Source organism: Gadus morhua, chromosome 14 (assembly GCF_902167405.1).
Source record: "Gadus morhua chromosome 14, gadMor3.0, whole genome shotgun sequence".
Lineage (NCBI taxonomy): Eukaryota > Metazoa > Chordata > Actinopteri > Gadiformes > Gadidae > Gadus > Gadus morhua.
This window is the reverse complement of record NC_044061.1, coordinates 16,645,579-16,717,186: the sequence shown is the minus strand read 5'-3', so window position 1 is coordinate 16,717,186 and position 71,608 is coordinate 16,645,579. Positions and strand designations below refer to the sequence as shown.

Below are 71,608 nucleotides of genomic sequence, written 5' to 3'. Positions count from 1 at the left end.
TCAAGTGTGTTTGAGGTAACATTTTCTGACAGTCAAACAAGCATCTGTTGTGTGGATAGTCCACTCAGAAGGTCCTGTGTATGAATCTAACAGGCGTTTCTTAGTATAACCTCAGGTTGGATAATTCATTAACTATACTAATGACCCTGACGTGACTTGGCTGGACTTCACTGACTTGTTAATAACTAGGTTTACAAGATCATAGCAGATTGGGGTTAGACATTTCAATTGTTTGGGCTCAAACCCATTCGACTTTTTGACTGTGGATCACACACCTTGGTTTAAATTACATTACATAATAGTGTTCAACCTACCAAAATTCTCCCACGTGAAACCCCTTTTCCGTGACCCCATTGGCTCCCTGTAGCAGCTCGCATCAGATTCAAGACGAGGGTATTGGCCTACAAGACGGTCAATGGAACTGCCCCTGCCTACCTCCAAGCATTGGTCAGACTGCACACCCCAACTCGAGCGGAGCTGAGTAGTAGTTTAGCCGAGTAGTTGAGTCGAGGCTCAACTACCTCAGCTGGACGCCTGGGACCACCATCGCTAAGAGCAAGCAAAGGTCGATCATCAAATGCTGATGTCAGGACCGCAGACTCGCACACCAGCTTCCCCAAAAGATTCAAGCCTCAATTGTTCAGAGTCTCCTCCCTTACCCCTTACGTGGCAAATGCACACACTTATTTGATGTTGTATGTCCTTGCAATTAAAAATAGAACTTAGCAATAGAACTTAACCTAGCATTCGAATCCAAACCGGTATTACACTATTTCGTTCTCATGCTCATGAAAAGTAATCTATTGAATCTTGTCCCAGAGCATGATTGTCTTTCGTGATACACAGAACAACATGTCATTTACTCATGAACTGAGTCTGCCATCTGATATTACATATGAGTAATACCTAATATGTGTCCTTGTAGCCTGCAGATGCTGTCATCCTTAATGGAGAAAACTATTCCTTACCAATGCCTTAACAGACTGCAGATTGTGTATGCAGTGCACTCCTTCACTAGATTACATTGAACTCCTGTTGGTTTTGGTGTGCCGCTGACGTCAACCACAAAGATTTGAGCCATTTCCTCCTACCTGTCTGGAGAGGCAGCGATCACTTTGGGGGAGGAAAGGAACACGTGGGGCAAAGACAATGTTACAGATAGATGCATACTGTCATATAATACAGAGGGACTTTTGGACACTAACATACAGGCGTGCCAAATTGATATGTCATTATGTTAAATGTTATGTTAGTATGTGGCTCCTAAGATGGCGCATTTTGATTGGTTCTCTATCTCGGGATATTGGGCAATATCCCATGATTGAGATCATCATGGGATGGTCGTCTTGTCACACTAATAAAAACAAATAAACCGCTAATAAAGGCAAGGCAAGGAAACTTTATTTATAAAGCACTTTTCATACACAAGGCAGACTCAAAGTGCTTCACCTATAAACATTGTCACACAATAAAATAAAATAATAGATAAGGGAAAAGAAAACATATGCAAAGAAATAGTAAAAAAGAAAGTGCAATGTATTTAAGATCAGATGAACAGTCTCTCTGGTACCAACGTCGGGACTCCAACCCGACCTAAAGGAATATGGTACCCACGTCGGGACTCCAACCCGACATAAAGTAACTTGGTCCTTTCTCTGGGACTCCAACCTGGATTCTAGTACTCTATTCTAGGACTCTAACCCAGATTCTAGGACTCTAACCCAGACATATATCGGGAATCTAACCACGAACCAAAGGCTTTATCTGGGACTCCAACCCAGACAGACGTCGGGACTCCAACCCAGACAGAACTCAGGCCTTTCTCTGGGACTCCAACCCGACCTAAAGGAACTTGGTCCTTTCTCTGGGACTCCAACCCGACCTAAAGGAACCCAGATTCTAGGACTCTTACCCAGAAAGAACTTGGGTCTCAAACCCTTATCCTTTCTCTCTGGTATCAGATCATGTATATTTCTGGTAAGTATTTAAGATTTAGCAGAAAGCTAAAGCAAACATAAAACTCTTCAGTCTTGTTTTAAAGGTGGTCAGAGTTGAGGCAAGACATAAATCCTCAGGGTGTTTATTCCTGCTATTTGTTGCATAGTAACTAAATGCTGATTTCCCATGTTTCGTGTTTACTCTGGGGATAATTAACAGATTGATCTCAGAAGATCTTAGTTGTCTAGAAGGCTTATGTAGTGGAAGCATATCACTTAAATATTTTGGGCCTAAACCATGAAGGGATTTATAGGTTAGCAACATGATTTTAAAATCAATTCTCTGACCTACAGGAAGCCAATGTAATGATTTAAGAATGGGTGTAATATGTTCAAATTTTTTGGTCTTTGTTAGAAATCTAGCTGCAGCATTCTGAACAAGCTGAAGCTTCCTTAGAGTTTGTTTTGAAATGCCTGTAAGGAGACCATTGCAGTAATCAAGCTTACTAGTGATAAAGGCATGTACAAGTTTTTGTAAGTCTTCGGTGGACATGAGCCCTCTAAGTCTTGCTACATTTTTAAGGTGACAATATGCAGATTTTGTAACTGATTTGATGAGACTGTCGAAATGTAAATCTGAATCCATGATAACCCCTAGATTTCTGGCTTTGATTGAGGTTTTCAGGGACAGACAATGAAGGTGTTGGGTTACTTTAAGCCTTTCCGTTTTAGCACCAAATACTATTATCTCTGTTTCTGTTACCTCATTTAGTTGAAGGAAATTTCGGCACATTCATTCTTTCACCTGCTCAATGCACTGGCACAGCAGATCTATGGGCCAATAGTCATTCGGTGATAGCGATACATAGATCATCGCTATCATCATCAGCATAGCAATGATGGTCAATATTGTTATTTTGCATGATTTGCCCTCGTGGGAGCATGTAGATGTTGAATAAAGAGGGTCCTAAGATCGAATCTTGTGGGACTCCACATGTCACGTTGGTTGATTCTGATACAAAGTCCCCAATGAAAACAAAGTAGTTCCTATTTTGTAGGCAGGACCTGAACCAATTTAAGACTGTGCCTGAAAGCCCCAACCAGTTCTCTAACCTGTCCAAAGTATTGTATGGTCTACACTGTCGAATGCATCACTGAGGTCTAGAAGCATTAGTATTGAGGTTTTGCCAGAGTCTGTGTTAAGACAATGTCGTTTACAACTTTAATAAGGGTGGTCTCAGTGCTTTGCAGTGGTCGAAATTCTGATTGGAAGGTGTCATAGCAACCAGTTGATGCCAGGAAATGATTAAGTTGCTTGAGGACAACTTTCTCAATGATTTTACTTATGAAGGGTAGATTTGATATTGGTCTGTAGTTGTTAATAATAGAGGCATCTATGCTCCGCTTTTTTAAAAGGGGTTTGATAACTGCAGTTTAAGGCTTTTGGGAAATTGCCTGACTGGAGAGAGTTGTTAACTATCTGCAATATATCTATTGCTAGGCAGTCGAAAACATTCTTAAAGAGGTTGGTAGGTAAAGTATCAAGGCAACAGGTGGATGGCTTTAGTTGTGTCACAGTTTCCACAAGAATTTTAGAGTCTAGAACATTAAAGCATGCCATCCTTGCCACGTTACTTTTGCCTGAACAGGGTGATAGTCCAACGTTTTTGTTTGAAGTGGAGATATTGATGGCAAGTCTGATGCCTTCAATTTTATCAATATAAAAAGCTGCAAACTCATTGCACTTCTGCGTGGAATGGAGATCAGGTGGAATTTGTGTTGGGGGTTTGGTCAGTCTGTCAACAGTTGCAAATAGGGTTTTTGCATTATTAGTATTGGTTTTAATGATATTGGAGAAAAAAAAATCTCTAGCACTTTAAGTCTAAATTGTAGGCACGGGGGCTCTCTTTATAGATATCATGGTGAATATGAAGGTTTTTTTTACGCCAGATGCGTTCAACCTTCCTGTGTCATGGGGGCGTTTAGCAGAACCCAAGTGCACGGACAGACGACTAGTGCAGGATAAGTACAAGGCTTTATTTAGGGACAGGATCGACAGACAGAGGGTAGTCGGCAGGCAGAGGGCAGATGGACGGACCAGGAATAGGGAACGGGTAAGCAGTCAAACCGACAGGGACTCAACGGCAGGCGGGATAGTCAGACAGGCAGAGGTCGGCAACGGGGGGCAGGCTGGTGGATCAGGAGCCTGGGACAGAAGAGCCGACAGGCCAGCAGGGGCTGGGCAGCAGGCAGGATAGTCAGACAGGCAGGAATCGGCAACTGGAAGGATCGGAGAAGTATCAGGAAGAAAGCTCTGAGAAACTCTGGAGACAATCTGGCAGGGAAGGATTGGAAGGAGAGGACTAATATAGGGAGCACACAGGTAGAGATGGTTTGGAAAATTAGGGAAGGACAGAGTGGCAGACAGGTGAATGTGAAAACCAGGGACGTATCATGACATTCCTGCATTATTTTTTCTGTGCTGTTACAGAAGCAGCTTTTCTGCAGGGTTTCTTTTGCTTTCAAGAAATCGTTTAACCTTATAAGGTGCAATGATATCTATGACTTCAAATTTTTCAAATTAAAGTTTCAGTCATCTGCAGAACATGGGTTGAGAGGTGGTAGCAAGGAGATGGCCTTTTTATAAAAGAACATTAGAATCTTCATTGATATACCGTTTTTTGACAGTATTTGATTTTGTCTGTATGTCGGGAATAAAAGATATGTTAAAGAAAACACAAAAGTGGTCAGACAAGGAAGGATTAGTCACAGAGAGATCAGAAACATTGACGCCCTTTGTGATAACCAGATCTAGAGTCTGCCCCTTACAACGAGTAGCCTCTTTCACATGTTGAGGCAGCTCAAATGTGTCCAAAATGGTAAAAAGTTTTTTTGCACACCCATTGAAATCAACAGTATGAAAATTGAAGTCAACAGTTATAACTAGACAGTCAAAGTCTTTGGAGATGCTAGAAAATAATTCTGTGAAGTCTTCGACAAACTTTGCGGAGTACGTGGGTGGCCTGTAAATAATTAATAGGAGAACTATGGAAGAGCATTTCAAAAACAGCACAAAGGTATTTGAATGATGGAAAATCACCAGATAACATCTGTTTCCCCTGAAATACATTTTTAAATATAGCAGCAACCCCTCCACCTCTTTTTCCAGATCTACATCTTGGGAGGAGCTGTCTCTATCAGAACGGTTGCACTGTTATTTTGTTTCAGCCATGTTTCAGTTAAAAACATAAAATCCAGTTGAGAAGTGGTAATAAAATCACTAACTATAAATGATTTGTTATTAAGAGACCTAACATTAACTAGACCCATCCTGATGGTATTGTTGATAGGCTTTAAGGTTGTTTTTGGTTTAATAAAAACAAATAAATCCCGGCAAAACGTGTTATCTTGTATATACTACACGTGGAGTGTTCACGTGTAGTATATACTAATATACTTATTCTATACTAATATGTATATATATATACAAATTATTCACCTCAGGCTCCGTGAATAGTGGGGAATAGCCCCCTCGACCTTCAATCTTGGGGCTTGTTCCCCACTATTTACTTTGCCTTCGGCGACTAATTCTTAATTATATGTTCATAAATAAATTAAATCAAAATTAAATTAATTCAAAAATAGTTCGACAGCTGTGTTCGAAATCGTTCCCTATTCCCTATATAGTGTACATGATTTAGTGCACTATATAGGGAATAGGGAACGAGAATTCGGACACTACGCTGAACATTTCTAAACGTCATTTGCGTCAGTAAATGCGCCGGGTATTTGTGTGACGCAGACAGATGCGCCCACATCATGCAAACATATCAGGCACTCACGAGGAAAGCTGGAGGTTGTATTGAATGTTACATTTCCTTGTTCAAGTATTTTTTTTTATCAATTTTGAATGTTAAATATTCTATGTTAAATCCCAAATAAATTGTTGACATTTCTAAACGAAAGCCGGAGACTCCATCATTAAATGTATTAGTTTTCGCCTATCGTTTTCGCGGTTATTCAGCTTCTTCTTCTCCTCCGGAAAAACACGACCGCATTGCATTGTGGTATACGGGAGTAACGTGTAGGGAACATCGTATGTACCCTATTTTAAGTCCACTATATAGTGCCCTATATATTGGACCACTGAGAATTCGAACACCCTACAAAATGGCGTGCACCCTATTTAGTGCACTACATCCATGATAGGGAACGATTTCGAACACAGCTAATTGTGTGCATGTGTGTGTATGTGCTATTACAAAGGTTAAAGGTTTTACTGCAATTTGAATACCATTTTGAATTTGTGTTTAATTGTCATTTTTTTGACACTGTATTAATGCTCACAAAAACTAATACAAAAACCTAAATTTGGGAAAAAAATATAACAGATTTCCTAGGGATCAAGTTTTATTCTTTTTTTCTCACATGGAGTTAAAATTAACTCAATCTAAGTGTGAATTGAAGATCATCGAATGCACTCTGGGCAAGGGTTAAAATTACTCTTTTCCTGGAGTTGATCATTTAAGCCCTTTTCAGGAGTTAAAACACTAATCCCATGCGGGGTAAAATTCAACTCTCACGTTGAGTTAATTTAAATGTGAACTCCTTAATGGGAGTTTATATTCAACTCCTTAATGGGAGTTTATATTTCTATAACACAAAAAATGTTTTCGGTGAAAATGAATGCAAAAAACATTGATGATGATTATCCATTTTTATTAATGTGTTTCAACAATCATGCAGCATTGAGGGTTAAGTTCAAAGTAACGGCAAACATCCAAAACTACTATGAGAGCAGCTTAACAGGCGGCACATTATGAATGCAAGGTTCCACTTAAAGGCACCCAGTGCAACTTTATGTAAACATTCAATGAAAAATAAACAATCAATTTCTAGTCTTTTTTACACGTAGTAAGTTTCAATAACTCCATACCATTACATATCGACATTCAAGGAGCAAAGATGAGACGTCGTTGTGTGGTGAGAACTGATTGAAAATCGTAAACAACAACAATCGCCGGTGGGGAGAAGCCATTTTTCCATTGACTGGAAGCCTGCTTTATTTATTGTAGGTTACAAAAAATAAAGAAAATGGCGGCATTGTTGTTATCGATTTTCTATCAGTTCTCACCACACAACGACATCTCATCTTTGCTGCTTGAATGTCGGTATGTAATGGTATGGAGTTATTGAAACTTACTACGTGTAAAAAAGACTAGAAATTGAATGTTTATTTTTAAGCCTCGAAAGTTGCACTGGGTGCCTTTAAGGTGGAGGCAGCGGGTCTGGAGAACGCTTGTCGTCAATCAGTGAACATTTCCTCACCATCCGCTACCTGTCTGTAGCCTCCTGTGTGTGCTAAACACACACACACACACACATACAGACAGGTAGTTGCTGGTGAGGAGATATTCACTGATTTACAACAAGCATTCTCCAGAATCGCTGAAATAATTAATATAAATAATAATAAAATAAAAAGATTATTATAAAATAATAATAAAAATAATAAAAATTTATTTTATATAGTGCCTTTCAGGATACTCAAGATCGCTTCACAAGAGTGGGAGGTGAGGGTGTATGTGTAGGCAAGTGAGTGAGGGTGCAAAATGTGCAAGACGCTGGGTGGGGTCGTGAGTTAGAAAAAGAGAAAAGGTGTGCTTTGGTGTACTTTTTGAAAGTCTCCACGGAAGGGGCACAGCGGATGATGGGGGGGGAGCTGGTCCTATCCTCAAAGGTCTTGAGTCTCGTGCGGGGAATTGCCAGCTGGTCCTTGTCAGAGGACCTGAGGGACCGCAGGGGGCTGTAGGGGTGGAGGAGGTCAGAGAGGTAACGGGGGGCCAGAGCATTAAGGGACTTGTATGTGAGGAGTAGAATTTTGAATTCAATGCGGAACTTGACTAGTAGCCAGTGGAGCTGCATCAGGGGGGGGGGACGATGTGCTGCCAGGGCTTAATGCCAGCTGAGTTCTGCACATATTGCAGTCTGTCCAGGGTTTTAGAGGGGAGACCGGTGAGTATGGCGTTGCAGTAGTCCAGGCGGGTAGAGATGAAGCAGTGGATCAGGGTTTCGGTAACTGAGTCTTGAGGGTGCACTCACACTAGGCCATCTGGCCGTGGCTGTGGCCGTTTTAGCACCTAACCGTGCTCAAATCTGCCAGTGTGAGGGTGCACTCACACTAGGCCATCTGGCCGTGGCCGTGGCCGTTTTAGCACCTAACCGTGCTCAAATCTGCCAGTGTGAGTGTGGCCAGTCTGGCCAGGCCGGGCCAATTTGGCCACTTGGGAGAGGTGTGCTGCTACGGCAAGGGCCGCTACGGTACAGATGCTAATGAGCCGACACGCGCACACGCACGGCTACGCAACCTGAGCTGGATGACGTATAGTCAATGCGACGACCACGGACATAATAAAGGCGACGAGCCTTCTTTCCCATTAAACTGTAAACATCGTGTCAAGCGGTTCAACTGTTGGTGTGTTCTCTGTGTTGTTATCCATTGTTGTTAAAACTCTGACTGGCGGCAGACTTTATTATGGTCCATGCAGCGGACGCTTGGTGATGACGTGTTACGACGTGATGACGTATGTACAAGAGCCTTCCGTGGCCAGGCCACAGCTGCGGCCTGCACTCACACTAGGCCAGATGGCCTAGTGTGAGTGCAGGCCAGAGAACAACGGGGCCATTTGAGCACGGTTAGGTGTGAAAACGGCCAGATGGCCTAGTGTGAGTGCACCCTGAGAGTGAGGGTCGGAGTCGTGCGATGTTCTTCAGGTGGTAGAATGCAGATCTTGTGACGTTCTTAATGTGGGACTGGAACCAAAGACTAAGATTTTATTTGTGGATTTTACATCTGCTTTTAACACCATGCAACCTAACATTCCTGCAGACATTTTAGTTAGTGAATTCAATCTTAATACAGGTATTATTTATTGGATCTTGAACTTTCTTAATAGTAGAGTCCAGTGGGTCAGAGTGGGCTCATTTCTGTCTGATGCAATGACAACATCCACAGGCTCTCCACAAGGATGTGTTTTATGTCCTTTACTATTTATTTTAGCACTTTACAAAACAGGCACTTTATTAAATATGCAGACAACACAGCCCTAGTGAGTCTGCTACGGGATGAGGAGGTAGATCATGGGCCAGTTTTAGACTCCTTTCTAGAATGGTGCAATAAGTCAAACCTAATTTTAAACACTAATAAGATCAAAGAAATGTCCATAGATTTTAGAAAGTCACACCAATCCACCGACACTTATATCAATGGGGAGACTATTCAGGTTGTCACAAACTACAAATACGGTGGCATTGTACTGGACAACAAGCCTAAATAGGACTCATTGTCTGATCTTTTGCACACTAAGACACAGCAAAGAATGTACTTTTTAAAGAAACTGCTTGTTTTTAATGTCAATAACAAAATGCTCAATGTTTTATACTGCATTCATTTATTTAGTGTTTTAACCTTTCACAGCAAGTTACTTGGGATCACACTACCGAGCAATGAACACATTTACAAAGACAGACTGGTGAAAAAGACCAATAACATTATTTGTGACTATACACACCCCCTGGCATTCCATTTTAAACTACTGCTGTCTCGTCGTCGTTTCTGCCTACCGCTTATGACCAAGAACAGATCCAAATTTTTCTTTTTAAATTTGCAAACGATTACAAAGCAAAAGTGTCGTTGATTGCAGAGTGGTGTTCCAATAAAGGAGACATATTATGGTGTTTTCCCAACAAGTAAACATAATATTTGAGTTCGAGAAAACATGTTTTTGAAGCTGTTTGCTGTAAATAGCTTTTAGGAAAAAATATCCTGCCTACCGCTATTCCCCCGTGTTTCATTCCCTTCAGAATGCACTGTTTATGGTGTCTGTGCCTTTAATGCAAATGAGTTGCTGCCCATTGACCAATGAGCTGTCAGACTGAACCACAGCATGGAGGAGAAGGTTGCCGTTTGCGGGCTCCTGGAGCACTATATTTCTATATAATATAATAATATTATTATGGGTATTTACATAATATTATATCTAATATTACGACCAAAAGCTATGTGCGCTTCGGATGATTTTATGAATTATAAAGACTGCGTCTGACGCCTCTGGTACTTCCACAACAAGTAAAGACTCGTTGTAGGGGATATCTCGGCCATTGTTGAGAAGAATTGGGGGAAAGTAACTTTGGCCTTGACTCTCTGAAGTCCATGAACCGCGTCATGGAGGAGAAAGCGATTGTACTCCGGGAGCTGAGCTGCCAGACTGCCGCCGAGCTCCCCGCACCGGAGCTGCCGGTTTCCGGCCGCCGCCAAAGTTCATATTCTAGAACACTCCGGGAGCTCAGGCGGGAGTCCTGGAGCTCTATATCTAAATAATATAAGATAATATATGGATTCACGCCATACTCACCGGTCTCCCCTCTAAAACCCTGGACAGACTGCAATATGTGCAGAACTCAGCTGGCATTAAGCCCTGGCAGCACATCGTCCCCCCCCCCTGATGCAGCTCCACTGGCTACTAGTCAAGTTCCGCATTGAATTCAAAATTCTACTCCTCACATACAAGTCCCTTAATGCTCTGGCCCCCCGTTACCTCTCTGACCTCCTCCACCCCTGCAGCCCCCTGCGGTCCCTCAGGTCCTCTGACAAGGACCAGCTGGCAATTCACCCGCACTACCCGTTTGGGCTTACCAGGTCTGTCCAGTACTTTCCCCATTCCCTGATCCAACTCACCACAAGACGATGGTCGGTTGACAGTTCCACCCATCTCTTCACCCGATTGTCCAAAACATGCAGCCTCAGATTGTTTGACACGATCACGAAATCGATCATCGATCTTCGGCCTAGGGTACTCTGGTACCAGGTCTACTTATGAGTATCCTTATGTTCGAACATGGTGATTGTTATAGACAATCCATGACTAGCACAGAAGTCCAATAACAAACAACCGTTGAAGACTGTGCGTAGAGGGAAGCCCCACCAGACAGATCTAATTGGTAGCGCTCCCCCTCCCTCACAAGCTCCGGTCCTTTCCCCACAGTGAGGTGACGTTCCACGTCCCCAGAGCCAGCTTCTGCCAGCTCGGGTTCACCCGACCCAGGGGGTCTGCCTGTAAGTCGTGGGCACACAGGACAAAGAAAGGGAGGGGGGGACATTATCTTAACATATGCACCTGAAGAGCAGGAAATTGAAAGGGCTCATGAAGAGAGAAAATATAAACAGCAGGTGAAAAAGCTAATTAACATCAAAGAAAAAGGAAAGCTCAAGAAATACAAATACAGATGTAGTATCAGTTGTAATACACACATAAAACAGTCAGACACCATAACAACCTTCAAGTCACAACTCAAAACTCACCTGTTCAAACTCGCACACAACGTCTAACTGATCACTGTCTTGATTGTTTGTTTGTTTTGTCTTGTTTTTGTTTTATTTATTTATTCTTCCACAATGTCTTGTTTTTAAACGATTTATGGTAACTTTATGCCTTGGGTGCCTTGAAAGGCGCCTCTAAATTAAATGTATTATTATTAAATGTATTAATACGGGGTTGGAATGTTCTGTATGTAACCTAGGCAACGATTAGCGGAAGCGATTAAAGGAGCAGAGTTCATACCATACAGTCACGTCTCTACGAGTCTGTTTACTCCGCTTAGACCTGGTTCAATTCCCTTCACTTGATTTAAGCCATTTAACATTTCTTCATGTATTAAACTATGTGGCTTCAGTTACCCCTTTAAAGTTAGAGAGAGAGAGACAGAGACAGAGACAGAGAGATCAATGGACGTCATGTTTGTTCTACCTGCATCTTTTGTTAACAAGGGCAGGAACCAGTTTAAGGTCATGAGTAGACTGTGATCAAGTAGAGATCAGAACCACACCTGTTTTGTCCACACTGGAGGGTGGTGTGATGAATCTGTATTATCATGCAAAAACACGAAGCCCAAAGTAAGTTAAGCCCTGCTGCTATAAGTATGGCAATATATCTCAAGTGATCACAAATCATGAACTATGCAGACATTCAGGTTTTGTTAGTCGCTACTTTTGGGAATCGGATTGAATGACAAAGCTAAGCACATTTTTTACCTTTATGCTCCGATCCTACTGAACTTATTTCCTATTTAATAGCATTTTGTTCTGGATGAACATTCCCGATGAAATAGAGCTCTCCTGTTATATAACATCAAGCCAGTTTCATCGCACTCCATGGGGTTTAGGATTTTGAAATAATCTTCCTGTGGTAGGCCTACCCCTAGAACGTCCCTTGTCATACGAGATGTGCACTACAAACCTGGCAGTGCACTCTTTGGCTGTGAGTTAGAGCAAGTGTTATTGATGGGCTGATGACGTCCAGATTGAGGTGCCTCAGTCCAAGTCTATAATGAACTGTAGTGGGTCTCACGGCCATGTCTAGAGACACTCCCGACCGGTAGCTTAAGCACATTTACATGGACACATTCTGAAACGGAACATTCTGAGAGTCTGTCACAACCCATTTACAGAGGCCTGTGTCTATGAATTGACCGTTGTTTCCACATGCAGTATGTGTGCAGACACTATGCAACGAGCTGATGTTTTTAAAACATACAGATTTAAGATTAGAATAGTTGCAAGTCGATGGGATGTAGGCCTATTCGGATGCCACTTTTGGCACTCAATGAATGCCTTGTGTGGTTTGAGTATTATTTACCGAGTGCGCAAAACTCAAATGTACAACAGTAGTATCCTCGGTAATCATGTCCCCAAAAGATTTGGTACCTAAAATCCCAAAGGGGGCGCTATAATTCGTGGTCAAAGTTAAACGATCAGCATGTCCGCCCTGATCCATAAAACATTCTGAAACTTGGTGTACATGCATTACGCATGCAGAACGGTTTTCCCTCTTAAACCAATTAATTCCGTCAGGTTTTTTTTTTCTGTACAGCAACATTTGAAAAAACTTCATGACCTTTGCAACACTTGATCTCTGGAATTGTTTTTTTGATAAATCCTAGATATTCAATTTACTGAACATTATTCCATCAACCACAAGTCGGCTTCAGAAGGTAACTTACTACACCGGTAAACATTTGAATGAGGTTGGTGGCCTTGGATCTCAAGGGTGTAATCTAGTCTTGCCTTCGAGGACATTTAAATGGATCCTTGAATAGGCTAAATGGCATTGAGCGGGCCTCTTGCTAGACTTTCAAAACCAGAAACCCGAGCTGCACCATGACACTGGGTAAAGGGTAGATATGGTTAACTAAATAAGTCAAATAACAATAAATCATATCACTTTGCCTGTATTTTTATTGAGATTCAGCAGAACTGGGGGAACCGATGATTTAAAAAATAATCTGAAGTCAGCATTATAAGGCATGAAAAAAAGATAATCTAGTTCACAATACGTCAAAAAATTGAATTATATATATATATAAAATAACATACAATTGAAATAAGATGAATGATCACAATTAGTTTTGTACTTTCTGAATATCCATGCACTCGGTTTTAATGCATTTAAATTTGTTTAGTTAAGACTTGTTGGAGCTACTCTACAGGCCACTGTCCGCTCTCCTTCCTTCTAGGCCCACTCTTCTCCAAAAATGATTGAAATACATAATGCACCAAATAAATTGAATAAAAACAAATACAATGATGAATATTTGGGGGAGAACTGATGGAAGATGGAAGGCTTCAATTTCTTCTGGAAGCCAAAGAAAATAAATGAGAAATACCTACCAAAAATAATGTAATCACAACAACTGGAAGGTTGACTACCCAACTGTCCAATAAAACCACATGGAGCAGAAAAATGAATGAAACAAGCCTAAAAATAAATATTGCATGTTGTCTTCTCAAAATAAATAAGTGTCTACCTCACTGTGCTAAACTCTCTCTCACACACACACACACACACACACACACACACACACACACACACACACACACACACACACACACACACACCTCTGTGCTGACGGGATGCGAGTGGAAAGCACGACTACTACTAAGCGTGTGTCTCGCGGCCCTCACCTTGAGGTAGAGAACACAATTACACGTCTACAAGAGTGTTGCTGCTGGCATCATGTGTCAAAATAACAATTTACAGTATGTAAAAGGGCTGTTTAGAAAATTCTCTTTGGGAAAAGTATAAGTTATATGCACTGAAACAAAAAGATCACCATGTCTTTCATACCAGAAAAATTAAATTAAAATAAAGCCGTTTGGGTTCGGAAGAACTTCCACGGCAATTATATCAATGCAATGTCTCCCATCCTGGCCTTGAGCATTAGACCACCTCAACTCTCCTATTCCTCCTCCTCTTAGCCAGTCTACAGTACTTGGTTGTGTGTGAATACCAAGTTTATTGATGGGCATTAACGGACAGAAACCCACGAAGGTTGGTTGTAAAAGGCTCAGAGTGGTCAATTATTAAGTTTATATAAAATAAAATAAATGCAATACATTAAAACATAATGAATTGATTCAAGTAAAATAATACATTACTATGATAAAAAAAAACCAATATAACTGCCTAGACTTTGCACTGTGTGGAGATTCTTAAATGTGCCTCCTGTTTGCATTAATCTTCCTCAATTTAGATGCTTGAAGATGCTGCTGTAGGTCTTGTGGGCAATTTGCGGCGAGCATTTGACGGCAGCTGGTGCCAGCGTTGCCTGGATGGACTTCAGCGGCAGGTCGTCTGAGCAGTTGAAGCCGGGCAGATCCAGAGAATCCAGCTGCAGGTTAAAATCCAGCTTGTCGTTGCTACCCAGGAAGCACGCCTCACGCTCTTTGTCTTCCGACGGCTCCTCAGGGGGTGGGGGGCCCTCGGGAGTCTGCCCTGCCCCGCCGTCCTCCCTTCGGCTGAACAGGCGGTCCAGGTAGCTTGTGTACGGGGTCGGCTTCTGCTCCTCCTCTCCGACGTCCCAGCACACTTCATTGATCGGCCGGCCGCCATCGTCTGCCGGCTCTCCACCTCCGAAGCACCCCCAGGGGTTGAGGGGCCGGGCCGTCTCCCCAGGCCCCCCACCACCACCCAGCTGTGCCAGGTTGACAAGGCACTTCTCCTCCTTCTCCTGGCTGATGGACTTGGGCACAGAAGCCGAGCGTGATGCCTCCAGCTGGGAGACGGAGGAGTTGAGCTCGTTGAGGAGGCCCACTTCCTGGAAGGGCTCCGGCTGCAGACTGAGCTTGATGGTGCCAGCAATAAAGGAGTCAAAGTCAAAGCCCGGGTTCTGTGGAGTGGGGTTGACCTGCGTCTGGTGCTTCTCCTGCTCGCTGTCCTTCTCAAAGGGGCCCTGGTCCTGCAGCCCCTCCTTATGGGCAATCTGGGCCTTGACAAGGCCATTTACCTCACACTTACTCTTGGCCTTGCGCTCTTCCTTTTCCTTGCTCTGCTGCTCCTTCCAGTTGGACAGGTCAATGATAAGCTTGGGCTCGTAGTAGTGGTTGACCTCGCTGTCGCGCCAGATAAGGCTGTCAAGGTAGGAGGGGGACGCAGCTTTGTAGTTGCAATTGCGGCCGCACTCCTGGTCACAGTACTTGTTTTCGTGGTAGTGGTGGTAGTGGTGATAGTGGTGGGGGTGGTCGTCATCCTCGTCATCCTCGTGCCACTGGCTCTCCACCGGGAATAGAGACGAGTGGTCATAAGACGGCTCATCGAAGAACTTTTCCCACTCGCCGTCAGTATACTTGCGGGGGTCAACCTGCGTCAGACAGAACCGTTTAGGATCCAAATACAGATACACACACACACACTCACCGTAACAGGGTAAAGTTAGGGGTTCCTTTGTTGTGTACTTTGTGTGTTCCTACACACCTGGACCTCTTCCTCATCTGTGACGTCAGAGAGGGCCCGCGGGTCCAACTGCACCTCGTCTGGGTCGTGGGTGCTATGCAGATGCCAGTCAACCTCGGACATCTGGCTGTCATGGTACCTGAGGTCAGAAACAACCAATTTAATGGATTTCAAATTGTCCATTATCAATGTATAATTATTTTTCTAAGATGTAGGCGACGCAGGTGTGTGTGTGTTCGTACCTGTCCCAGGGGTGGCTGTGGCTCTGGTCCATGAGCAGGATGTCGTCCACCTCGTCCTCAATGTGGAATGGATGCAGGGCGATGGGCTCGTCCAGGGGGAAGGAGTAGCCCGACATGTAGGGGTGGGCCATGGCCTCCTCCGCCGTCAGGCGGTCGATGGGGTTGAAGGTCAAGATCTTCTCCAAGAAATCGAGCGCTGCAAGGTGAACAGAACAGGGGTGAATTAAAGATGAAGGCACGGTGCTGTGATCTCAATCTTTTATCGTGGCCAAATAAGTGTGTTTGGTGATTTGTGAGTGGCGCGTGATTAGATAAGATAATTTGCCATCAAGTCAAGTCCTGTTCGATTAAGCAGCAAATTTGCGAACTGCATTTTTGGAAGTCGGTTTTTCCTCTAAGGTTTTCGTATTATTTATATTAACAGCATGGGGAAATCCGTTTTGTTGTAGCACTATCTGACCAGGTGACATCATTTTGTTAGCTATCCAGACAAAACTATCCACAGTACCTTAAAGGGAGTGGTCCTTCATGTGCACCATTTTAGGCCTCTATGGTTCTCTGAAGTAGACTAGGGATTGGTTGAATAATGGCAGCTCTTTTACATAATCTTATTTTCATCCTGGACTCCACTCTCTCCTTACGGTCCCACATCAAGAGCAACACCAAATCCGCCTTCTATCACCTCGGAAACATCTCACGACTCCGGCCTTCACTCACACATTCAGTAACTGAGACACTCGCCTTTATCCCCTCCCGTCTGGACTTCTAGAATGGGGTCCTGTCTGGACTGCCCACCAAGGCCCTTGGCAGACTCTGATACGTCCAGAACTCACAAAGCTCTGGCAACATATCACTCCCATCCTCCAACAGCTCCACTGGTTACCAGTCACGCATCACCTTCAATTCTCCTGCTCACCTACAAATCTCTACATGGACTCTCAACCCAATCCCTCACAGATCTCCTCCACCCCTACACTCGCTCACGCTCCCTGTGGTCTTCTGAGAAGGACCTGCTGGCCATCCCCTGCACCAGATTACAGACTTTTTGGGACAGGGCATTCTCTGCCAATGCTCTCAGACAGATTCAAAACAATCAAATCTGACTTTATACATATTCCTGTTGTCAAATATCGTTACTGAATATATGAACGTTTCAATAATCATCTCTGAAGTATCGATACACCAATAGCAGCTGCGCTTTCTTGCTTTACCTTCTTTTCCGACCGAGTAAACAGATTTTATTACTAATAGTATTACTAATAAATATTATCATAATAGATGCAGATCCAATATGCTGTTTCAAACTCAGTTTCACATTTTATTGTGATTCTCATATATCCCAAAGGTTTCCACGCGTGTGTGTGAATGCGTTTGACGAACACGGAACAGAACGACAGTTTCACGGGAGTGCGCCCGCTTGTCATTGTGCCGCTTTACAGGACGCTGCACCTCCTCTCTACCCGCTCGCCTCTCAACTCTCTGCCCACTCGCCTCTCCAGGCGTGACAAACACCTCCCGTGTGAAAAACCCTTTATGGCACCTGAAGCAGAGTCCTGCACTGGTTCGGGTACCCGCACAATTTGGATGAATTGTGTTGGACAAGGGTGCGGGTCGGGTCGGACGCCTGAACAGTGCGGGTCGGTCGCAGATAGTGTAATTCTCCGGCTTTACATCTAATGTGTCTAATTTTCCTTTGGTTGTGGGTTGGTCATCTATATCAATTTATAGCGGGTCTGGTCGGGTGCAGGATGTAATTTGCGCTAATGTCGGAACACGGATCGGATGCGGTTTTAAGTATTGGGGGTGCGGGTTTGCAAAATAAGACCCGTACAGGACTCTCACCGGCATTGGCACACAGCTGAAGATCGGAAGTACGAGTCAATAGTTTGAGTCAGACGTATAAGATCTAGGACCCTTCCCCTCCACACATTAGCCACTAACAGTGGCCATTCCCCATCCTTCTCACACTCATTGAGGCCTGCTGCAGATTCCGGATTTACTGACACGCCCCTTCCACGTTTAACGTGTCAAAATAAAAAAGGGCAAATTTAGTGGTCGCAAAATGCAACCATTTGGTCAAAGTCTGGAGCCCTGTAACTCGCAGTACGGCCTCTCGCACTTATTCATCACTAGTCTCAATTCATAACTGTGCACACGCACAATAGCAATCTTCTTCACGATATACATTATACGAAAGCTGAGCATCGACTGATTCCAAGAGTCCGAACCATACCACTCTGATTCACTCTGAAGAACAAACTTCCCCTTATCTTTTTATAACCAGGAATTATGTTTTACCTTTGTTGTTTTTGTCTTCGAAGTTGTGCCGCATTTTGGAACTAAACCTGCCGTTTACAATCAATGGCAAATAGCGGGTTTCTGAGGAAATAGGTTAATTGCCTTCAAATCAGAACACATGTCCTTCATCACCATCTGGTGGCCAAATGGTGCAATTGCGATTGTTTGGCTGGGTGTCATTCAATTATATTTGCCCTGGCCTTTCAATAGAGGGGCAATTTTCTAAATTGTAAAATGGGTTCTCAAGATATCTACCGGTATGCGTTTCATAGTACTTTAGGGCTACCAAATGTTAATGCATAAGGTTGTATTCACCCTAAATCAGTTGGAAAATAAATCTTCCACTTATGCTGTGTTTTAGCTTTATTCACTCTAACCAGATTGAATATTTCAGTTGCACAACCATCTTTCTTTTGGTACCAATAATAGCCCTTGCAGTTGTGGAGTTACTTAGGGTAAATTATTTTCAGAAAATAGGCCTAGAAAAGATGTTCACAATTCTAGAATTCTATGCCCTTAATAGGGCTGTACGGCATGGGAAAAAAAGGATATATCACGGTGTAGTTAATGTTAATTTGATCTTCTAATTCCTATATAAATGCTTCTGAAGGGGCATAATACTCGTTAGGCAGCTATTACTTTTGTATTTTTAGGACATATGTCACATAGTATAGAAGTATTTTAACAACATTTATTGATCAAAACTGCAATAGAAAAAAATCAGTCCCTGGGAAAAGTGACGTTGCACCGAATTGAAAAAATAACGGTTTTGTTACCAAATTTTCGGTAATAACAAGTTACTTTACTTTTTAACCGAAGAAGTAGTTACCGTTACGGTTACGCTAAGGTGACCAGATGTCCCGTTTTGGCGGGAGATTCCCAATTTTGAGTTGCATGTCCCGAGTCCCGACGATAAAACGTCCTGGTTCCCACCAACCACTATGAAATGTCCCCTGTTGTCAGCGATTACATGGGCAACATGGTCTTATAATGGCCCAATCATTAAAGGTCCCATGGCATGCTACTTTATGGATGCTTTAATATAGATATTAGTGGGCCCCTAAAACAGTATTTGAAGACGTACCCGAGAGTTACAACCACTACGAGCCAGTCGCATATTGAGCTTTCCCCAAACTCGCTGTTTCGGTGTCTGTAGCTTTAATGCAAATGAGGAGAGGCGGGTCAAGGAGGAGGGTGGGGGTGTGGCCCTGAGCAGCTTGCGGCCACGGTACCATGCGCTCTGTTTACAGTGGATGTATCGCAATGGCGAGGCACACACAGCCTTTAGCCGTGTTCTGTAAATATTCTAGAACACTCCGGGTGCTCCGGCGGGAGTTCTAAAGCTCTTTGTCTAAATAATATCATATTGTACATAGATATCTATATCATATAATATATATTATCACAGCTAAAAGCTGTGCGCCTCGAGACGATATTATGAATCACAAACGACTGCGTCAGGTTCTCTGACATCTCTGGTTCTTCCACGTCCACATCAATCTGAAGTAGACTGCGGTGGTGCTTCGCGGCGGTGGTGCTTCGTGGCGGTGGTGCTTTGCGGTTGTGGTGCCTCGCGGCCGTGCGCAGCAGGGCTACGGAGGGAGAAAACCCCGGGCGACAATCCCTTTCTCCTCCATGTCGTGGTTCATGTACTTCAGGGAGTCAAAGCCAAAGTTCCTATCCCCCAATTCCTTCTCAACCATGGCTGATAACCCAAACTACAGTCTCGTTGTGGAAATACCAGAGACGTCAAAGAACCGACGTGTTATTCGCCATAACACCAACAGCTGAACGGTTATCCAAATAACAAAGAAGTGTACAACACTAGCGTTACAGTGCACACACACTCTCTCTCTCTCTCTCTCTCTCTCTCTCTCTCTCTCTCTCTCTCTCTCTCTCTCTCTCTCTCTCTCTCTCTCTCTCTCTCTCTCTCTCTCTCTCTCTCGGCGGGCTAGGCAGAGGAGGTCACACATTCCAAATCAGCGCGCCTGAGCGTCCATCTTTTCAAAGGCGAGCAGGATACCTACTACCTAGTGCTTGTTTTAGACCGAATGCACCGGGGTCCTCTGCCGGGAGACCTGGAGCTCTATATCTAAATGATATAATATAATATATAGTATCTATAATATATAATATCACTGCCAAAAGCTGTGTGCGCCTCTGGATGATATCATGAATAAACAACTGTGTCGGGTTCTCCTACGTCTCTGGTCCTTCGACATCAATCTGAAGTCGCGGACTTCAGAGAATCAAAGACAACGTCTTTTCCCCACAATCCTTCTCCGCCATGGCCGAGAATCAATACACTGGTCTTATTTTGCAAACCCGTACCCGCCATTACGTTCCCCACCCGACCCGCTATAAATTGATAGCGACGGCGGACCCACATCCGAAGGAAAGTTAGACACATTAGGTAGAACGCTGAGGAATTATACTCTCTCTTGTTCGGCGTGGTGCTTTAGATTGCTGCGCAAAAAAAGCACATCATGCACTCTGGACGGTTTTAGTCGACTCCTCCGCTCCTGAATAACCAACACAGTATGTCCGACACAGTACAAAATTTTTCACCTGTTTCATCCAAATTGTGTTGGTCACCCGTCGGGTACGAACCCATGCAGGTCTCTGGCCGAGATAACCCCCACTACGAGTCTTTACTAGTTGTGGAAGTATCAGATGTCTGAGAACCCGACGCAGTATTTCATTCCTAATATCATACGGAGGCGCACACAGCTTTCGGCCGTGATATTATATAGATACCTATATATTATATATTATATTATTTAGATATAGAGCTCCGTGAGTCCGCCAACAGCAACAATCGCTTCTCCTCCATGCTATAGGTCACTCTGGACTGCAGGGAGTGAACGCTGATTGGCTGTTATGTTACGTCCCTCAGGGGGTGAACGCTGATTGGCAAGGTGGGAGTTGTCGTCTTCAATTCACAAGCGCCCAAAAGTCACTGTCTGCCTTTTTCTCTGTCAAGAAGGCATCAAATTAGAAATCTATGTTACTATTCAACTATATAGGACCCACTTTCATAAGATTCATGTCTACAACGGTGAAATTCTCTTTTAAAGATGTTGCTTGTTAAATGGGTCAATTTTGATGACACCTGTCCGCAATTCCACAGCAATAGGCCGTCCCCAAATGAAAATTATGATAGTCCCACACGAAACTCATTCAATGTATTTTCATATTTTCTCTTAAAGGTATAAATGGCCCTGCCAGAAAAATACATGATATCTCCCAATGAGGCGGTTATGAGCAGTAGTCCTACGGGCTAAACTTTCTGCCTCTATGACCTCACATGCACGAGCACTACGGTCACACGCAAAGTGTCCCGTTTTAGTTTCAGGAAATATGTTCACCCTATGTTACGTGTTACTTACTTTGCAACGCATTACACAGAACACTGTCTAAAGGTCACATATTAACGTCAAAATCCCTACCGTAACGCAAATTCACACCGGTGTACGCTCTAAACCGTTTATACCGTACACCCCTACACTTACTATTGTGCCATGTATTCTCTTTGGTATCAAAATTCAATATTTTTCAAGGTATTGTATCGAAGTCAGAAAATCCAGGATCTTGCCAACACCAACACATATATACAGACGTGTGCGTGCGAGCATACCCTGGGGGCTGACATTAGGCAGCAGCTTTACAAGGGGGGTGTGTGGCTGGGACATGTCGCGGCGGATGAACACTGGGATGACACCGTGTAGCTCCTGGCGATCCTCCTCCCGTAGCACAGGGATTGATTCCAGGATCATCTGCATCTGCTCCAGCTCATGGGCCCCTGGTGATGGAGGACAGAGACGGTGAGAAAGGGAACCACTCTCTTCATATGATGTGGAGCAAGGCTTTTGAAAGCCCATGTTGACCTTAAATAATATACATTAAGAGGGTCGTACCAAATACACTGATTATATTTATTTATACATGGACACAGTTTAAAATGTCATAAATATATTAATTTAAGAAGATACATTTCTTCTCATCCCAAATACAAGTTATTTCTAGGCATACTGTTCTATCAATAAAAGCTGCACAGGTCCAAAAGTAGGGAGGTCCCTTCAAGAAAAGAAACAAACTACTTCAAATGGCTAAATTTCTTTTTTGGATAGTGGAGCACTGCATCTAGTCAAAAGCAAACCCAAGCTTGTCCATGCTGCAAGTGAAGCCTCTCCAATGGGGGTGAGAGGATTAAGAGAATGAGAGCCGAGCAAAGCACACTGACCCGCAAACAGCGTTTTCCCCGTGAGCATCTCGGCGAAGATGCAGCCAGCTGCCCACATGTCGATGGCTTTTGTGTAGTTGTTGGGGGACAGCAGCAACCGGGGAGATCTGTACCATTTGGTGACCAGGCCCTCAGACAGATGACCCTGAATGGGGGGGAAACACTGTAAATTCAGGCCTCAAATAATAACCTGGTTCTCCGCATGGTATTTCTAGTGGGTTCCAGCTGAAATGGTACTGGGTTCGTTCCCCATGTCCACAGTAAGGCGCCCTTGAGCACTATGCCAAACGCCTCTACCTGCTCCTTAGTGAAATGCGTCTCAATTCACAGTAAGCCGCATTCGATTTTCTAAACTTTGGCTGATTTTAAACAAATAGTAAAGTATATGATTGGCAAAAACAAACCCAAAAATTAACCTTTAAGAACACAGGTTGAATATGAAAGCAAACAAATAGTGGATAGATTCATAAGGAAGCAAAACTGCTCAGATTAAACACTACATGCATGTGATAGACTTCCGCTGCAATGGGGTCCGGACACAGAACTGAAGGAGCCATGTACAGCCTCCGTCAGTAGAACACACACACACACACACACACACACACACACACACACACACACACACACACACACACACACACACACACACACACACACACACACACACACACACACACACACACACACACACACACACACACACACACACGATGCCGCCCAAATCAAGTGGCTGGAAGAATGATCCCGGCCCCAATAAAATAGTTATAATTCCGACAAAAACACACCAAGATGGCCAAGTGAGGTCTCCTGGGTTGTTGGTGCACAGAACATTTTATTAGAGGTCTCTGTCCTTGATAACCAGGGACCTATGAGCTGGAGCAGATGCAGATGATCCTGAAATTCATCCCGTGCTACGGCACGAGTATCGCCAGGAGCTCCCCTGGGTTTATCCACCGCGACATGTCCCAGCCGGACAACCCTTCTGAAGCTGCATACCCCGGGTATAACTTTGTTAACTATGCACCGAAAAATCCCTAAAGTCGTACGGATAGCATTTTGGCAGTATTAGCTTTGCTCAGATGGTGAAGAAGGCAGTCTTCATTATATAATTTGGTTTCTAATGTTTATTCACTTGGTATACCAAGACTTAAAACAAAGTGATCGCAAAGAGAGGATGACTTAAATAAAGTATATTATTTAAGTCTATTATCTATTAAATACAAATAAAAAATGTCTTTGCTCATTTGAGATGCTGAATCTTTTTGCATTTTGGACCCATAAGCTCCTTTTTCGATTAAAATGGCTTAGGCATCTTAGTTTATGCAAGAAGAACCCCAGAGGCCTTAAAGTTTGTGTGTAATTTGTTTTGATAGCTAACAAAATTAGGTCAGAGGGTCAATTTCAAATAACCACTGTTGCAGGTACGAAACTGAGCTACGTTATAAAATGGAAAGACGGGGAGTTTCCCAAAGACTTGGTCGCAACCCACATGTGGGTCGCGGGAGATTTGAATTGGGTTGCAAAATAAAAAAGTACAAAGGAGCATTACCAAAAAAATCAACAAGAAGCATGTTTGTGATAGTTTTCATAATTCAAACACAACATACATTGTGTTTGTTTTACTGATGAAAGGATATAAAAACAATGAGACGTTAACTCCGGCTGATTGCATTTATTTGGCCTCATTTATTATTTATTTTATCAAGAATTTAATACGTGTATGATGTTTAATAACAAATGCATAAAACAAAGTTGAGATTTATCTCTTCGAAATGGCTGGTTTAAGTTCATATATAAAGGGATGCGGAATTCAGGGACTAAAAGGAATGTTAATTTATTCAAAAATGTGTTCTTCTTACGATTTTATAGATAAGGCCTAATGTGAAATGGGTCGCGATGGTTTGTAATTTTAAAAAGTGGGTCCCAATAAAAATATTTTGGGAAACACTGCACTAGAGGGAATTGAACCAATAAACATTTCTTTCTTGCCAAGTAAATATTCGGCACAAAAGGATTTTATATTAAAAAGCCTCTTGACGGCATTAATATAATTAGCCGTGTTGACACACTGACTCACATTGTAAGGTGCTTTTACATTGAACGCGATTGTTGGATGAGATAATACAAATAACAAATCATTGAGTTGATATGGACTGTTGCCAATTAATTCAAATTTTGCGAAAAATAAATATTTTATTCGCACACAAGGTCGATTTTTTACGCCTCTACCCAGCGAATATAACCCTTTAACCAACCACACGGTTATCTTTTTCATCAACACAGTACAGGTTGTAGGACAGGGTGGATGCAACAGCGTATGTACGTTTCTCAAAACAGTGTTCTTACTGTATCCAAAGTGGTAAACCATAGACCTATAATTATCGCTATCTGTTGTATGTTTTGACCATTCATCTCAATAGCTGTCGGAGATACAAGCCAATGTTTACTTGCATTGTGGTACGTGAATCGGCCTGTTATAACACTATTCGGTGCAACACTGTATGTGTTTACATACATTAACATTCTGGATGAGAAAAGTAAAAAGACATATGCGGATCTTCCATCAGAAAAAATAAATAATAATTTCTTCTTCTAAAAAACAAAAACAAACAATACGATTACCGTTTAAATAACGGATCGATAAGCAGTACCTATATTAGTATCCTTGAAGTCTACCGAAATATACTGGCAACCCCCCAGTATAGAAATATTCAATTTATTTGGACGTGTACACAATATATCAACAGAGGAGTAGAAAGAGTTGTAATGCAAAATACAGGCGAGATGAGGAAAGTACAGAGCTTCTAAATTCCGTGCTCCAGTTTTCGTGCCCGTCGCATGATAGAAACATCATCGTCAGCAACATGCCCACTCGCATGTTGTGAATTCCCGGCTCTCCGATTCTCCAGACTTTACATTAGGAGCCTGCTAGGTTATACTCTGCAGGGTCGGATTCTGAAAATGTTGTTTACACATACAACCCTACTGGGTATTAATTCAGAGAAGGTCAGACTTTGATGTATGTTTGAAAAGCCTAGTAGTGCGTTTATTGACAGCAGGAAACCAAATGGATAGCCTTCTAATTAGTAAGTAGGCTTTGATTAGTTAGGGTAAACACTTTACAAAGCAAACATTTCAAGGCAACTTAAGCTTAAAAGGGCTTTGCCTGATTGGGCCATAATAAAAAAAAAAACGTTGTTGCCAGCTGGGAAATTGGGTCAAAACTGTGCGTGTGAGCAGGAGTTATTGGGAATGCAGGATGCATGTTTGTGCAAGGAGAGAATAAGTGTCCTCTTCCCCTTCTGCCAGCACAACATTGCCCTTTGCCTAAACCATTTCTATGTGTTCTCAAACCACTAGCTATTAAACCCAACAAAGACAGCCCAGAACCCCCACCCCTTCAGAGAATACGGCAGTTAAATTAAAATGTTTCCAAATGTACCATATATCGATTACAAAACTGACCAACACATGTAGATATAAGAACAGACGGGTCTTAAATAACATACCATCCATTAAACCAGACAAATTTTCAAGAAGAGTGTGAAAGCAAAATAATATCCCAAAAAGGTGGCATGACAATCATACGCCGAGTAGAATCAGCAGCCAATCCCCTTGACCAAAAATAAGCTTTCCACACCAAATGTTCTATCCCAGAAGGAAGGCTAACCCTTCCGCGTGCACAAGATGAAAGAAGGAAGGACAAATAAAAGTGGAGGAGACAACTTGGGGGGGGGTGGGGGGTGCTTATGTAGGTTCGCAAATCATTCCACTCCCTATATTGCTATGGATATATCACTATATCTTTATCACTATACTGCTCCATTACTATGATATATTGCTCCATCACTATGATGGACATATTTCTCAATCGCTATTACTATTTTGGGCTATTGGTTGTTGGAGACCAGCAAAAACAAACAATTTACACCTGTAATTCTAAATTATGAAATAATGGCATGGATATGAAGAAATATTACCACGGCCAAATAAAACCAACTGGTTTGGGTTCACTGACCCTTTATTCATATTTTCCTATATATTTATATTTTAACTACCTTGCACGTGAGTTTGTATGTTATGTGTGGACTGGGAAAGATGCCAGTGAATTGCTGTTCTTGGTATAAATAGTGTTGTCTGACCTGAATACATCATGTTCGCGTGTGGTTCTGTGACCCAACTCATCTTGTACACAATAATCCGTGAGCATGCTGACATGCTATAGCTAGCAAGGCTAATGAGCGAGCAAGTCAAGTTTCTAGTCCCTGGGCCACTTTGAAGCAGACTTGTGATGGATGGAGCAATGTGGCCGATAGTTTTTATTTGATTGCGAGTTATGGTGCTTTACTTTTTAGAGACATGCTTAAGCATGTTGTCAAACAACTTTGACAACTGAGTCGTTCGTCTTTGGAAGGGTTGAAGTTTAAGTTTTTCCCACATTGACTCCCATTATAAATAATAGCTAGCTAAGCACCTGGAACAGTGGAAGCTTGAAATTGACCCGTGAATATTGGCAGCTCAATTGCATCATATTAAAAATTGTACGTAAGCAAAACCAAAATAATACCATAAGGTTGTACAGTTTTAAGGAGTATGTGGACCATATCAGGTAATTTGGTTGTACAGGTCGGTTTTTTTTTTTTTTTTTTTTTTTTAATAAAAGGTTTTCAAAAACCTTCAGGGTACAGCAAGATCTATCCTGATGGACCTTATGGGTCGTTGAGGAAATTATTTTTTTTAGAAAACAGGGTGAGGGGCACAGTTGTTAAGGTTTGACAACGACCTGTGGTCATAGCGGGACCAAAACTCTTGGAGACCTCCTTACTGCCGATATACATATACCCAGGGGTGCGCATAACTTCTTTATAGAGTTACTCAGTTGAGTACCAGGAGATGGTGTTTGGTACGCACCCCAGACATAGCTCCACACTAACATCTTATGAAACGTACCCAGTTTCACAGAGGTTTTTTGCGTCACCTTTTTTTTTTTATCAAACTGCAGCAGCTCGACCACGGAGCGTTTGATTATCTGACAAAAGGAACGTTGCGATCAGCTGATTTTACACAGTTCTCCAGTGTGTGCGCATTGCACAGCGCACATGAGCGCACATTTTATTGCGCTTATCATTCGTTTTGAGCCACGGCACATCTTGGTGCCACTCTTTCGAAAAAAACCATTTTCTTCTGCTCCATTTCCCTTTCTTCTCCCTTTTTGCAGGTGGCAAACGCACAAGTAGCTGTTCAATGTATTTTGTCGTTTCGTTTTTCGATCTCCCGTAAGTTACGCAAAAGTAATGTAGTGACACAAGTGACGTTACGCATCCCCGGTTATGGCCGCACATGCGTACCAGTTATGTGCACCGCTGCATATACCAATTGAATTTGATTACATGATAAAAAGAAGGCTGCAAATAGACCCAGTGATCACTATCGGCTGATATTGCTTCCAGCGATCGTTCCAAAAACTCTGAGTGTAAAGGATGGGTTACACCACTGCAATACACATTTACACTAACGCTATATTATGGCCTTGGACAGCGTGATAGACTCGAAAGAGTCAGATATGAAAGAATGTATTACAGAAAACTTGGAAGGACAAAAGAGCACAGCAAGTGGTCATACACCAACAATACATTTAGCAATAGCCATCTGGCTGCCTATCCTACCTTGTGAGAGTAGTGTGGGTCCATGATACGTGCCAGGCCAAAGTCGCCAATCTTCAGGACCAGGTCCTCTGTGTTGACAAACAGGTTGGCGGGCTTGAGGTCACGGTGCAGCACGTTGGCAGAGTGGATGTACTTGAGGCCCCTGAGTAACTGGTACACAAATAGCCTGGCGTGGCCCTCGGACAGGAGGCCCCGCTCCAGCACCTTACACAAATCCGTATCCATGTACTCCTGCACAATGTATACCGAGTTGACCTCGGCCAGAGACACCACGTCCTCCGTTAGCCTTTGACCACTGGGGCCCAACGTCTCAAACACCTAAAATGTCCAAACAAAAAAAAGCATGAGTGTGAAGGCCCTTTTACACCAGGCACGAGGCAAATAAAAGATAATAAACGGCTTAATAACAGACAAAAATGTTACGTCACTAATTTATATCAGCCGCGCTGGATAACAAGGCAATCACTCGAAGACTTGAGTATAAAATATTCTCATCTTCCCAAGGTTGATTTTTAACAGCTTTAGCCTGTGAATAAATCTGTTTAAACTTTTCATAGTATCCATGGGTCACTTTACTGTGCATGTTGTAGGACATGGCGGAGGTAATAGCCTATTAACATAACATTTCTAAACCGTGGACTAGACACTTCCTCGGCCTCGTATTTGAGAACATTACAATATAATACATGATATCACGGCCAAAAGCTGTGTGCGCCTCCGGAATATTATGAATCTTATTATATATTAGTGGTGCAACGGTTCACGGGTTTCCCGTGATCCGTACGGATCAACCATCACGGTTCGGGACGCAAATGATCCGCGGATCGGCTGATAAAAAAAAAATGTTGTGCGTTGACGTGATCAGCGCATGTTTAGAGGACAATTCCGGTATTAACAACATCATCAAGTATCGTAGCGAAATACAGTTTCTGTTGTGTTTTATTTGGTGTTCCGTAAATCCCATTGAACGTAAACCGGAACCGGACCGGACATGTTTAGGTTTGGTTGTAGTCTTTTCGCTCGGTTCGCCGTATCAACAGTAGGGCTAGAACCGAGCGAAAAGACTACAACCAACCCCCCTTGCAATGAGCAATGAGTCTCCCAACCGAAATCAATGGATTTACAAAATGCCAAATAAAACACCACAGAAACTGTATTTCGCTACCAAACTAAAAAAAAAGAAGATAAGGATGTCTGCATTGCCTTGGGGGAGTGTAGACTCTAGTCTACACTCTCCCCAGGCAATGCAGACATCCTGAATTGTAAATCCAGGGTTAGGGATTATTTACTATCCTATCCATGTTAAAATGAAGTTGGAATAATGCCTCAGATTGCACATTTTTTAAATATTGACCATGCTTAAAGGAAGCAGGATTATTAACTAATTTGTCACTTTATTTTGTTTTTACACAGTTGAAGATTTTATTTAAAGTCACATTTGTCTTGTTATCTTCATTGTTGTTGTTGATCCGAAAATGATCCGACCCTTGACTCAAAAACCGTGACCCGATCCGAACCGTGAGCTTTGTGATCCGTTGCACCCCTATTATATATTAATAATAATTATATTATTAATATATCTCCCAACAGTCGGAGATGGTCGGGACGGTCTCCGGCGGTGAAGAAACTAACGAGTCCGGTAGAATAAAGTACCCATCCTGTCAATAATCGGTGGCCGCTTCATTCCGACCTATAAGCAGACCAACTGCCGGTCAAATCACACAAAACAATAGAGACAGGGATCACACAGGCTATTTTTTTTTCACGCTTGGCCCACTCTGGATAAATGTCGTTAATATCGCATTTGAGGACTTCGACGGCTGTGGAGAAATGCAATCCTCCGTGGCCACAGAGAGCGGTCATCACTGAGAGGGCATCTCGTCGCAGACTTACGGCATCGATAAGAGGGGGCGGTGTCAGCAGACTATTATTTAGACAAATTATTAGCAAATTTCCATTTGACCGGAAGTTAGAAAGGGCGTATCGCGCTTCTGCCTTCTCACACCGCGAGACAGGTTCGTGGCTTTGAGTGTTGCGATTTCGGTTTCGATACGCATATCGTTACAGACCTGGTGCACGGGTAAACTACCACTTATTGGATAAACCTGCGTATCACTGATACATGCACACGCACTGAGAGCGGATTCGCCCGCTCCTCCTCCCAACGCACCTACAAGGGAAAATCAAAGTAGCGGGATATTTCAGATTAATGTGAAATGCGGTTATATTACGTTGTTAGACCCCAAGTCTGTTCTGCTGGCGATTTGGATTCGCTGTGCAGCAGGGACTGGAGATCAAGAAGAGGGCCGGTCCACTTTGAAGTGCAATTTGTGCGCAATTGCTCGACTACGCGAATGAGCAAAAGCGAAGAAGACTAGGTCCAGGTTAACAAGGCCAAGTTCATAAAAATAAGATGATAGGGGACACTAAAGCAATTCATTGAAAACTTTAAAGACTCATAACTCCTCAGCGACGTACGATCATGACAGTTTGTTCGCCCATCACAAGATCCAAGCTTAGGCTATTCCAGCGTTGTCAACCGTATGTAAACGAAAAAAGGTCTTAATGGTCTTCGTCAGAGTCTCTTTGGTCTGTGTCATGGTCTTAATGGTCTATCAGGGTCTTAATGCTCTGCTTGGGCTTGGCCCCTGTAAAACGCTGGTTGCAGCTTTAATTTGTATTAAAATCGCCATCTCGATTCAATGGTATGGATGTTTTTTAGGTTCCAACGTGCGCATGGCACTTGCACTCGCGTGCATTGCAAGCAGTGTTTGGCCATAGTAAGTGCACTGCAGGGTAACACCACACATTTATATAAACACATAAAATATCACAAGAAGCAGCAATATAACAGGTGTAATAGGCCAAGATAAAGTCAGAAAATCCCTGATGCTCATCCACAGATATCATAACGGGTGTAGCAACGCCCCGCACCCTCTAGTGTGGAGTAGTCTGGAGTGCGTAAAGCGATGGAAGTGCGTAAAACCAGGAAATGACATTCAATACAAGTCTGTATAGTCCGCCAGTACTCACTGAATGTTGTCAAAATCGCATGGCTGAAAACGTGCTGCAAGACACTTTAACTTAGAATTAAGTTAACTGAAGTTGAACTTTTTCCACTTCCCCTTTCAATGCACCGCGACCCCCTGCCTGCACACGCCCTCACATAGCCTTCCTACAATCCCTTGCCCCATGCAAACACACATCCAATACAAAGTGAATGGTAGGCGGCCTCGAGTGTGGCACACATGGCCTCGAGTGCCACACTCTAGGCCACGTGTTTGGTGGGGCTGAGGAGGAACAAGGCAATTACAGAGCCAATTAATATTTTTCTCTCATCAACACGAGTTGATAAGAGAATCATGACGTTTTTATTTACCTAAGTTGATGTGCTGGTCATATTTCATATTTTTGTTTGCGTTACCTTCTGTATCAGGTAAATCAGTGCAATTAATGTATATTGAAAAATATATATCAGGAGAATTGAGATCCCATTTCTAAATAAGAAAATCGTTTTATACTTTCTTTCTTTTCAGAATCATGCAGTCCTAGTTCTTACCTTGACGATGTTGTCATGGTCGAGGCGACGGATGATTTTAATTTCCCGGAGGGCGTGCTTGACGCTCTGGGGGTCGGTAAGGACAATCTTCTTGACCGCGACACATTTGTCACATGCAGTGTCTACGGCGCAAAACACTAGGCCATTACCTCCATAGCCTAGGGGCTTTAGGTCCATGTAGCGAGGACCAATGTCAAAGCCATGTATGTTCATCAGGGACTCAAACTTTTCAGCCATTTTGTGTTGTGAGCTTTAACCACTCCCTAGTCACTAACTTTAATCAAGACCAGAGTTTAAGTCCAATGAAAAAACTGTAATGATGTGGCTTTCTGTATTCCTATTTGGATGTAAATAAAATACCTTGCAGAGGTGATATGCTTCCCCGTAAGGCCTACAACCCAAATACAGGAGATTAATCTATGGTCAATCGTCTTGCCATTGTATTAAAAAGGGAAGCAATGTTTACGTCCAGTTAGGCAAAAAAACGTATCGTTACAAAATAAACTTCTAACAACAGCAATGTAGTGGAATTTGAGAAAATGTAATGTTGAGTGCATCCTCAAAGGGCAGATACGTTGACAGTGGGACTGGTCCTGAGCTGTTTCATACTAGCGTGCCAAAAGGGCAATGTTCCAGGACTTTATAAAAAAAATTCCTTGCAGTTCGCCTAACTTGTCTGTATATCTGAAATGTGTTCGACCTTAAGTTTTCCAAGTCTTTCCACCCTCAATGATCAGGTGGCTCAAGCTCACCACAGTCGCAGTCGAAACTATCCTCCATTTCAGTAGAGCATTACCTGAAACACAAAGGGGAATACATTGGAGAAAAACTATTAAGAAATTGGCGGTGTTAAGTCTCTGAAAAGTCCAAAACACTTTTAATATCGCGATTGGGTTGCATTGCTCATTGGTTGAGAAAATCCAAGAGACGACGGAAAATATATACAACTCCTCCTACATGTTTTAGTTATATATCCTGTATTTGGTGTTTAATAACGTGCTTGACTACCATAATAGTAGGTGAACCACAAAGAGACACAGGCACCGGAGCTTTACCGGCTCTCTCGCATAGTAAACCCCTGAAGAACACATCATGGAGCAACTCGAAAGCCCCTCCCCCGCTCCATTACGGTGTTGCTAGTCCGGTTTCAAAGTATCGGTGAAATTCGAATTAACAATACACACAAGTTCCAACTTTGGGTTCACATCATGTATAACCGGCCGAAATTGTTGGTAATTAAAGAAGTAGTTAGTTCAACCTTTAATAAGGAGCGCGGCAATGACGCTGTGTAACTACACAGGGATAGCCTGGAATGGAGGCATATTAGCAACATTTCTCCATTCTATTAGTTGAGGTGTAGAAAATAGCCAATTGCACTCAATCGTAGTGGCTTAATAATATCGAAACAACGCTCATGGACAAACTACAGAACTGATAGCGGGTAGAAACACATAAAATAAGCAGCTCCAAGTCTTGAACAAAGGGGTCGGCTGTTAGCAAGGTTAGCATAGCAGACTACGTGGTCGCTCCTCCTCTAAATAGCAGCAGACGATCGTCCACAAATGGAGCAAAAAACAAACCACAAACGTCCGCTTCGCCGTATTAAACATGATACGACTATTGTACCCCCGGAATAAATATCAAAAACACTTACAGAGCACAATTTTTGGATCGGATAGATGATCATACTCAGTAGAGGTTTGAATGTGCTCCCCGCGTATATGCTGTAATCGTCATTCAGTCTGTTAGCGCTTTAGGAGGCGCTGTTTGCGTCAGTAAGATAGGAGCAGAGCTTGGGGACAATCGGAGAGCGACAAAGCTGGGGGGAATATATAGCAGAAACAGCTCAATATTTAACCAACCAAAAAATAACAGAAAACGTAATAAAAGTAACGACAGATAACACGCGGATATATAATTAGAATTTGTATTTTGAATAGCTTAAGTTACATATTTCGATGTCTTTATCGACAAAACTAAATAATACCAAATCAAAGGAGCACGTTGGTTTGACAGGTGATGAACGACGGATTCGGCACAATTAAAACCAAACACAGTCTTGTATGCCGTGATCAGAAGTAATGACCCTCAAACGGGAACAAGGTTCTTAATGTGTTTGTTGTAATAATCATTGTTGTATAAGGTATCGATGCTAAAAGCACGGACAACGCGTAGGCCTATGTAAAAAAAAAAAAACAGTCCAAAAATACTGGAATATCCCTTCGTTCCCCTAGTAATGGCATGTGTATTATTATCTCTGTTTGGTTCTTCTTTGCACATAGGGTTGCTTATAATCATATACAGTAGGCTTTGTCTATAACTCCTCCGAGTAGTTGTTTCTGGAATGAGGATTTAGAAATTCCATTGGAAATCGACATGAGAAAGTCCTGCTTTTGTCATTTCTCTTCACGCTGCATAGACCATAAAATCCACAGACTCAGCTGAACAAACACATTAACGCTCTCGCGTCGGGTTAGATATTAATATTAATCAGTAGGACATCATGTCCACGTTGAAGAACTACATAAACCACCTAGACTGGATACCCCCAGCCCATCTGCCGGCGATGGGCTGGTGGGTTGTCTATAATGTGTCTATTATGCTTTTATGAGTTACTAGGTGGTGCTTGGTCATGGTATTTTGATTGCCGATGGCAAGTATACTTTTCATGTGCAGGGCTCTCAAGTTTTGAACCTCGTTCAGAGAGAGATTTTGTCGGCGGCGGCAGGGGTGGGGACCGGTGGGGATGGGGGTCTGATCTGATAAATGACTCAACAATTCATACAAACAAAAATATTTATTTTATTCAGCATTTCTTAGTGTGTGTGTGTGTGTGTGTGTGTGTGTGTGTGTGTGTGTGTGTGTGTGTGTGTGTGTGTGTGTGTGTGTGTGTGTGTGTGTGTGTTTGTGCGTGCGTGTGTGCGTGCGTGTGTGTGTGAAATAATAGTTGATGTTGTTTATGGTGGCATGTTTTGAGGCCTTCAGCACGCTGGTGGCTACCATCTCAAACACTGTGGTTCCAGGCCAGCCATTTTTACTGTCATGATGGATGACAGAGTTCCATTTAGCGTCAAGCTGTTTTGGTCGTGTTAAGCCCGACCATGGAGAACCCTCTCAGCGTCTGCATTTGAATGGTTGAGCATTACAACTAATGCAGCTATCTTTGAAAGCCTCCCACACTGGCTCAAACCGATCACCCTTGAACAAAAGTGAACCAAAGGCCTCTATTACTCAAATGCTTTGCTTTTATTATTTTAATTAATTATGTGTGGTGCCAAATATTTCTCCTAAATACAGTGCACCCTCTAGTTATGTATATGTAAAAACAACAAATGCATCAAAGTATAAATGTAGTGTTTTAGGGATACTCCGATCAGTGGCGGATCTAGTTTTTTTTTAATTTTTATAATTTTGCATTTTTGCAGAGACTTTATAGATTTATGTCAGGCTCTTATGTCAACATTTGTTGAACAGATGCCCTCTAATATTGTAGAACTCACAAAGATCATTGAACCATTCAAAGAGGTATTCAATGAGCTGTTCAAGTTATGCAAAGGTACCATTGCCATACCTGTGAGTACAGCTACCTGTGAACGAAGCATTTCCACACTCAGACTGGTCAAGACCTACCTTAAATCTACCATGGATGATGTTCAACTCAGCAATCTAGGAGTTTTAAGCGTAGAGTTAAGATGAGCAAAAGCCCTGGATTTTGGTGATATTGTGAATCGCTTTTTTACAAACCACAATAATCAAAGAATTCGGCTATAATAAGATGAATCTATGGCAAATTAATGTATTTTGTATCTGTAAGAGGCCAGGATTCAAAAGTTACAAAAATAATGTTTTTGCAATTGGATAATTTATTTCCTGATAAATGCACTGCACTTTCACTTTTTACCATTACAGTGTTAGATCAGAAGGTCGAGTTAGTGGTTTTTTTTAAACAGACCTGAAAAGCTGAGACCAACTTGCACTTGTTGTCTTAATCTGAGTTCAATCCATACACATGAAGTGTGTAAGTGGCCTTTAGAAGTGAGACATTTAAAATGAGTCAGAATGTTTTTGATGATTAGTCTCTAATGATGTTTTTGGATAAAAACAAAATAACTCATAGCTGCAAGAAATTGATAAAGAAAAAGTGTATTTGACAATAACACCACTATCTGAGTTAATATTATGATGTAGAGTTACATCGTGTACATGCCTTAAATATTCACTACATTTGAAGATGCCTGATATCATGTGTAGATTTATGTTCCACCCCAAAATAATCTCTGGTCTCACCCTGGCCACCACACTGAAAATTTTCTAGCTCCGCTAGTACAAAATGAATATAGACTTTTCATTTTAATGCTTTTCAGAGCGAGAGAATCACTTTTTGACCAAAAATGTGTTTCTGACCTTAAACGTTGTGTCTTGTGTCCAAATGTGCTTCACTCCCAAATGTTGGTATATGGTCTATACACCCTGGTCAAGTTTAGTAGCAGGTTTCCATCGAAAGGGTGAGAGCCAGAGGGAAATAATCAATTTTTGACCAACATGTGTTTCTAACCATAACCGTTGCGTCTTCTTTTCAAATCGATGGTTGTTTTGCCCCCAGGTGTAAATGTGGGGCAGTAGTGTTAGGGTGACGTAACCTAACGTTGAAGGGGATGTTCTGCCCCCAGGTGTCCACCTGGGGGGCAGTAGGTTTAGGGGTAGTTAGGTAACCCTATATTGACAGTGATATTCTGGCCGCAGTTGTTGGGGGCAGATTGTGTGTATCTTTTGTGTCTTATGTTCAAAAATGGTGCTTCACTTCCAGAGTTTTGTATCAGGTCTAACCCTTGGCAAGATTAGCAACATCTTTGCCTTGAAACGGAAAGAAATATATTTATATATATTTTTTATATATTTTTATAATTTTTGCCAAACAATGTGTTTCTCAAATTAAACGTTGCTTCTTGTGTTCAAATTGATGTTGCTTTACTTCCAGATGTTAGTATTACGGTGCGGCCACACCAACCGCGTTACTCGCGTTGGATAAAGGCCTCCACACACCGGCGCCGCAGCGGCGCGCATTTTACGCGCGTCAAAAGCACGCCCCTAGCACCAACAGGAGGCGGTGCGACGGCCGCGCTGCAGTATAAAATCAGGAAGTCACCTGTCAATCAACCGCAGCAAAGAGACGAAACGCAATGGGTGAGTAGCCTATTGTAGCCTAGTTTATTAGGGGTCCAAGCCAACAGGTTGGATCCCTATTGTTTTTGTAAGGATTATTATTATTATACTTCACGCCTTGAAAGTGGTACTACAGCCCAAACCGTAAATGGTGCACACGCGCCAATTGCATGACTAGATCCAGAATCGGCACCGCTACTCAGATAACAAAATCCAGACACGCCGGCCACTAGGTGGCGCTATACCAAGGAATACGCGTTTGCGGCTATAACTCCCACACCGAACCTCCCAGAGTCCAAAAACTTGTACACACAGATGCACTGGAGTCTGCTGCATCTTTTGGCCTAGGCCACGCCCATTTGCGTCTAGGAATATTTTTCGCTACTTCTCGCTACTCCTACCACAGTCAAATCCTTTGTATCCACAGGTTCAGGGTAGCGTTTTGAACACATGCTTCGCGTTGTGCCGGCGAAATGCACATTTCTTGTCGTGTTGTGCCGGCGAAATGCACACTTCTTGGACCCCTGCATAACTGCTTGCAGTTCTAGTTTATTTTCCATCTTTTTGGCTGAATAATTTGAAAAATGTATAATCTGCGAAGTGAAAGTATGTTCTCAAGCATCAGATCAACTTAGTTTGTAGGGCACTTTATCGTTTTATTTACTGTCATTTCTTATTTATTTTATATTTTGCCATTATTCATCTACTGCATCAACAATCTCAATAACTGCAGGACCTTCTATTAAGCCTTTTTAGTATATAGTGCAGTCACCTTTTAAGGCCAATTGTTATTGTGTGTATTTATTGTATTGAGCTCCTGGATGGCTTTATTGATCCCCATTGGGACCAATGCAGTATCTATCTATAATAATAATAATAATAATACATTTAATTTAGAGGCGCCTTTCAAGACACCCAAGGTCACCTTACAGAGCATATAGTCATCATACATTTTTTAAAAAAACAAGATATTGTGTAAAAGTAAATAAACATAAGCAATAAGAAATAAATAAAACAAAAACAAGACAAAACAAAACAAAAAAACAATCAAAACAGTGATCAGTTAGACGTTGTGTGCGAGATCTATCTATCCATCTATATAGCCTTAACATAGCCACACATTTACATGTTTGCAGCCAGTAGTTATCCATTTTAATTGAGCAAGCTCTTTTACATTTTATTGAGTTTTTTTTATTTCAACAGAATAAATAACTGTTGCCAGACAGAGGGGGGCTGCCCTTCTTCTCCTGCGCTGTAGGCAGGCAAGGAGAAGACGAAGGGTTTGGGTGCACCCCATCAATGAACAGATGCAAGAACAGGGGGTATGCCACAATCTGGTCCAGGAGCTCCGTGCAGATCCTGAGAGGCACGCCAATATTTCAATTCGCCACTAAGTGTGCAATGGCAGAACCATATGGTGCAGCCTATATGATGACCTATAATCTAGTTATTATCCCTCTCTGGTATACTCTTTTGCATATATATGTATATACTTTTTTTTTATCCCTCAGGATAAATACAGTGATGTTATTGCTGTGCTGGATTCAGTAGCCAGTGTATTTTATTTGAGTGCTCGAGACACTTAATGTTATTTTTCCTTAAATCCAGAGAGACAGTTACGTAATACATGATCTGATACCAGAGAGACAGTTAATACATGCATTTTTGAGCTTTGCCTGTGTTTTCTTTTACTTATCTATTTTATTGTATGAGAATGTTTCTATGTGAAGCACTATGAGTCTGCTTCATGCATTGAAAGTGCTATGCGAATGAAGTTGCCTTGCCTTAAATAAAAAAAAATATACATATATATATATAAGTAATCTGGTTTCTACCTACATGGTGTGATTATATGTGACTTGATTTCGTCTATTTCCCATTATGGTTAATGGTTTGGGTACTTAGTCCACAATTGTTGATTTCTCACCTGAAGATCCAATCTCCAGAGCTATGGCTCGCCAGGCAATGACTTTTTTGGAGTTGTCTTTGTAATGACGGGTACTTTGGTCATACAATTCGACATATTTTTCCACCTCGACGACCAGTCTCTCATCGTCCATTCTCGTAATTGTTTCTCACAAACGAAAGAGGGCGACATCCAGTGGTGAGGGCTAGATATGGAGGTGCCTACGGGACCCGGGATGTACAAACCAGCTTTTATAAAGCGCTTTTTCAGGGGCGGCGACGCAATTTTCCGTCTCGTAAACGGTCGTTGCCATTTGAAACGGTCGATGCCATTTCCGACCATGTCCGATTGCGTCCGATCTTGAATTCCGAATGCTTCGTGAACGGAATTAAAACATGGCGGACGTAGAGGAGCCAGGACCTGCAGCAGGTCACTTGTGCCGCTTTCACACCAAAAAGAACCAAGAGCCAGTTCCGGGCTGGTGCTAGGGCCAGTTCCAAACTGGTTCCAGCCTTACGCCCCGTGCCCACTACCTCCGTCCGTTGCGTGATCCCCATTGACTTTAATGGGGACGGACGCGCAATGCATTGTGGATCCGTCCGTTCCGTTGGAGCCTTCCCGCCTCGTTTCCACATACGTACATTCTCGTATGCGATCCAACCGTCTCCGACCGAAAGTCCATTCATTCCTATGTGATTCTCCGTAATGTCCGTTTTTCCTCCGAGACTCCTCCCCTCCGTAAAATTTCTGTCCGGTATGTCCGTAATATACGTTCAAAAAATGTAACTTTCGCCGTCGTTTTACGGAGATACCGTATGAAAGTTTTTATGTTTTTCACAAAACTTGTAGGCTAAGTACCTTGCAGGCCAAACTCCTCAGCGATCTCTTTCCAAGCCTGTTGGTTTTGTTTTTATCTCTGTATATGTCGATCCTCATGTTCCAAAGTACCGGTCTCCTATCCGCTTATCCGGGGTCGGGTCGCGGGGGGAGCAGCTCATGCAGGGGGCCCCAGACTTCCCTTTCCCGGGCCACATTGACCAACTCTGACGGGGGGATCCCGAGGCGTTCCCAGGCCAGTGTTGAGATATAATCTCTCCAACTAGTCCTGGGTCTTCCCCGAGGTCTCCTCCCCACTGGACGTGCCTGAAACACCTCCCAAGGAAGGCGCCCAGTGGGCATCCTTACCAGATACCCGAACCACCTCAGCTGACTCCTTTCTAAGTAAAGGAGCAGCGGCTCTAATCCGAGTTAGGGAGACGCCAGCCACCCTTCTGAGAAAACTCATCTCGGCCGCTTGTACCCGCGATCTCGTCCTTTCGGTCATCACCCAGCCCTCATAACCATAGGTGAGGATAGGAACAAAGATCGACCGGTAGATCGAGAGCTTTGCCTTGCGGCTCAGCTCTCTTTTCGGGGGTCGCCGGCCCTCCGCTGCGCGTCGGGGCCGGACAACGCCCCTTAACAGTGGTATAATTCAAGATTCAAGATAATTTTTTTTTTTTTTTAATGAGCACATACCACAGCCTGGCGTGATCTATTGCTTTTATACAACGGTTACTGTTATGGCGAAACGAAAGTCATAGACACACTACATTTAAAAAGAAACAAAGAAAGTCAAAGTAGCCGTTTTGTTAAAGAATACCAAAAAGTAGTCCCTCCTGTCTGCCGCTATGCATCGACGGTCGCTATGCAACACACTTTAGCGTCCCTCCGAGAGAAGGGTCCGATAGAGCGGTTCGCCGGCAATTTATCCTATGGAGCAGTTCACTCACCGTGTGCCTAAGCTTTCGTTAGTATCTCCATCGCATTGCTCACTCCCGGAGTAACAACATTTACACGCTCTCCATCATCCAACATATGTTTTACTTTGTAACTGTTTCTACTTCCAGGCGCGGAGTGATATGCAAACTTTCACAAAATGATCGGGCGTCATAGCAGTTATGTATACGCTCATTATACAACAGTTGGGAACCAATCAGATCGCTGGATTTAGGTCCCCCGTTGTATAAATATATATATATATATATATATATATATATATATATATATATATATATATATATATATATATATATATATATATATATATATATATATATATATATGTATGCATATATGTCTCTTACTGTAGGCCTATATATATATGTTTGTGCGAGGGTGATTGAATTGGCAATGTCCTTGGTACTGAATCCGCATGATGGTCCATCGCAAACACGAGTTTTCATTGAAAGGAAAATAAATGCGTTTATTGTGTTCTATTTGATTGTGCTTCTCTTCCATGTTGATATAGGGTCTCTATACAACCCCTTGCATGCTTAGTAACATGTTTGCATTAAAAGAGAAAAAAAGATCTAAAATAAATTATGTGCGGAAAATGCTTTTCAGCGTGAGAAAGTCACAACAGCAAACTATGTCCATTAAATAATTAAAATATTGTAGATGTGGTAGTTGTGTAGAATAATATAAACATCAGATGTGTATTAAGCTACAAGAAAAAATGCTTTATTAATTATCATGTTATAGTATAATCATCATGAGTTAGAGCTGAGATTATTATTTGGAGAATTAAAAGAATAATATGAACCAATAACCAATTACATATCTCGATACAGTAAACAAGAAATAACAATATATATAGTATAATCAGACTTTGAAAGAATTCCTTATTTATTATAATTAATTTGTGAGGCTAATTAACAATATCCTTCCCATACATTTCGATATCCAAGCCATGTTCACTGATAACCTATTGCTCAATGCTTGACAAAGGCTGATACCGAACAGCAGCCCTCTTGAATTTGTGAATCATCACTCCACAGATCATGGCAATCGCCGCTAGAAGGCATCCAGCGATGAAGGCCATGTTGAGATTCAGGCCGGTTACTAAAGTAAATAAATACAACATTTTTAGATTTTACAGATATTCCAGGGATTCCACAAAGTCAAACAACTTGTATTAAAAGTGATGTTGTTGCTAAAATGAATGATTTTTAACTACTTACCACTGCTCTTGTTTTCCGGTGTGCTTTGCAGACGCAAAGGACCCTGGGAAATGAAGTGCGCTCCTGTTTCAATTGCAGCCGATCTCCTGCGCCGACCGATGGGGTTGGTTGGGAGACATCCCCTGGAGCATCTGGTGTTGGGGTTCCCAGCCTCACATAGAATGACCGAACAGCTGATGTACACCTGACCCATAATGAGATAACCTGTCAATACATTGCCACATTCAAGCTGTTCCTCATTTACTCCTATTTACTAATTATGTCCTACCTGGTCATGTAATCCTATGAATTTGAAGGCATCGATTGAAAACCGAAACTGTTTATTATGACTTGGGGGATAGAGGACAACAGTGGAGTCCTGTACACACCTAGGTAAAAAGAAAGAGCAAATAAAGATTACAATTAAAGAAAGAGTGCTGTCAATAAAGAGTGCTGTCAATCTATTACATTCCTTTGTTAATTAATCAAACAATTTGCTTGGATTAATCATGATCAATAGTTTCTTTTTCTCTTATAGAGCCAGTTAACCCAAACCCACTTTTTTTGGTTTTAGACAAACAAAAATGAATTAACAATACAATTGTAAATTATAATGTGTAGTGTGTAAATTATAAAGTGCTACCAGAGATGAAATGTAAATGAAGAGAATATTTGTCTTATATAATCATCAACAATCAATGCCATTTTGTCATTATTACTGAAATAAGTCCCAGGGGGGAAATAGGCCTACTCTGTTTTTGCCGTTCTCCACAAAACACAATGCGGACGTTCAACTCTACTGCGCACCCAGGTGGCAACAGACTACGAGGTAGTCTAAGGTGCGCTCGAGATGCATCGTTCACAACCCGCACAAGTTGGGAAATCTCCCAGCTTTCTTGCAACATTTCAGTGAGTTATGCCCCTTTTGGTTATAATATAATCTGTCCCACTCGTGCTCCCGAGAGACCACCCAGAAGAGCGAGGATAACCGTACTACCCGACAAACAAAGGTGGCCAATTTTTGCATTGCACGGTCTTGCTGTGCTTGCAAGACAATGTAAAGCTTTGTTGTTTGTTTTCGAGCTGGTTTGCTAAAGAGGTAAATGTAGCTAACATAACGATGACTGTTCCTCCCTGACTCGTCGTGCAGCGATGCACGCCGTTTGTCTATGCCCACATAGACAAACGGGAAGGATATAAGTGCTACAAAGCCAGGAAATTACACCACAAGAGCAACTTGTGCTGGTGGTGTACGATGCATTTCAAACGCACCATAACGTCCCGAACAAGGGTCCCCAGTGGCCCGGTTTGTGTGGACGTGTGGAGCTCTGCCTGGGCAGGAGTGGTCCACAAGAAGATGGAGCTTTTCGGATACTTTAAGTATAACGCTATGGTCTCTGTGGATGGTGAAGCTCCGTCTGAGCAGCAATTTATCAATTGTCCGCATCCCAGTCAGGGGTAGGCTTTCCGGACACCTATAGTATAACGCTACTGTGTGTGGCGCAAGTCTGAAATAACGTCGCTCATTATAACTATCTTAATAGTTACACAGTGACGGTACTAAAAAGGTATCATGAAGTTGTAAACATGGGGATAACACCCTCTTTCCTAAAACTCAGCCCAAAACTTTTTTTTTTTTTTAATCAAATAGTGATGAATTACATCCTAAACAGTTGGTTATAAGTTCGAGGGTGAATTATAGAAGGTGTCTCCGATGCAATTTGGTTGAATTCTCTGACCGCACTCCTGTCATTTAGATCGGGGAAACCCAGATTTTTCGGGAGGGTATTCTGCTTTGAGGTGATATTTCGAGGCAAAATTAATTCTGTGGTTAATAAATGGGGCTTTGCAAACTGCAGATTACTTTTGTTTTCTCCAGAAATCCATCAAGCAACTGTTTTGCGCTACAAAGGTCAGCTGCCAAAGGAAATAAACAAAGCCTCGCCAATTGCGATAAAGAAAATGAAAGCGTTAGATCTTTCAAAATGAATTCAAAGCTTAACATGTTCATTTTGACAGCACTATTAGGGCTATGTATTTATCTTTCCTTCTTTTGGCTGAACAAACAATAAAATAATAATAATAATAATAATAATAATAATAATAATGTAATGAAGACCAGTAGGTAGTTAGGTAGGAAGGTAGTTTACCCGTTCTCTATGATTGGGTAGGTGGGCTGGTAATTGGGGTTATCGTAAGGTGAAGCACTACAGGACTCCACAAACAGAACAGTGTTATTGATTGAAGTCGTGGCATCTATCTGCATGTATATCTTATCTCCAACTTCATAGTCCAGCGGGTAGAAGTGTGGATTGATCATTGTGTCGAAGTCGATGTCTGGGTAGAACTCAAAGTTGTAGGTGAACGTCCCAAAGCCCTTCTCGGTAATAGTCTGGTTGTCCCTGTGGACTGTAAACCCAAGGGATACGTTTCCACGCTTTGGGTACTGGCAGGAAAACTGAACTTCCAAAAGATGTTTCCTGGTAACGATGTCTCTGACATCCTCAAAGGTGGTGATCTCATTTGAGAACAAAAGGTTTTCATCGTCCTCCTGCAGAACAGGAACACTCTTTAAAACACTGTTTTAGATGATAAAGTGAAATTAACCAAATCAGCAGATGTCAAGACAAACATAACCATTCGCAAAATACTATAACATTTATTAGATGGAGTTTCCCCATTACCTTAATCATAGTACCACATTCATTAAGTGGGATGAAACCAATGACATGAGTGCCATTGGAGTGTAGTCTGCAGGCTGTGCTGCCGGGATCATTTAGCCGCAGGTGATCTTCATCTAGTCCCTTAAATGCGGCTTTCTCCAACTCTACTGTCATGGAGGTTTCATTGCAGATCACGTGTGCTTTAGCTGTTGAAGAGATTTAAAGTAATTTATTCCTTGTTTATGTAAAAACATGCATAACATAATCAGGCACATTAAGCATAAACCTAAAATGTCAGTTCTCACCATGTTCAACATGCACCCAAACACATCGCATTTCTGACTGAAACTGCTGATACCTGAAATTGATTGGAGCCAAGAATTAGTCACTTTAAATTGTATTCTCACCATTGGCACTGTAAAGATACATTATTAATAACTATTGTTACTAATATAGTCATATAATTGTAGTGCATAAAGAGAGGGAGCTAAAAATAAAGAAACCTACGAAAAAGCTGCCTCCGCAATGAAGCAAATTGGAACCTGGTCTCCAAATTGGTGTACAGTCGGGGTCCATCTCAGATAAAACTCTCCCCGTTCAATCCTGTGTTTGGTGGTACCCAGGGGTCCTGTGAAGATGATATCACCTACTCTGTATTGAAAAAAAATGCATTACTATCTTGTTTTTTCAAGTTGTGGGTGATTCATTTCATTTCTTAAATTGATCTTGTCAGCAGACACGTGTACTTACGTTGAATACTGAGCTACTGCTTTGACTGTGATTTCAAATTCTTCATTGACTTGAGCATTCAGATGGTCTCCATGACTTGGTGTTGGGTGAACAAACCTAGGCAGGTACTCTCCTTCAGTGCAGGACGGAGCAGGCGAATCCACTACAGTTTAAGTAGAAATATTTTAGCTTACAAAAGCATGCAATATGTTGTATAGCTACAGAGAAAGCATATCTCAAATAAGTACTTAAATCATTCTAAATTGAAACAAAGTGTAAAAGGATGCTTCTCTGTTTATACAATAGCATATATAGGCATATATCATTCATGAAATTACGACAAAATGTGACTCGCTTGCCTACCTAGAACGGAGAATTGAAGAGGAATTTGACTGAGAGGAGTAGGATACGGTTTGCTGGGGTAGGTTTGGTACGGGGTGGTGGTTGGGCCTGCCGTGGTGGTGGTTGGGCCTTGATGTTGCCACCACCATGGGTAATTGGTTTTCATGGTGGTTAGGCCTGCCGTGGTGGTGGTTAGGCCTGCCGTGGTGGTGGTTGGGCCTGCCGTGGTGGTGGTTGGGCCTTGATGTTGCCACCACCATGGGTAATTGGTTGTCATGGTGGTTGGGCCTGTGGTGGTAGTGGTTGGGCCTTGATGTTGCCACCACCATGGGTAATTGGTTGTCATGGTGGTTGGGCCTGTGGTGGTAGTGGTTGGGCCTTGATGTTGCCACCACCATGGCTTATTGGTTGTCGTGGTGGTAGTGGTTGGGCCTTGATGTTGCCACCACCATGGGTAATTGGTTGTCATGGTGGTTGGGCCTGTGGTGGTAGTGGTTGGGCCTTGATGTTGCCACCACCATGGCTTATTGGTTGTCGTGGTGGTAGTGGTTGGGCCTTGATGTTGCCACCACCATGGGTAATTGGTTGTCATGGTGGTTGGGCCTGTCGTGGTGGTGGTTGGGCCTGGGATAGTGGTGTAAGAGTATGTGTAGTAGACTGCACGTTTCTTTCTGTTTGAAGGCAAAGGTAACCTCTGAGTTGAAGTTCCATTTGTAGAGATCAAGGAGATGGTGGTTCTTGGAAAGTCTTCCAGCACCAACTCAAACCCATACGTCCCAGTGTATGATGTGGAACGGTAGTGTAGGACACAGTTTCTCTAACAAAATGAATATAAAGGAGTTAGATTGGGAAACATGAATAAATGTAAGTCAAAGGTGCACTTTTAAAGAAAAAAAAACCTAGACTCTGCTCATCACCCCTCCATTATGTTATCTCTTCAAACCCATAAATAGATGTAGGGCCCTATTTTAACGGTCTGAAACGCAAGTGAGAAGCGCCAAGCGCAAGTAGCTTTGTGGGCGGTTCTACGGAGATGTCGCTAGTTTACCAGCGCGAAAAAATTACTCTTGGGCTCGCCGCATATCTAAAACGGGTTGGTCTGAAGTAGCCTAATTAGTGTGAGTGCCCGCACCCATCCCCTTTAAGAGCCATGATGAGCTCATTTTAATCTGACGAGTTGATATTTTGACAGCGCGTCTGCAGTTTCCGATGAGACAGATGCACATGATTTTCAAACTTCAAGTGGCTCAGTTTATGGCCAAATAATATGTCCTAATTCACACATGGAATAAGGTTTTCTTCAACAACTTCAGAAATACTGAGTCCTCAAATAAATTTCTGCAAAGAAAACGTATAGGATATAACGTATGATATGCGGTAACTTCTATTTAATGATATATACGCAATACATTATAAGCATCGTTTCTTACCAGTATTGTATGCATTATCGGTATCGACTTTTGTTTCTAATATGCCCTGTCCCCCCGTTAATATACATTGCCATGGACTGTATTATGCGTTACGTGTTTAGTTTGCGTGTGTTTAAACAGATGGACGCAAACACGCGCGCGTGTATTACCCATAGACACACGCGCCCGCATTCATTCATTCTTTTGAACACTCACTCGCGGTAAAACAATGTTTTCTCACGATCAAGTACTCATCAATCCTAAAAGTTATGGGCATGTACACGATGTCTGTGTCAAGAAAATATGTGTTTGCTGTACGGTGTTTGCAGATGCATTGATTTAAAAGTACAACTTATTACGCTGTATCAGCTGTTCTTTCCCAAATAATTTACCAAGAATGTGTAGCTAGGTAGATGAGAAGCAAAGTGTATGTGCTAGGTGCACAAGCAACATTATGCATGCGCCCTTAAAATAGCATCTGAACAACGCGCCACTGACTTTAAACCAGGTATTTCCTGGTTTGTGGCGCAAGTGGTTTCTGAAACGGCAAGATAGCACCAGGTAACGTTTGAGCCAGAACACGCCTCCTCCTTTCGCCAAGCCGCCCCTTTGGGCGCAAGATCATTCCCTAATTTACCGACGCGTGGCGCAGGAGGGAAAAGAACACTCTGCGCCAGTTGCAACTAGCAACGACACATGCGCCAGTGATTAAATCAATTGTGCCGGATGCAAGATAGGGCCGTAGTCTTAAAGTAGGTGTCTATGACAGAATGCCTTTTAGAGCACATTTAAAACGTATACATTACGTATCCATGTTGTACCTTTAACATTATGTTGACTATTATATGCTTTTACCAACCTCATCCAGCTCAAAACCTTGGGGTTGATTGCATGTAGCGCATTCTCTGTTTAAGATGGTTCCGTATCTGCAAATCACCCGATCCCCATCAGGGTCATCTGTCATCAGATGGTAGGATCTTGGGCAGTTTGAAGGAACTCTAACATTAAGCACAGAAATGACAATTAACAGCCAATCATCAGAACAATAAACTTTTAAAGAGATACATGTTTGGATACATAAAAAGGTGACAAAAGTCACCAGTAGATTAAAGACAATTATGGTTCACTGTAATAAATTACATAAATATTCTTTAATGTTGACACACTTTAATTGTATCACATTCAATATTTACATTTCAGCTAATTTAGCTTCACCAAACATAAAATGTCTTTAAATAATTTAAAAAAAATAAATAATGGGCAATAGCTCAGGTAAAGACGTACCTCAGGAAAGGCATGATAGCATTATTTGGAGAGCCATTCGCCTGCCAGTTATCAGATCTTTCCCTCAAGTCCACATGTGTGAACAGTCTCCAGGACCCCAGTTTATTCACATTGTGAATCCAACAGCAGCTAGCTTTCCTAATATATGGAAACAAAGTTGCAGCTAAATATCAGAACTCTTCAGCTATTGGTGAAAGGTGCCCATTTTTGTCAATGATTGATTTATTTTCCTCAAAACTGAAATATATTCAATAAAATTAGAAGCAATAATCAATATTGAGAGAAATCACCTCAGTTCAAATGAATCGTCATTGGGGTAATATCTTGACTGCACTATTTCTGTTTCACACCAACCATTTGTGTTGGGTGCAGAATTTGTGCTCCTGTCTATTACACCTTGTTTTGCTTCCAATGTGTTTCCGCAGTTACCATTCCAGCATGTCCAATCGAAATAGAGCTGGCAGTTTCTGTAAGTTTGCCTGAAATATATATTCACCTGTGAGGAAGACAAATGAATTGTGTTAACACTTTCTAATAACTTTCAACAAGGCTTCGAAGCAATTTGATGTAGAAGCATTTTTGTCATATTTGTTGAAATTCGGACTAATAATTAGTTCATTATGAGCAGTAGCATAAGTTAAACTTTTTTGTCTTTTTTGTTAGTATTTTGTTGATATGCTGTACATATATATTTGGTGACACTTTACAATACATTTACATCAATTAACCATTAATAATAAAATACAATTTAAAATATTGTTTACATTTATACCTGAGTTAACATACACACCATTAGAAAACATGAACACTGTAAGTATTATTGTATTGTATTTTTATTCTGTGTTTTTCCACTGCTGCTGTTGCAAGAAACTAACTTCTCCTACGGGAGATTTATAAAGTTGTAACTAATCTAATCTAAATATATATCCTCATGCCATTACCTTGCTTGAAATATATGTGGTTTAAGTTCTTACCTTAATTGATCCATCAAGTTGTTTTTCTTTGGGAACGACCCTAGCAGTGCCTGCCGTGAAATGTGATGCAGATGCAACGGAGATCAGCAGGAGCAACTGGATTGAGAAAATCCAGAAGGATGCCATTGTGCCCGAATCTCTCCTCCAGAGTACTTGCGTACCATAAGCAGTACTAAAGCATCTTATACCTTCAGCATCAGTCGATGACCCACCCACAACATACCATAAGGGAATGTTTGACACATCTGGTGCCAAGTCCATCGGCCTTTCACAGAATTGTTGATAACTGGTTTTTCTGCTACTATAAAGGGTGTGGTAAACAATTGGAGGAGGCATTCTTACAGGAAATCTTGGGCATTTATAAAAACTTGTCTGTCTACATAAGTAACATAAGACTTTGTGAGCTATCCTTTTACCGATGAGAAACTTGTTTGCGAATACACCCCATTCATCAAGTCTAACCCATTAGCACTAGGAAGACAAACAAATGTCCTGATCGCAGTATGATCTAAGATTTTTCATGGCATGAGCATGCTTAGGAACATGAGCACACTGGAGAGATTTTTTTTTAATGCATGCATTTAATGTTTGTATTTAGTGTAGTGTTGTATCAGACTCTAGGGTCAAGTACTAACCTTGTCTTCCCCAGACTGTAGGATCAAATAAGGTCACATCGTTCACCCTTAAACGGTAAAGTATAGCCTTTTTACCTAAAAGTCCCATGAGGCTGAATTTAATATTAACCAGTATGACGATGCCTCCATGCAGTCGCAAGATGCAGTTAGCAAAGAGAGAAAGACAAAATATGGATATCAGGAATCCGAGGACCATGAGGCCTCCAAACGTGATGCTAAGTCAAAGTTATCCATGAAATCGTGGAGATCCTTCCATCAGTCCAGCAGAGGGTCCGGGTCAAAAGTTTCTTCAACTGTCAGAGCCTGTACAAGGGCAAGGGCTACCCAAGCTAAAGTGGCTTTCCCTGAAGAAGAAGTTAGCGTAATGCTACAGAAATCTAGCCTTGATGCTAGTCGTCAAATTCTTTGACGCAAAAGGGCTGCTGCCACCACTGAGGGTAAAACTGCAGCCTACGAAAAGAGGACAACGAAGTGGAGAGAGCCACTCAGGACCCCACATTTTTGAAAAGTAGCTACATTCATTGTATGAGAATGTTTCTATGTGAAGCACTTTGAGTCTGCTTCATGCATTGAAAGTGCTATGCGAATGAAGTTGCCTTGCCTTAAATAAAAAAAAATATATATATATATATATAAGTAATCTGGTTTCTACCTACATTGTGTGATTATATGTGACTTGATTTCGTCTATTTCCCATTATGGTTAATGGTTTGGGTACTTAGTCCACAATTGTTGATTTCTCACCTGAAGATTCAATCTCCAGAGCTATGGCTCGCCAGGCAATGACTTTTTTGGAGTTGTCTTTGTAATGACGGGTACTTTGGTCATACAATTCAACATATTTTTCCACCTCGACGACCAGTCTCTCATCGTCCATTCTCGTAATTGTTTCTCACAAACGAAAGAGGGCGACATCCAGTGGTGAGGGCTAGATATGGAGGTGCCTACGGGACCCGGGATGTACAAACCAGCTTTTATAAAGCGCTTTTTCAGGGGCGGCGACGCAATTTTCCGTCTCGTAAACGGTCGTTGCCATTTGAAACGGTCGATGCCATTTCCGACCATGTCCGATTGCGTCCGATCTTGAATTCCGAATGCTTCGTGAACGGAATTAAAACATGGCGGACGTAGAGGAGCCAGGACCTGCAGCAGGTCACTTGTGCCGCTTTCACACCAAAAAGAACCGAGAGCCAGTTCCGGGCTGGTGCTAGGGCCAGTTCCAAACTGGTTCCAGCCTTACGCCCCGTGCCCACTACCTCCGTCCGTTGCGTGATCCCCATTGACTTTAATGGGGACGGACGCGCAATGCATTGTGGATCCGTCCGTTCCGTTGGAGCCTTCCCGCCTCGTTTCCACATACGTACATTCTCGTATGCGATCCAACCGTCTCCGACCGAAAGTCCATTCATTCCTATGTGATTCTCCGTAATGTCAGTTTTTCCTCCGAGACTCCTCCCCTCCGTAAAATTGCTGTCCGGTATGTCCGTAATATACGTTCAAAAAATGTAACTTTCGCCGTCGTTTTACGGAGATACCGTATGAAAGTTTTTATGTTTTTCACAAAACTTGTAGGCTAAGTACCTTGCAGGCCAAACTCCTCAGCGATCTCTTTCCAAGCCTGTTGGTTTTGTTTTTATCTCTGTATATGTCGATCCTCATGTTCCAAAGTACCGGTCTCCTATCCGCTTATCCGGGGTCGGGTCGCGGGGGGAGCAGCTCATGCAGGGGGCCCCAGACTTCCCTTTCCCGGGCCACATTGACCAACTCTGACGGGGGGATCCCGAGGCGTTCCCAGGCCAGTGTTGAGATATAATCTCTCCAACTAGTCCTGGGTCTTCCCCGAGGTCTCCTCCCCACTGGACGTGCCTGAAACACCTCCCAAGGAAGGCGCCCAGTGGGCATCCTTACCAGATACCCGAACCACCTCAGCTGACTCCTTTCTAAGTAAAGGAGCAGCGGCTCTAATCCGAGTTAGGGAGACGCCAGCCACCCTTCTGAGAAAACTCATCTCGGCCGCTTGTACCCGCGATCTCGTCCTTTCGGTCATCACCCAGCCCTCATAACCATAGGTGAGGATAGGAACAAAGATCGACCGGTAGATCGAGAGCTTTGCCTTGCGGCTCAGCTCTCTTTTCGCGGGTCGCCGGCCCTCCGCTGCGCGTCGGGGCCGGACAACGCCCCTTAACAGTGGTATAATGAGCACATACCACAGCCTGGCGTGATCTATTGCTTTTATACAACGGTTACTGTTATGGCGAAACGAAAGTCATAGACACACTACATTTAAAAAGAAACAAAGAAAGTCAAAGTAGCCGTTTTGTTAAAGAATACCAAAAAGTAGTCCCTCCTGTCTGCCGCTATGCATCGACGGTCGCTATGCAACACACTTTAGCGTCCCTCCGAGAGAAGGGTCCGATAGAGCGGTTCGCCGGCAATTTATCCTATGGAGCAGTTCACTCACCGTGTGCCTAAGCTTTCGTTAGTATCTCCATCGCATTGCTCACTCCCGGAGTAACAACATTTACACGCTCTCCATCATCCAACATATGTTTTACTTTGTAACTGTTTCTACTTCCAGGCGCGGAGTGATATGCAAACTTTCACAAAATGATCGGGCGTCATAGCAGTTATGTATACGCTCATTATACAACAGTTGGGAACCAATCAGATCGCTGGATTTAGGTCCCCCGTTGTATAAATATATATATATATATATATATATATATATATATATATATATATATATATATATATATGTATGCATATATGTCTCTTACTGTAGGCCTATATATATATGTTTGTGCGAGGGTGATTGAATTGGCAATGTCCTTGGTACTGAATCCGCATGATGGTCCATCGCAAACACGAGTTTTCATTGAAAGGAAAATAAATGCGTTTATTGTGTTCTATTTGATTGTGCTTCTCTTCCATGTTGATATAGGGTCTCTATACAACCCCTTGCATGCTTAGTAACATGTTTGCATTAAAAGAGAAAAAAAGATCTAAAATAAATTATGTGCGGAAAATGCTTTTCAGCGTGAGAAAGTCACAACAGCAAACTATGTCCATTAAATAATTAAAATATTGTAGATGTGGTAGTTGTGTAGAATAATATAAACATCAGATGTGTATTAAGCTACAAGAAAAAATGCTTTATTAATTATCATGTTATAGTATAATCATCATGAGTTAGAGCTGAGATTATTATTTGGAGAATTAAAAGAATAATATGAACCAATAACCAATTACATATCTCGATACAGTAAACAAGAAATAACAATATATATAGTATAATCAGACTTTGAAAGAATTCCTTATTTATTATAATTAATTTGTGAGGCTAATTAACAATATCCTTCCCATACATTTCGATATCCAAGCCATGTTCACTGATAACCTATTGCTCAATGCTTGACAAAGGCTGATACCGAACAGCAGCCCTCTTGAATTTGTGAATCATCACTCCACAGATCATGGCAATCGCCGCTAGAAGGCATCCAGCGATGAAGGCCATGTTGAGATTCAGGCCGGTTACTAAAGTAAATAAATACAACATTTTTAGATTTTACAGATATTCCAGGGATTCCACAAAGTCAAACAACTTGTATTAAAAGTGATGTTGTTGCTAAAATGAATGATTTTTAACTACTTACCACTGCTCTTGTTTTCCGGTGTGCTTTGCAGACGCAAAGGACCCTGGGAAATGAAGTGCGCTCCTGTTTCAATTGCAGCCGATCTCCTGCGCCGACCGATGGGGTTGGTTGGGAGACATCCCCTGGAGCATCTGGTGTTGGGGTTCCCAGCCTCACATAGAATGACCGAACAGCTGATGTACACCTGACCCATAATGAGATAACCTGTCAATACATTGCCACATTCAAGCTGTTCCTCATTTACTCCTATTTACTAATTATGTCCTACCTGGTCATGTAATCCTATGAATTTGAAGGCATCGATTGAAAACCGAAACTGTTTATTATGACTTGGGGGATAGAGGACAACAGTGGAGTCCTGTACACACCTAGGTAAAAAGAAAGAGCAAATAAAGATTACAATTAAAGAAAGAGTGCTGTCAATAAAGAGTGCTGTCAATCTATTACATTCCTTTGTTAATTAATCAAACAATTTGCTTGGATTAATCATGATCAATAGTTTCTTTTTCTCTTATAGAGCCAGTTAACCCAAACCCACTTTTTTTGGTTTTAGACAAACAAAAATGAATTAACAATACAATTGTAAATTATAATGTGTAGTGTGTAAATTATAAAGTGCTACCAGAGATGAAATGTAAATGAAGAGAATATTTGTCTTATATAATCATCAACAATCAATGCCATTTTGTCATTATTACTGAAATAAGTCCCAGGGGGGAAATAGGCCTACTCTGTTTTTGCCGTTCTCCACAAAACACAATGCGGACGTTCAACTCTACTGCGCACCCAGGTGGCAACAGACTACGAGGTAGTCTAAGGTGCGCTCGAGATGCATCGTTCACAACCCGCACAAGTTGGGAAATCTCCCAGCTTTCTTGCAACATTTCAGTGAGTTATGCCCCTTTTGGTTATAATATAATCTGTCCCACTCGTGCTCCCGAGAGACCACCCAGAAGAGCGAGGATAACCGTACTACCCGACAAACAAAGGTGGCCAATTTTTGCATTGCACGGTCTTGCTGTGCTTGCAAGACAATGTAAAGCTTTGTTGTTTGTTTTCGAGCTGGTTTGCTAAAGAGGTAAATGTAGCTAACATAACGATGACTGTTCCTCCCTGACTCGTCGTGCAGCGATGCACGCCGTTTGTCTATGCCCACATAGACAAACGGGAAGGATATAAGTGCTACAAAGCCAGGAAATTACACCACAAGAGCAACTTGTGCTGGTGGTGTACGATGCATTTCAAACGCACCATAACGTCCCGAACAAGGGTCCCCAGTGGCCCGGTTTGTGTGGACGTGTGGAGCTCTGCCTGGGCAGGAGTGGTCCACAAGAAGATGGAGCTTTTCGGATACTTTAAGTATAACGCTATGGTCTCTGTGGATGGTGAAGCTCCGTCTGAGCAGCAATTTATCAATTGTCCGCATCCCAGTCAGGGGTAGGCTTTCCGGACACCTATAGTATAACGCTACTGTGTGTGGCGCAAGTCTGAAATAACGTCGCTCATTATAACTATCTTAATAGTTACACAGTGACGGTACTAAAAAGGTATCATGAAGTTGTAAACATGGGGATAACACCCTCTTTCCTAAAACTCAGCCCAAAACTTTTTTTTTTTTTTAATCAAATAGTGATGAATTACATCCTAAACAGTTGGTTATAAGTTCGAGGGTGAATTATAGAAGGTGTCTCCGATGCAATTTGGTTGAATTCTCTGACCGCACTCCTGTCATTTAGATCGGGGAAACCCAGATTTTTCGGGAGGGTATTCTGCTTTGAGGTGATATTTCGAGGCAAAATTAATTCTGTGGTTAATAAATGGGGCTTTGCAAACTGCAGATTACTTTTGTTTTCTCCAGAAATCCATCAAGCAACTGTTTTGCGCTACAAAGGTCAGCTGCCAAAGGAAATAAACAAAGCCTCGCCAATTGCGATAAAGAAAATGAAAGCGTTAGATCTTTCAAAATGAATTCAAAGCTTAACATGTTCATTTTGACAGCACTATTAGGGCTATGTATTTATCTTTTCTTCTTTTGGCTGAACAAACAATAAAATAATAATAATAATAATAATAATAATAATAATAATAATAATAATAATGTAATGAAGACCAGTAGGTAGTTAGGTAGGAAGGTAGTTTACCCGTTCTCTATGATTGGGTAGGTGGGCTGGTAATTGGGGTTATCGTAAGGTGAAGCACTACAGGACTCCACAAACAGAACAGTGTTATTGATTGAAGTCGTGGCATCTATCTGCATGTATATCTTATCTCCAACTTCATAGTCCAGCGGGTAGAAGTGTGGATTGATCATTGTGTCGAAGTTGATGTCTGGGTAGAACTCAAAGTTGTAGGTGAACGTCCCAAAGCCCTTCTCGGTAATAGTCTGGTTGTCCCTGTGGACTGTAAACCCAAGGGATACGTTTCCACGCTTTGGGTACTGGCAGGAAAACTGAACTTCCAAAAGATGTTTCCTGGTAACGATGTCTCTGACATCCTCAAAGGTGGTGATCTCATTTGAGAACAAAAGGTTTTCATCGTCCTCCTGCAGAACAGGAACACTCTTTAAAACACTGTTTTAGATGATAAAGTGAAATTAACCAAATCAGCAGATGTCAAGACAAACATAACCATTCGCAAAATGCTATAACATTTATTAGATGGAGTTTCCCCATTACCTTAATCATAGTACCACATTCATTAAGTGGGATGAAACCAATGACATGAGTGCCATTGGAGTGTAGTCTGCAGGCTGTGCTGCCGGGATCATTTAGCCGCAGGTGATCTTCATCTAGTCCCTTAAATGCGGCTTTCTCCAACTCTACTGTCATGGAGGTTTCATTGCAGATCACGTGTGCTTTAGCTGTTGAAGAGATTTAAAGTAATTTATTCCTTGTTTATGTAAAAACATGCATAACATAATCAGGCACATTAAGCATAAACCTAAAATGTCAGTTCTCACCATGTTCAACATGCACCCAAACACATCGCATTTCTGACTGAAACTGCTGAAACCTGAAATTGATTTGAGCCAAGAATTAGTCACTTTAAATTGTATTCTCACCATTGGCACTGTAAAGATACATTAGTGATACATTATTAATAACTATTATTGTTACTAATATAGTCATATAATTGTAGTGCATAAAGAGAGGGAGCTAAAAATAAAGAAACCTACGAAAAAGCTGCCTCCGCAATGAAGCAAATTGGAACCTGGTCTCCAAATTGGTGGAGAGTCGGGGTCCATCTCAGATAAAACTCTCCCCGTTCAATCCTGTGTTTGGTGGTACCCAGGGGTCCTGTGAAGATGATATCACCTACTCTGTATTAAAAAAAAATGCATTACTATCTTGTTTTTTCAAGTTGTGGGTGATTCATTTCATTTCTTAAATTGATCTTGTCAGCAGACACGTGTACTTACGTTGAATACTGAGCTACTGCTTTGACTGTGATTTCAAATTCTTCATTGACTTGAGCATTCAGATGGTCTCCATGACTTGGTGTTGGGTGAACAAACCTAGGCAGGTACTCTCCTTCAGTGCAGGACGGAGCAGGCGAATCCACTACAGTTTAAGTAGAAATATTTTAGCTTACAAAAGCATGCAATATGTTGTATAGCTACAGAGAAAGCATATCTCAAGTAAGAACTTAAATCATGCTAAATTGTATCAAAGTGTAAAAGGATGCTTCTCTGTTCATACAATAGCATATAGGCGTAAATCATTCATGAAATTACGACAAAAAGTGACTCGCTTGCCTACCTAGAACGGAGAATTGAAGAGGAATTTGACTGAGAGGAGTAGGATACGGTTTGCTGGGGTAGGTTTGGTACGGGGTGGTGGTTGGGCCTGCCGTGGTGGTGGTTGGGCCTGCCGTGGTGGTGGTTAGGCCTGCCGTTACGTGGTTGGGCCCTGATGTTGCCCCCACAAAGGGTAATTGTTTCCCAAACAACAATGAACGTTTGTTTCTGTTTGAAGGCAAAGGTAATCTCTGAGTTGAAGTTCCATTTGTGGAGATCAAGGAGATGGTGGTTCTTGGAAAGTCTTCCAGCACCAACTCAAACCCATACGTCCCAGTGTATGATGTGGAACGGTAGTGTAGGACACAGTTTCTCTAAGAAAATGAATATAAAGGAGTTTGATTGGGAAACATGAATAAATGTAAGTCAAAGGTACACTTTTAAAGATTGTAGTCTTCATTCAGAAAAACCTAGACTCTGCTCATCACCCCTCCCTTATGTTATCTCTTCAAACCCATAGATAGATGTAGGGCCCTATTTTAACGGTCTGAAACGCAAGTGAGAAGCGCCAAGCACAAGTAGCTTTGTGGGCGGTTCTACGGCGATGTCGCTATAGCGACATCGCCGTAGACTATAAGCGCCGTAGACTATATGCGCCCGTAAACTATAGTTTACGGGCGCAAAAAAATGACTCTTACGCCCGGCGCATATCTAAAAAGGGTTGGTCTGAAGTAGCCTAATTACCCGTAGGTTTGGTTTGGGCGTAACGTGCAATAAATCAAGGAGAGTGCCAGCTCCAATCCCCTTTAAGAGCCATGATGAGCGCATTTTAATCTGACGAGTTGATATTTTGACAGCGCAGTCTCCGAGACAAGACATGAGACAAATGCACATGATTTTCAAACATCAAATGGCTCAGTTTATGGCCAAATAATATGTCCTAATTCACACATGGAATAAGGTTTTCTTCAACAACTTCAGAAATACTGAGTCCTCAAATAAATTTCGGCAAAGAAAACGTATATGATATAACATGATATGCGGTAACTCCTATTTAATGATATACGCAATACATTATAAACATCGTTTCTTATCATTATTGTATGCATTATCGTTATCGACTTGTGTTCCTAATATGCCCTGTCCCCCCATTAATATACATTGCCATGGACTGTATTATGCGTTAAGTGTTTAGTTTGCGTGTGTTTAAACAGATGGACGCAAACACGCGCGTGTGTATTACCCATACACACACGCGCCCGCATTCATTCATTCTTTTTAACACTCACTCGCGGTAAACCAATTTCTCACAATCAAAAACTCATCAATCCTAAAAGTTATGGGCATGTACACGATGTCTGTGTCAAGAAAATGTGTTTGCTGTACGGTGTTTGCAGATGCATTGATTTAAAAGTACAACTTATTACGCTGTATCAGCTGTTCTTTCCCAAATAATTTACCAAGAATGTGTGGCTAGGTAGATGAGAGAAGCAAAGTGTATGCGCGAGGTGCACAAGCAACATTATGCATGCGCCCTTTAAATAGCATCTGAACAACGCGCCACTGACTTTAAACCAGGTATTTCCTGGTTTGTGGCGCAAGGGGTTTCTGAAACGGCAAGATAGCACCAGGGAACGTTTGCGCCAGAACACGCCTCCTTCTTTCGCCGAGCTGCCCCTTGGGGCGCAAGATCATTCACTAATTTACCGACGCGTGGCACAGGAGGGAAAAGAACGCTCTGCGCCAGTTGCAAACTAGCAACGACACATGCGCCAGTGATTAAGTCAATTGCGCCGGATGCAAGATAGGGCCGTAGTCTTAAAGTAAGTGTCTATGACAGAATGCCTTTTAGAGCACATTTAAAGGTCCCATGACATGAAAATCTCACTTTATGAGGTTTTCTAACATAAATATGAGTTCCCCTAGCCTGCCTATGGTCCCCCAATGGCTAAAACTTGCGTTTGGTGTAAAACGAGCACTAGCTGTTCTGCTCGCCTTTGAAAAAACGGAAGCTCAAGTGCGCTGATTTGGAATGTCTGTATTCTTGACGTCATCAGGAATCTCAGCTCCTCCCCTTACTCTGCCTGGCCCGCCCAGAGACGTTGGCCCGCCAATGAGACTCGACCGTGCGAGCGCCACGTGTGTGTGCGTGTGTTTGTGTGTGTGAATACACACACTGTAACGCAAGTGTTTCTTGTCGGTTCTTTGACGTGTCTTGTATTTCCACAACGAGACTGTTGTGGGGGTTATCTGAGCCATGGTTGAGAAGGAATTGGGGGAGAGGAACTTTGGCTTTGACTCGCTAAAGTACATGAACTGCGACATGCCGCCGGTTTCCGCGAGGCACCATCGCCCGGCAGCGGGCAGCCGGCAGCAGGCAGCGCGCGGTTCAGTCGACTTCAGGTTGATGTGAAAGTGGAAGAACCAGAGACGTCGCAGAACCCGACAAAGTCGTTTGTGATTCATTATATCGTCTGGAGGGGCACACAGCTTTTGGCCGTGATAATATGTGTTAAATGATATAGATTTCTATGTATTATATGATATTATTTAGATATAGAGCTCCAGGACTGTAACGCAAGTGTTGTACACTGCCTTGTTATTTGGATAACCGTTCTGTCGGACTCTCGTCTCTGGTATTTCTACAACGAGACTCGTATTGGGGGTTATCTCAGCCAAGGTTGAGAATGAATTGGGGGGAAGGAACTTTGGCTTTGACTCCCTCAAGAACACGAACCAAGACATGGAGGAGAAAGGGATTGTTGGCGGCGAATGTCTCCAGCTTGAGACCCACTGAGGGACCACCGCCGGAGGCGGAGGTGCCTAAGCGCTGCCCGGCAACGATCCCTTTCTCCTCCTTGTCGTGGTTCAGTCTACTTCACATTGACCAGGAACGTCGGAGAACCCAACGCGGTCGTTTGAGATTCATAATATCGGCTCACACATCTTTTGGCCGTTATAATATATATTATATGATATAGATATCTATGTAGGCTATATGATAATATTTTGACATAGAGCTCCAGGACTCCCGTGTGTTCTAGAATATTTACAGAACACGGCTAAAGGCTGTGTGCGCCTCGCCATTGCGATACATCCACTGTAAACAGAGCGAATGGTACCGTGGCTTCAAGCTGCTCAGGGCCACACCCCCACCCTCCTCCTTGACCCGCCTCGCTCCTCCTCATTTGCATTATAGCTACAGACACCAAAACAGCGCATTTGGGGGAAGCTCAATGTGCGACTGGCTCGGAGTGGCTGTAACTCTGCACCACGGCTGAATTTCGGGAACGTCTTTGAATACTGTGTTAGTTGCCCACTAATACCTATATTAAAGAATACATAAAATAGCATGTCATGGGACCTTTAAAACGTATACATTACGTATCCATGTTGTACCTTTGACATTATGTTGACTATTATATGCTTTTACCAACCTCATCCAGCTCAAAACCTTGGGGTTGATTGCATGTAGCGCATTCTCTGTTTAAGATGGTTCCGTATCTGCAAATCACCCGATCACCATCAGGGTCATCTGTCATCAGATGGTAGGATCTTGGGCAGTTTGAAGGAACTCTAACATTAAGCACGGAAATGACAATTAACAGCCAATCATCAGAACAATAAACTTTTAAAAAGATACATGTTTGGATACATAAAAAGGTGACAAAAGTCACCAGTAGATTAAAGACAATTATGGTTCACTGTAATAAATGACATAAATATTCATTAATGTTAACACACTTTAATTGTATCACATTCAATACTTACATTTCAGCTAATTTAGCTTCACCAAACATAAAATGTCTTTTAAATAATTAAAAAAAAAATGTAATGGGCAGGTAAGGTAAAGGTAAAGACGTACCTCAGGAAGGTCATGATGGCATTATTTGGAGAGCCATTCGCCTGCCCGTTATCAGATCTTTCCCTCAAGTCCACATGTGTGAACAGTCTCCAGGACCCCTGTGAATTCACAGTTGGAATCCAACAGCAGCTAGCTTTCCTAATATATGGAAACAAAGTTGCAGCTAAATAGCAGAACTTTTGAGCTATTGGTGAAAGGTGCCCATTTTTGTCAATGATTGATTTAATTCCTCAAAACTTAAATATATTGAATAACATTAGAAGCAATAATCAATATTGAGAAAAATCACCTCAGGTCAAATGAATCGTCATTGGGGTAATATCTTGACTGCACTTCTTCTGTTTCACACCAAGCATTTGTGTTGGTTGCTGAATTTGTGCTACTGTCTATTACACCTTCCTTTGCTTCCGATATTTTTCCGCAGTTACCATTCAAGCATCTCCAATCTCCAAAATAGTGATTGCAGCTTCTGTAAGTTTGCCTGAAATATATGTCCACCTGTGATCAAGACAAATGAATTGTGTTAACACTTTCTAATAGCTTTCAACAAGGCTTCGAGGCAATTTGATGTAGCAGCATTTTTGTCATATTTGTTGAAATTCTGACTAATAAATAATTAGTTCATTATGAGCAGTTGCATAAGTTAAACTTTTTTGTCTTTTTTGTTAGTATTTTGTTAATATGATGTTCATATATATTTGGTGACACTTTACAATACATTTACATCAATTAACCATTAATAATAAAATAAAAGTTAAAATATTGTTTACATTTATACCTGAGTTAACATGCACACCATTAGAAAAAATACTTTAAGTATTATTGTATTGTATTGTATTTTTATCCTGTGTTTTTCCACTGCTGCTGGGCTGTTGCAAGAAACTAATTTCTCCTACAGAATATTTGTATAAAGTTGTAAGTAATCTAATTTAAATATATATCCTCATGCCATTACCTTGCTTGAAATATATGTTGTTTAAGTTCTTACCTTAATGGATCCATTCAGTTGTTTTTCTTTGGGAACGACCCTAACAGTGCCTGCAGTGAAATGTGATGCAGATGCAACGGAGATCAGCAGGAGCAACTGGATTGAGAAAATCCAGAAGGAAGCCATTGTGCCCGAATCTCTCCTCCAGAGTACTTGCGTACCATAAGCAGTACTAAAGCATCTTATACCTTCAGCATCAGTCAATGACCCACCCACAACATACCATAAGGGAATGTTTGACACATCTGGTGCCAAGTCCATCGGCCTTTCTCAAAATTGTTGATAACTGGTTTTTCTGCTACTATAAAGGGTGTATAAGCAGGAAACAATTGGAGGATTTGAATTCTTACAGGAAATCTTGGGCATTTCTAAAAACGTGTCCGTCTACATTATTACTAAGTAACAATCCTTTGTGAGCTATCCTTTTACCGGTAAGAAACTTGCTTGGGAATTCACCCCATTCATCAAGTCTAACCCATTAGCACTAGGAAGACAAACAAATGTCCTGATCGCAGTACGATCTAAGATTTTTCATGGCATGAGCATGCTTAGGAACATGAGCACACTGGAGAGATTTTTTTTTAATGTATGTATTTAATGTTTGTATTTAGTGTAGTGTTGTATCAGACTCTAGGGTCAAGTACTAACCTTGTCTTCCCCAGACTGTAGGATCAAATAAGGTCATATTGTTCACCCTTAAACGGTAAAGTACAGCGTTTTTACCTAAAAGTCCCATGAGGCTGAATCAGGGATGGACTGGGACAAAAATTTGGCCCGGGACTTTGGGATGGAGAGGCCTTTTATGAGACTGCGGGAATAGCGTGAGTAGAATTTTGCCACGGTGTAAAATAATAAAAACTAGTCCTTATCCGTGGGTATGTGCATTGCAACTGCATGTCAATGTTGGGATGTGCATGTGTTTAGAATATTGTGAAGATCACAAATATGGGAAATATTACAAAACAAACAAACAATCAATTCAATTCAATTTTATTTGTATAGCCCTTAATCACCATTACAGTCTCAAAGGGCTTAACAGGCCAAATATTTGTGACACCCCCCTTTACCCATGCCCCCACACGGGCAAGAAAAAACTCCCTTGAATCAGCAAGGAAGAAATCTTGAGAAGAAACGCAGTGTAGGGGATCCCTTCTTCCAGGGATGGTCAGGAGTGCAATGGGTGCCACAATTGACACACAGGTAAATACATGTACAACATTTAAAAAAAAATGGTGATGGGGTTCTGGCCGATTATCCATGAGGAGAGTCCAGGCATCCAGTCCAGCACCCGCAACACGCTAGAACAAACAGAATAGTGAATTGGAACGGAAAAGTACATAGTGGGAATGTATAATGTAATAACAAAAGCACAAGCAAACAGAGTAGTCTTCACTTCGCATCTGATTGTTTTCACACTCCAAATGCAAGATTGTAGAGATGCGTTTTGAGCTTCCCTTTGAATAGCTCCACAGAGTCAGCTTCCCTGATCGCTGATGGCAGCCTATTCCATAAAAAGGGGGCTCGATAGGCAAACGCTCTCTGTCCAGCCGATTTCTTTTTAACCTTCGGCAATGAAAGAAGGCCGGCTCCCGAAGACCGGAGAGACCGAGAAGGACTATAAGGAATGATCAGGTCCTTCAGGTACGATGGAGATAGTCCATGCAAGGCTTTATAGGTTAGCAATAGCACCTTAAAGTCTGATCTGAAAGTTATTGGAAGCCAGTGCAAAGAGGCGAGAACAGGTGTGATATGATCAAACTTTCTCGTTCTGGTCAGCAATCTAGCTGCCGCATTGTGTACCAGCTGTAGACCTTTTGTGGTAGAGTTCGGTAATCCCGAGAACAGTGCATTGCAATAGTCCAGTCTTGACGAGACAAACGCATGAATCAGTGTCTCTGCATCCACTGCAGATAACATTGGTCTGATTCTTGCAATGTTTCTCAGATGGTAAAAGGCAATTCTAGTTATACTTCTTATATGCTGATCAAAGCATAATTGAGGGTCAAACATGACACCAAGATTTCTGACGGATGCGCTCTGTGGGATGGCGAAGCCATCCAACCACAGAGAGACATCCTCAAACTTTTCCCGGTCCCGCTTCGAGCCGATAATCATCAGCTATGTCTTCCCAGTATTAAGCTGTAGGAAGTTTTGTGACATCCAGCCCTTCACAGCAGCCAGACAGGACTCAACCCTTTGAATCTGGGCCGAGTCCCCGGAATCTACAGGAATGTAGAGCTGGGTGTCATCCGCATAGCAATGGAAACTAATTCCGAAGCCGCGGATAACGTCACCGAGGGGAAGCATATAAATTGCAAAAAGCAATGGACCAAGAACCGACCCTTGTGGTACACCAAAGCGCAATTTACAATGCTTTGATTCTGCACCCTCATGAAGCACAAATTGGGTTCTATCTGTGAGGTACGATTCAAGCCAACCAAGAGCCGTACCCCCGAAACCAACATAGTGTTCAAGACGGTGAAGAAGAGTGCTATGGTCAATCGTATCAAACGCAGCGCTCAGATCCAACATCACAAGCATTGTGCTTGTATTTTTATCCAAAAAAAGAAGGATGTCATTTACAACTCTTGTAATAGCAGTTTCAGTTGAGTGGAAATTCCTGAACCCCGACTGGAAAGGTTCAAAGAGATTATTCCTCATCAGATAATCAACAATTTGCTTTGCTACAATCCTTTCCTGTACCTTGGACAAGAAGGGCAGATTCGATATAGGCCGATAGTTCCTGACTATTTCAGGATCTAGGCCAGGCTTTTTGAGTAGCGGTTTTAACACCGCAGCCTTGAAATTGGAAGGAACAATTCCTGTTGAAAACGAAAGATTCATAAGCGAGAGGATAACAGGCCCCAACGTTGGAAGAAGTTCCTTAAGAACCTTGGAAGGGAGCGGATCCAACATACAAGTTGTTGGCTTTGAGGCCTTTATCACCCTTTCAAGTTCCACCAAGGAAATTGCCTTAAACTCCAAAAGAGTTGCGTCAGAGTTCACCATCCTACTTGGCAAAACCCCATCCTGCCCCACAGAATGTGCAGGATTAGCCGCCCGGCAAGCATCAATTTCCTCTCTAATTGATTGAATCTTATTCTCAAAGAAATCCATAAATTCACCTGCCACGATCGAGGAGCCTACGGTCTGATTCTGTTTCTGAGTGAGACTCCTCACCGTGTCAAAAAGAAACTTCGGATTATTTCTATTCAAATTAATGATACTAGAAAAGTAGGCGTTCCTGGTGATAGTCAGCGCACCCTTATAGGTGATCAGACTATTATGCCATGCAAGATGAAAGACCTCAAGTTTAGTCGAGCGCCACTTGCGTTCAAGGATCCTGCAATTTCGCTTCAAAATGCGCGTTTCTGCATTAAACCAAGGAGCTGGTTTTTTCAATGTTCGTTTTTTAGTTACGTACGGAGCAACTGAATCAATGGCAACAGACAAGGCAATGTTGAGGTCATCAGTAAGGCACTCCACAGAACCACTATAGTTACAGAGAGGTGCAAGTGAACCAGATAACTTATCTGCCATAGCTGTAATGGTTGCAGGTGTGATGCGGCGACAGCTGAAAGTAGCTTGCTGATCGTCGCAGGGGCAGGATACCACCACCTGGAAAGTGAGCAAAAAGTGGTCTGATAAAGCTGAGGTGTAGGAAGAGACCACTAGCTGTGAAATGTCTACACCGCGGGTCAGAACGAGATCCAGCGTGTTTCCACCGATGTGGGTTGGGTGCTGGACGAGCTGTTTGAAGCCAAGAGTATCTGTAATGGACAGAAAAGCCCTTGCAAGGGCATCAGACGGGTTATTCACATGAATGTTGAAATCCCCAATAAGCAAAATGTTGTCTGAATATGTAGCCAAATCAGCTGCAAAGTCAGAAAACTCATCCACAAAAACTGAATACGGTCCTGGGGGACGGTATACTACAGCTAAAACAAAAGAGTCTGGAACTCGTTTTGCTTCTCGGGGAGCTGAGGTGCAGAGCGCTAGCACCTCAAAGGATCTGAAAATATATCTATTCTTTGGCTTTAAATTAAGCTTAGAATTAGATATCAGGGCTACTCCACCACCTTTCTTAACTTCTCTAGATACTTGGGTGCTAACGTAATGGGGTGGAGTAGCTTCGTTTAGGGCTAGAAACTCATCTGGTTTTAACCAGGTTTCACAAAGCCCCAGTATGTCGATCTTTTTATCAATAATTAGATCATGGACCAAGAGCGCCTTCGATGAAAGCGACCTTATGTTCATGAACCCTATTCTGAGTGCTTCCTTTTTATTATTTTCAGAGGGAGTCCAGTTAACACTCAGCTCTGAAGCGGTCAAGGGGATACCGCGGTTTCGACATACTGGTTGCGGCCCTCGTCTGCGGGTTTTACACCTCGAGACAGCGCGAGGCCGCACCACCGTACATATAGGTACAGCGTTATTTTCAGAGGGAGTCTGGTTAACACTCAGCTCTGAGGCGATCAGTGGGATCGCCAGAGTTGGACATACTGGTCGCGGCCCTCGCCTGCGGGTTTTACACCTCGAGACAGAGCGGGGCCGCACCACCGTACATATAGGTACAGTGTTAATTTCAGGGGGAGTCCGGTTAGTTGTTAGTATTTGATTTGACGTGCGGTTTATCATGCGATTTGCCATGCGATTTTGCACGCCTGTACTAGGTACAGCGTTAATTTCAGAGGGAGTGTGGTTAACACTCAGCTCTGTCATGCGATTTAACATGCGATTTTGCACGACTGTACACATAGGTACAGCGTTAATTTCATGCGTTGCGTCATGCATCATGCGATTTACCATGCGATTTGACATGCGATTTAACATGCGGTTTGACATGCCGTTTGACATGCAGTTTTGCACCACCGTACATATAGGTACAGCGTTAGTTACAGAGGGAGTCTGGTTAACACTCGGCTCTGAAACAATTGGTGCAATAGATCCTGGTTCAGCTAACCCATCTGCTGTTCTAGACTCTGTTCTGGACTCTGCAACGTAGACTATCATGTTGCTAGCAGGTTTACTAAACTGTGTGGATGAGTCACGCCTGACTAAGACATCTATCTATGTTTTTTGACATAATTGAGGCGCCTAACCCAGTAGGGTGTAGGCCGTCTCTCATGAGCACACCAGGGCGACCCCACAGGGAGGGCCAGTTATCTATGAAACCAAAGCCCTGCTCTGAGCTATATAGGGCCAGCCAGCGATTTAGAGACAATAATCTACTATAACGCTCATCATTACCCTTATCGGGCAGAGGGCCAGAGAGAATTAATCGATGCCGACACATCTTTCTGGCGAAGTCACAAAGCCTAGCTATGTTGCTTTTTGTGACCTCAGTTTGTCTTGTCCTAGCATCGTTGGTGCCGACATGGACTACAATGTTGTCGAAACTAGTGTCGGTGTTTGGTGCATCTAATCTGACTCCGTATGAGGTCCGACCGCATGTGAGCACCCTAAGTTTAGCTTCAATGTCGGGAGCCCTGGCCCCAGGTAGGCAAATAACTTTCGCTGGCGAGTGTAGCCTAACTTTACGTGTAACAGAGTCACCTATGACTAGCGTTTTTACCCCCGAAAAAGACTTGCGAGGCAGGGTACTGACCGCAACCTGCCTCGCAAGTGGTGCTGCCGACAGGATTGCCTTGACGGAGTCACTGCTAACGATAACGTTAGCTCCACGAGTCCGCCTGGCGGGTCTCTTCTCTATACTTTCTGGAGTATCTGTCAATCAAGACAGTGATCAGTTAGACGTTGTGTGCGAGGTGAGGTTGAGGTTGTCAGGTGAGTTTTGAGTTGTGACTTGAAGGTTGTAATTGTGTCAGACTGTTTTATGTGTGGGGGGAGGGAGTTCCAGAGCCTTGGTGCTGAACAGCTGAATGACCGGGCACCCATTGTAATGAGTCGTGATGTGGGGATACATAGTAGTCCAGCAGAGGTTGAGCGGAGGGAGCGGGAGGGATTGTATTCTTGGAGGAGGTCACAGAGGTAACTGGGGGCTAAGTTGTGGAGAGCTTTGTAGGTGAGGAGTAGGGTTTTGTATTGGATGCGGTAGTGTACTGGGAGCCAGTGAAGTTGGATGAGGACCGGGGTGATGTGGTCAGATGATTTGGTGCGGGTGATGATCCGGGCGGCTGAGTTCTGAATGATCTGCAGTCTGTTGATGAGTTTGGTGGGGAGTCCGGTGAGGAGGGCGTTGCAGTAGTCTATGCGTGATGTGACAAATGAGTGAACTAGGATTTCAGTGCTGGATTGGGTCAGTGATGGGTGGAGTCTGGCGATGTTGCGGAGGTGGAAGATTGCAGTCCGGTTGATTTTGTGAATACGGGATGCGAATGAGAGGGTGTTGTCCAGGATGACGCCGAATAGTTCTCCGACGTCTCTGGTACTTCCATAATTAGTTTAAGTCATTATTATATTGCCAAACATGCTCGCTAGTGCACCTGTCATAGCTATGCTGCTGTGACCTGTTCCCGCCTCACCATTGGTCTCGCTGAAAGGGGCGTCGCCGTCAACCTTGGCTTTTCCACGGAAAAGGTCGGTTAATTTAGCACATTTGGCTGCGTCTTGCTCTAACATTTTTTTCCTTTTCCACCTCAACTTCTGAGCGCCACCCAATTCTTTTTCCTCTCCACCACCTTTTTTCTTTTTCGCATTTCTGTGTAACTCCAGTGAGATCAACGAGAAGTAAGTGACCCGGTTGTGTGTCAGGCTGAGCCAATCAGAAAAGACAGACCGCGGAGCAGTCCAAGTTGGGAGGGGCCGTTCGGCCGCTCGCTTTGGCCGCTCGCTTTGCCCCCATACACTGTGGGGGTGCTCCCCCCTCTAAATTGACAGTAATACATCGGCCCCGTTTCACCGTCAGGCAAGAGCTCCGTTTCGCGCTGTAAGCAAATATCCGGCAGCAGGCCACCCCAAATCACGGCTTACTTAACTTTTTCATTTTTTTCCCTTCATCTTTTACAATAAAAATATATATATAAATATATTTAAAAAAAAAAAGATAATAATAATAATAAAAAAAATCTAAAAGAATTACGGCCGGCCGGCTCGGCCTGAAATCGTCCGGCCGTTCGGGGAACCTCCCGATGGCCTGTCCGCCCCTGGGCTGAATTGAATATTAACCAGTATGACGATGCCTCCATGCAGTTGCAAGATGCAGTTAGCAAAAGAGAGAAAGACAAAATATGGATATCAGGAAACTGAGGACCATGAGGCCCCCAAACGTGATGCTAAGTCAAAGTTATCCATGAAATCCTGGAGATCCTTCCATCAGTCCAGCAGAGGGTCCGGGCAGTGCCGCCGCTCCCATAACGCGCACTACGCGCTGCGCGTAGGGCCTCAAGTCCTGAGGGCCCCCCCAAAAAAAAAAAAAAGTGTGTAAATATTTGTGTAAATAGTTTCTGCTTGTAAATCTTTGCTTCATAGAAGAATTTTTCTTACTTGTATACTTCTGGTTTTAAGTTTGTATTTATGGATAACTATTTAATTTAAAAGATTTTGGACATTCCAGTACTTGTGTGTACTGCATGTATGTTTTGGCTGTTCTGTGAACTGTGTAAAGGAGCATAACGCCATAAAGGAGTTATGCTTAGGGCCCCAAAATAGCTAGCAGCGGCACTGGGTCCGGGTCAACAGTTTCTTCAACTGTCAGACCCTGTGCAAGGGCAAGGGCTACCCAAGCTAAAGTGGCTTTCCCTGAAGAAGAAGTTAGCGTAATGCTACAGAAATCTAGCCTGGATGCTAGTCGTCAAATTCTTTGACGCAAAAGGGCTGCTGCCACCACTGAAAGTGAAGCTGCAGCCTACGAAAAGAGGACAACGAAGTGGAGAGAGCCACTCAGGACCACACATTTTTGAAAAGCCCCTCAACCTAGTCGATATTACAAGTAGGCTAGCTACATTCAGCAGCACTCAGAGTTGTTCCACAAAGAACCTCCATTGAAACAGATGTCAATGGAATCCCACAGATCACTCATTAATCCGTACGCCGAACCACCTACTTATGAAAGCCGAGAATGCGTGAGTTTGAGAGACACTGAGTTCAAGGAAGAAGAAGCAAGCAAAAGACAATCTAAGAATTATCTGCAGTCTACCAATACTGGCAGAGATTTTTGCACCTGAAAACCACAAAGCCCTTGCTAAATACCACATGCGCAGAGAACTTTTCATCTCTGGCCTTCTCGAGTTTAATGATCACCTGACCATTACTGGTCATAGAAAGCTTATTTTGTGAGTGTCACCCAGAACTTGAACTTGACAGCCAGAGAAGAATTGAAGTTGATGGTCAAATGGCTAGGAGATGACTCAGAACAAGCAAAGATAATTTGTTCAGTGCACGTTTTCGATCCCCTTGCAGGTCTCAACATGGTGTGGCAACGTCTTGAGGACTGTAATGGGACTCCAGAAGTCATATGAAAGGCACTGCTTAAATGATGATATTCCAAAACATACCAACAAAGAAAACACCAAGCTCAGAGAACTGGGGGACCTCCTTGAAATGGAATGTGCTGAAGGGAAAGGCTACCTACTAGGCCTTGCTTATTAAGATACAGCTTGTGGTGTACAGCCTTCAAGAGAGATGGATAACCCAGGGATCCAGATACAAAGAAGACCACGGGGTGGCATTTCCTCCTAGGGTTGGGGATTGTTAATATTTATTGATATCGATACCTTTATCGATACTCCTCCTTACCGATCCAAGTCTTTATTGATACCACTATCGATACTTTTCGATTATTTGGTGGAAAAGAGGACGCGACAATATGTTTTTAACAGAACTGGTATTTCTTTTATTGTTTAACAATAACAAAAACGTTTCTAGCCTTCAATAAACATGATTAATGTAATAGGCCACTTTGAAATGACATAAAACTAACAATAAGAAAGAATATTTCAGCAGCACCAAATGAAAAATAAAATGTCCTAATGTATATAAATTAAAAAAAATAATATGCTGTGTCACTCAAAAGGAAATAAAATATCAGCTCATAAATTAACAGGTATTTCTTTGCAGAAAAATTAACATGTCTGCCTTGTCAGGCATGATCCTCAAATGCTCCTGGCTGATGGTGTCCCCAGCAGTGGAACACACCCTGTCTGAAGGGGTGGAAGACGCTTGAACGGTAAGGTAAGTAATGAGAGATTTCCGCTAGCAGGGGCAGGGGGTCTCTCTTTGTCCACCACCAGAGAACTGGGTCCTCTGCCTTAGAAATCATAGGCAGGCTTCTGTAGAGCTGGACTTCCTCACGTACTCTCTGCTGAATGCTGCTGTTGGAGTTATTCATATGGATGATCCGTCGCTCTTGTTCCTCCTCGGCAAATTGCTCCTCCAAGGCACTCTTGGGTTGTGGTGGTGGACTGACTTCAACCCGAGGATTCTCATACATAGCCTCCTCGTTTGTGTCACTGTCCTCATGGGACTCAGGGATTGGTATATCTGCTTCTGTAGCATTTGTTGCTACAGCTGCCTCCTGCAAACGTTCCCAGGTGGTGTGCCCGACACATTTGGCTTTAAACCTGGGGTCCATCGCTGTCCCCTCTTCG

The 71,608-nt window shown here is 42.6% G+C and overlaps 3 protein-coding genes, 2 long non-coding RNA genes and 2 pseudogenes across 8 annotated transcripts; 2 read left to right on the top strand and 5 right to left on the bottom strand.

Moving 5' to 3' along the window:
* LOC115558935 (mucin-5B-like) overlaps positions 1-10,657 on the bottom strand; it is a 32,354-nt pseudogene extending 21,697 nt beyond the window's left edge.
* Positions 10,658-13,212: 2,555 nt separating this feature from the next.
* mapk6 (mitogen-activated protein kinase 6) lies at positions 13,213-33,525 on the bottom strand. The gene is made up of 8 exons (XM_030377043.1): positions 33,387-33,525; positions 31,733-32,528; positions 28,174-28,491; positions 22,508-22,652; positions 21,902-22,066; positions 15,967-16,162; positions 15,746-15,863; positions 13,213-15,632 (listed from the first exon to the last, which is right to left on the bottom strand). The coding sequence occupies exons 2-8, from the start codon at positions 31,967-31,969 to the stop codon at positions 14,517-14,519; spliced, it is 2,295 nt and encodes a 764-aa protein (XP_030232903.1). The 5' UTR covers positions 31,970-32,528; positions 33,387-33,525; the 3' UTR covers positions 13,213-14,516.
* Positions 33,526-41,281: 7,756 nt separating this feature from the next.
* Positions 41,282-49,321, bottom strand: LOC115559229 (uncharacterized). 4 transcript variants are annotated; one of them, XM_030378007.1, is made up of 14 exons: positions 49,184-49,321; positions 48,500-48,705; positions 48,210-48,347; positions 47,785-47,923; positions 45,949-46,333; positions 45,538-45,756; positions 45,196-45,337; positions 44,953-45,096; positions 44,751-44,803; positions 44,467-44,651; positions 43,933-44,333; positions 42,072-42,171; positions 41,804-41,987; positions 41,282-41,684 (listed from the first exon to the last, which is right to left on the bottom strand). In XM_030378007.1, exons 1-14 carry the CDS (start codon positions 49,307-49,309, stop codon positions 41,548-41,550), a joined length of 2,559 nt encoding a protein of 852 aa, XP_030233867.1. In that variant the 5' UTR covers positions 49,310-49,321; the 3' UTR covers positions 41,282-41,547. The 4 variants fall into 4 exon arrangements, with proteins under 4 accessions (XP_030233867.1, XP_030233865.1, XP_030233866.1 ...); XM_030378005.1 differs by having other exon boundaries at positions 45,538-45,894; positions 49,184-49,312; XM_030378006.1 differs by having other exon boundaries at positions 45,538-45,996; positions 46,120-46,333; positions 49,184-49,312.
* LOC115559231 (uncharacterized) lies at positions 41,598-42,246 on the top strand. The gene is made up of 2 exons (XR_003979462.1): positions 41,598-41,689; positions 41,835-42,246. It is a non-coding gene; the product is annotated as an uncharacterized LOC115559231 (long non-coding RNA).
* A 3,628-nt stretch (positions 49,322-52,949) lies between the features above and the next one.
* Positions 52,950-62,200, bottom strand: LOC115559281 (uncharacterized). Its single transcript, XM_030378079.1, has 13 exons — positions 62,061-62,200; positions 61,362-61,570; positions 61,073-61,210; positions 60,645-60,783; positions 57,230-57,581; positions 56,890-57,031; positions 56,647-56,790; positions 56,431-56,483; positions 56,147-56,331; positions 55,613-56,013; positions 53,740-53,839; positions 53,472-53,655; positions 52,950-53,352 (listed from the first exon to the last, which is right to left on the bottom strand). The coding sequence occupies exons 1-13, from the start codon at positions 62,184-62,186 to the stop codon at positions 53,216-53,218; spliced, it is 2,310 nt and encodes a 769-aa protein (XP_030233939.1). The 5' UTR covers positions 62,187-62,200; the 3' UTR covers positions 52,950-53,215.
* LOC115559282 (uncharacterized) lies at positions 53,266-53,914 on the top strand. Its single transcript, XR_003979475.1, has 2 exons — positions 53,266-53,357; positions 53,503-53,914. It is a non-coding gene; the product is annotated as an uncharacterized LOC115559282 (long non-coding RNA).
* Positions 62,201-62,783: 583 nt separating the features above from the next.
* On the bottom strand, positions 62,784-66,780 carry LOC115558932 (uncharacterized; annotated as a pseudogene).
* Between the last annotated feature and the right edge of the window lie 4,828 nt (positions 66,781-71,608).

Bases quoted from the DNA above. Each gene is read 5' to 3' on its own strand.
- LOC115559281 (XM_030378079.1), bottom strand. From the start codon at position 62,186: ATGGCTTCCTTCTGGATTTTCTCAATCCAGTTGCTCCTGCTGATCTCC. The intron at 61,211-61,361 runs GTGATTTTTCTC...TCCATATATTAG, and splicing joins GACGATTCATTTGACCTGAG to GAAAGCTAGCTGCTGTTGGA. The intron at 56,484-56,646 runs GTAGGTTTCTTT...AATCAATTTCAG, and splicing joins ATTGCGGAGGCAGCTTTTTC to GTTTCAGCAGTTTCAGTCAG.
- LOC115559229 (XM_030378004.1), bottom strand. From the start codon at position 49,309: ATGGCATCCTTCTGGATTTTCTCAATCCAGTTGCTCCTGCTGATCTCC. The intron at 46,334-47,784 runs GTTGGTAAAAGC...TCATTTTGTTAG, and splicing joins AAGGTTTTGAGCTGGATGAG to AGAAACTGTGTCCTACACTA. The intron at 45,097-45,195 runs GTAAGTACACGT...TTTTCAATACAG, and splicing joins GCAGTAGCTCAGTATTCAAC to AGTAGGTGATATCATCTTCA.
- mapk6 (XM_030377043.1), bottom strand. From the start codon at position 31,969: ATGGCTGAAAAGTTTGAGTCCCTGATGAACATACATGGCTTTGACATT. The intron at 22,067-22,507 runs GTCAGTGTGCTT...CTCCATCACCAG, and splicing joins GGGGAAAACGCTGTTTGCGG to GGGCCCATGAGCTGGAGCAG. The intron at 15,633-15,745 runs GTGTGTAGGAAC...TGTCTGACGCAG, and splicing joins CAGATGAGGAAGAGGTCCAG to GTTGACCCCCGCAAGTATAC.